We start from the raw sequence: 72,089 nt of genomic DNA, 5'->3' as shown, positions 1-72,089 counted from the left end.
CTTATACACACTTCACATCCAATACAAAGATAACACACATGCTTCATGGTTAAAATACAATAACAAAGTTAGTTTCTTTAAATCAAATTAACATCATTATGCACTTCCAAAATTTAAAAAAAAAAAGTAAAGTAAATCCCACAAACTATAGCTTTTAACCTAGATTCTTATTTCAAAATTTGAACAACAGCAAAACAAAGCCACTTGAATTTTTATAATATTTCAAATCTGCATAATCAAATTATCAAAACACATAACACATATAAGTAATTATATCTCCACACACAAAATCTTTAATTTTTTCCCTAAATCCCCAAAAGAAACAACCTTAAAAATACCCAATCGCCGCAGATTAATAGATTATGACCATCATAAAATAAACAAAAATAAAAACATCTAAAAAGACAGATATTAATAATAAAAATTGTATGTTTATAATAACCTTGAGAAAGAAGACGATTAACGGCTTCGTTAGGGTCCATATTAGAGTCTTTTAGGGCGGCATAGATCTCAGCATCCGATACGCCGTTAACAATCTCTTTAAGACTCTGTACCATCTTCCTAGATGCCGAGGGTATTCCCTGAACTCCTCCGCCTCTGCTGCCCATAGTTAGTGTCAGATCTGCCAATCACCGGCGATTTCTGTAATAATAATAATCGGAGAGTGATGATGGAATCCGCCGCGACCAGAAGAAGATGTATGAAGAAGAAGCAAGCTTTCGAAAACAAAACCCTCCCACTCGCCCACTCCTCTCCTCCTTTTATTCTTTCTTTTTTCCTTTTCGTAATATTATTATTATTTAATATTTAATAGATTTATTATTAATAGATTTACATTTAATGATATCGAATCCAATTGAATTTCGAGTTCGATGCTATGGTTTCCAACATGATAAAAAGAAAAATTTTAGGCCTCGGGCAAAAGAAAAAAATTAGGCTCACACTTTATATTAAGAAGCCATAATACGTCGATATCTTATCTTATCTTATCTTACTATATAATAAAAGAAACTACTTTAGGGACACTTTTCATCATATTAGGCCATCTCTTATATAGTTATAGATAATTATTATTTTAATTTAATCTCTTCTAATTAATTATAGATAACCCTTCTACTAAATATTATTTAATTTAATATGTTATATTATAGATAACCCTCCAACTAAATATTATTAGTTTAATATCTTATGGATAATTATTATTTAGTTTAATCTCCTTCTCATTTATAATATTATTTATTTGAATTAGTTATATTTGAACGGTTTCTTTAGTTTGGTATCAAATAAATTTTACGGAACTTAAAATAAAATTAAGTAATATTATTTATCATTTATACATTTACGAAGTTTTAAATAAAGGGTTAAATTTATTGAGAGTTCGTTAACAAATTTTGCAACAACAGAATAATCTATTTTATCACGAAAACCGAACTTTGTACTAATGTATTAAATATTTTTATTTTCACTATACACAATTACATTTACTCGACCCATGTAACACATAAGGTTTTTTAAGATATAAATTTTTATTATTTGATATATAGAATTAGATTTATTCAATTCGTACAATACACGAGGTTTTTTAAGGATATATATTTTTAATTATATAGTACAGAAAATTACATTTATTCAAACCGTGTAATGCGTATATTTTTAAAGATGTAATTTTTTATTGTTTGGTATATAAAATTACATTTATACAACCCGTGTAATAAATGAGGTTTTTTAAAGACGTGTTATTTTATTACTTGGTAAACAATATTACATTAATTCAACCCGTGTAATACGCGTGGTTTTAAAGATATAACTTTTTATTTGGTATATAAAATTACATTATTCAACCCGTATAATATGGTTCTTATAGATATATTTTTTTATTATTTAATATATAAAATTATATTTATTCAACCCGTATAATAAATGAGGTTTTAAAGATATATTGTTTTATTATTTAGTATATAAAATTTACTTATTCAACCCTGTGTAATACACGGGGTTATAACCTAGTTTGTTATAAAATAAACAAAAGAAAAGTTGTGTAGTAAAATGACTGAACTTAATTATACGAATCCTCGGACTCTCCTAACCTTGTTGGATAAAACTATTTGTAGCAGCTACAATACCCATCAACATCCAACAGCTAAAAAAATCAAACATCCAGTAATATTGGTACCAATTTATTAACTCCACAAGCAGCAACATATGAGCATAAAACTACAGTATTAATTTAGGAGTAACTTAAATTTAATGTGTAAAAATTAGAATATGAAAAGTTGTATGACAGACAAAATTTGTGACAACATGAAACAAATACAAAAAATTCAAAGTGTCAGCTACAAAAAATTAGAAAAAAGGTACAAAAAACGGGACACCTAAGAATTGAACACCCAACCTTCTAGAATTAAACTCACATCCCAACTAGCTGGAACACCGGCTGATATATTTTTCAATTCAGGCTCCAATTATTATTCATATAATATAAGTAAACAAAATTCAAATTTCGGGGCCCCTTTTAATTTTGGGCCTCGGCTTTCACCCGGGCCGCCCAACCCAATAATCGGGCCTGGTTTCCAATTATTAAGCTATAAATGCTTGAATATTTTTCGAGTTTAAATAGAGAGTAACGTGAACTCGAAGTTTGACTTTCCAATGGTGCTAGAAATATTTAAACATATCGGCTTGTATGTCTTTTTAGTTTAGATAGGTACTAGCTCGAATTCGAAGTTTGATTTCTAATTGAGCTATAAATGTCTAAATGAATTAACTTGAATATCTTTTGGGTTTAAATAGAGAGTAACTTTGTTCGAAATTTGATTTCCAATTGAGCTATAGATGTCTAAACGAGTCTACTCGAATATTTTTTGAAAACATATAGAGAGTTAGTTGAATCCGAATTTGATTTCTGAATGCACTATAAATGTCTAAACGAAATGGCTTGAATATCTTTCAAGTCTAAATAGAAAGGGACCCTAGTTAAAAAAAATTGAGTTCTGACTAACCTATAAATGTTTAGTGACTCGACTCGGGTATCTTTCGAGTTTAAATAGAGTCACTTGAATGCCAAATATGATTTCCAACTGAGCTATAAATATCTGGTTTAATCAACTCAAACTCAACAATGTGAACATCTCAATTCAAGAAATTGATTTGAAACAAGACATATCATGTGATGTTATTATTTAATGTGTTTTAGTATCTATATAGACTTCTCACACTTTTTACAAGTTTTGGACATTGTAGTCGAACTCAACCCAAACAACTATAGGGTAGGAATTGGCTACAAAGTCTAGAATTCCTAAAAAGTGTAAGAAGTGTATGTAGGCATTGTGTTTTAAATTTTATGCATAATATTTTACATTCTTTTGGCATTGTATTACAAAGAAAAACACAAAACGTAACAATATAAAATACAATGAAATGTATTATAGGCATGAAAATTAAAACAGTGTGTTTTAGATTTCATACCTGGAATACGTATTATTGTGTTTTAAATTGTTACGTTTAATGTTTTTATATATAATACCATTCCACAAGAATTTAAAACATAATGTATAAAATTTAAAACACATTGACTACATAGACTCCTCACATTTTTAAGGAGTTTTGGATTTGTAGCCACCCAACCCAAACAACTATAGGGTAGAAGTTGGCTAAAAAGTCCAAAACTTCTAAAAAGTGTAAGAAGTCTATGTAGCCAGTGTGTTTAAAATTTTATACATAACTAGGTTAGAACCTTGTGTAATACATGGGTTGCATAAACATAATTTTATATAATAAATGATAAAAATTATCTTTAAAAAAACTCATGTATTACACATGTCGAATAAAATATAATGTTATATACGTTGATGTACTATTTACTTATTATAACATTTTACTTTGTTTTATTTATTTATTATTAGGTTAAAACACATGTATTACATGGGTTAGATCCCGTTTTTATAGCGATGCATTTAAAACCACTTATAATTTGATAGAAACATATGTTACGGACCTAGAATAATTATTTAATTTTAGTGAAAAAACAATAATACGATTATTAAGTATATATCAATATCCACCACTTGGGGCCTAAAGGTAGGGAGGCTTGGGTTCTCCAATAGACACCCAAGTTCAATCCCCACTTGTGTCACTTTGGTGGATTAGACAATAATAGATAGAGTTTAGCCTCCTTACAGAGGTGCCAAGTTCTATCCTGAGCCAACTCGGGTTTTCGTCCTACCATGTGTTACGCCAGATAGTGTTCAGCTCAGCTCTTTTAATGACACAACGTCTTTCAAGTGGCAGTTGGCGATATGGTTTCCTGAGGGAACGCCTAAGCCAAACTCTCAAGCCAGTGTGAGTTCGCTTAAGACGACATAGTATGGCAGGAGTGTAGCAACGGAGCTCTCCAATTTGGGGAGTGCGGTAGCCTAATTCAAGTAAGTCGTTGTTTAAAAAAAATTATATATTAAACGGAAACCTTTGATTCCTAATTTACCATAATCTCAATCACCGAACTCCAAAGTATATGTATCTACTCATAATACTCGAGATATAACTTTATGATTATATGGAAAAACAAACGTTTATCTTCATCTATTTTTTTAATTATTTTTAGAAAAACAAATATTTGTTTTTGTCTAACTGTTGTTTAAAATTATTATTATTATTATTATTATTATTATTGTTATTATTATTTAATATGAGAGATAAATAGGAAAAAAAGGTGAGAAAACACCAGAAAGTGACACGTATCCAAAAAAGATTTTCATTTATTAGTATAGGAAGATGTTTTAAATTCTCTCGGCATGGTATTACATAAAAAACACAAATCGTAATAATTTAAAATACAATGAAATGTAGAGTTAAGTTCGCGTACAAATACTCTTAACGTACAAAACGTACGAAAGATATGAAAAAGTAATTAAAACGCGGTGGCATTTTCGTAATTATTTATTCATATGGTAATTATCAAAACTACTCTATAAATGATCTTGTAGGGTAATTTTATAAAATGATATTGTAGGGAAATTATCAAAATTACTCTACAAGTTTATCAGACAACATACAATTCAAAATTACTCTACAAGATCATTTGTAGAGTAATTATGATACTCTACAAAATTACAATACAAGATCAAAATTACCCAACAAGATCATTTGTATAGTAATTATGGTACTATACAAAATTAACCTAGAAGATCAAAATAAACCTACAAGATCATTTTACAAAATTACCCTACAATCATTTGTAGAGTAACTTTGATAATTACTTTACGAGTAAAATAATTACGAAAATGCCATCGTGTTTTTTTAGGAAAACCTTCAGGTCGTACGTTTTGTACGTTAAAGGTATTTGTATATGATCTTTTGTCATGAAATGTATTATAGGGATGAAAATTGAAACACAATGGCAAGAAAATTAATCAATGAGTTTTAGATTTAATGCATGGAATACATTTTAGTGTGTTTTAAGTTGTTACGTTTGGTGTTTTATATAGAGTACTGTGTTTTAAGTTGTTACATTTGGTGTTTTATATAGAGTAAAATGCCAAAATTGTCCATGAGGTTTGGGCATATTTGTATGTTCCACCTAAACTGACGTTTTTTGTGCATTTCGGTCCTTCACCCTTTTTTTTGTCATTTTCATCCTTGAAGTTGGCAACTTATTGCGACTTTGTCTATTGAAAAATGGTCCTTAAAACTTTTTAGTGAAAATGGCACTTTAGGGACGAAAGTCGCCGAAGTGACCAAACATCATCATGAACTAAAATGACATTTTACTCTATTAATAAACACGTAACTTGGGTGTCAAATAACCTCTTCTTAAGGTGTTCATCTAAGATAGTTTTCACTTGTCACAACCGCATTCTGTATCAACCTTTCCTTTTAAAATATTCATAATCTCCATACAAATATAATTATGTCAAACTTCCGAATTCTAATAAACTAGTAAAATTGTCAACGCTACGCTGCGGGTTCCATGATCTTTATTTTGGTTTAATATAGCAGCCGAAAGAAATATTCATAAAATAAGATCTATACATGTTTTACATCCACTTAAAACCATAAAAATAAATTTAAATTGGAGGGTTGATTTTAAATTAGTCATAAATGGAAACGTAAACGCTATCTTTAATATGACTTTAATGAAAATTTACGTCTAAACGTAAACCAACTTGAATTTATACCGACACGTGCGTAAAAATAAGCACGTAAGAAAATATTTTTTTTAATTAAAGAATGGTACGACGCCAAACGGCGGCGTCAACACGTATAGTGACTCGAATTTATACCAATCTAATGAAAACGTATTATATTTGACTCGTGTCATTTCCGGAAAAAAAAAACATAGACCAACTGAAAACGTACACAATAATAAGCATAAGAACATATTATATTTGACCCAACTCAATTTCCGGAAAAAATTACGTTGAAACGTAAATCAACTTGAATTTATAGCAACATGTATATAAATATAAACACATAAAACTCCATTACAAAATCTTTTAAAAGTATATAAATGTTAATACTAAAAATTGAGAGGTTTTGTCCTTTATATAAATGTTAATGTATATAAGAAACACATAAAAGACAAAGAGATAAAAAGCCAAAAAAACAATAAAGGTTTTGTCTTTTATATTAACACATTTTTTCAGGCGATGTCATTTGTCGCGAAAATTGACAAGTTTTGTAGTTAACGTTTAAAAATTTTGCACGTTATGTCCTTTAACCATAACCTAGTTAAATATTTTGGTTAAATCTAATTACACAAGGGTATTTTAGTTTTTTTTACCAATTTATTTAATATTATTTAAAAAATGAAACAAAATATTTTTAAAAATTATTATTATTTTTATATATAGCTTTCTCCCTTTACTACTCTATCTCTACCACTACCACCTCCCACAACCATCGCCATCAACCCACCACCACAACCCCCTTGTATTATATGAACCAAAAAGTAGAGCACAAACAGAAAATTGCAAATTTCCAATGAAATCAACCGATATTCTAAAATTAAAACCCCATAAAGAATTCCACAAATAAATCGTACGAAAATTTTCCATGTACTAGAAAATTAAAAATAAACAAAGTAGTATTAAAAGAATGAAAAATTTACATGTTTTAATTCAACATTATAACAACCCTCCTAAAACCATTTAACATAACCCTAAACGTTCATATTATAACCCGTATACGAGAAATGGCCTTAAATTACCTTTATATTAATAAAAATCAAATAAAAACAAATATATGAAGCCCTCGCGGGGCGCGACACCCTTGGGTGTGCGAGTCGCGGGTCGCGACCCAGTGCCACCAGGCGGCACACCTTTGTGCCACGTGTCCTTGAACGTGTTAAACCTAGGCTAATGACTGGCCAAGGCTAAGCCCTAGCCAGCCTAGCTCGCGGGCTGCAAAAGGAGAAGAGGGGGGCGTCGCGGGGCGCGAGCCGTCTCTCGTCAGGCCTATATAAGGAGGCTTCGGCCTCATTTGTCAAACGTTCAAAACTTTCTTTTCTCTCTGATCTATAGTGGGCTATTATTATCGGGAATTATACCCCTAAAAAGCGAAGCTCTACCTCGTTATAAGTATTATAACCCCCGATCACACATTTGTTACCCTACCCGATTGATCTAGGGCTCCGTAACATATGTCAAGGCTCTGCCTGACTCAGTCGTTAGAGTTATGTCTCATGTTACACCCGATTGATCTAGGGCTGTGTAACGCATGTCAAGGCTCTGCCTGACTCAGTTGTTGGAGTTCTGTCTCGTGTTGTACGGTTAATGTGATTTGGGTTATCTTACTAACACGTGTGCATTGTTTAATTTTAATAGATTATTATAACCAGGAGAATCACCAGGAAGCTATAGTAGTATCACCTAAGTCAACAATGTGAGTCATTCCCCTTGTTATAAATCTCTTTGTAAAAACCTCAAATGTTTTCAATTATACTTAATAGTGATTGAGTCTATGTATTCTACAATTATTGCCGGTATGTTGGGGTTTTGTATTGATTATTTGAAATCCGTTACTATTGGACAAAGAGTTAGCCAGTGAGTAATATGACCCACAAGTCAGGATTGACAGTACTGAATGAGTAATTGGGTAGATATAAACATTGTAATCACTCTCAATACTGTGAAGTTATAAAAGTTGTTTTGATTAAACTGGGATGCACTCGCCAGTATTTCTTGCTGATAAAACCTTTTTAAAATGCGTTTAAGGTAACTTAAGGTGAAGCCAAATAGAAGCCAGCTGGAGAGCACTGAAGGCCTAAAGTTGTGGCTATAGAAGTTACCTAAATAAAAAGGAGTTTATGTTTTCAATAATTAGGGTTTACCCCTACAAATGTATTGTCAAAATGAAACTTGGGTTTTATCCCATTTATTATTATAAAATTTTGGTGTTTAACTCTGATAAAAATATTTTCTAACTACGGTCCTGATGTATTCCGCTGCCAAATTAATACACATCGATACCACCCGCTCTGAGCGTGATCCCGCGTCCGCCCGCTCCCGGGGCAGGGGTCGGGGGCTGCGACAAACCCTTTAGAGGACCAATTTCCAATTCCAGATATCGACCCCTATGAGATCCCCATAATTCCCCCACCAAACCCCATAGCTCAGTATACTGATCTGAACCCTTTAGACCCTTTCTAGAACATCGACTGGTATAAGCAGAGTGTAATAAGAAACCCATACCCTTACGGACACCCCATTCCTCGATACCCTGATCCAGTACCAGCACCCATTGTAACACCTCAAAAATTTGTGTCCAGTAAATAAACGACACGTGTCACATACGACAAGTATGGTAAACCCGGATTTAATTAAAAGATGTGTGGTAGGATTTTTAGACATGTCGACATGTTAACTTATACCTCTGATCGACTTCTTCATAAATCCCAAGACCCTAGCATGATTAATAAACATCTAGTATACCTTAATCCGATAATTACTAATAATAAAGGATGTCCAAGTTTACTAATTTGGATCCTAAGAAAATAATGCAATTTAAACCTTTGTTCATGAATCTCATCCTTATGCAAGCCAATGATTCTGCATGATAGAGTAGATAACTGTCCAAGCATGGGTTAAAGGCATTGTGCTGAAAATTAAACCAGAAATCATGCATTGCAAGTTGTCCGTTCAAATCATGAAAGGTTATTTTTTTTTGCTTCTGACAAGGGCTTACGGACCGCAAGGGTCCTGCCTTACGGTCCGTAAGGTGCGAAAGGGTAAAACGTTTTCTCTGTCAAAGGCTTACGGACCGCAAAGGCCCTACCTTACGGTCCGTAAGGAACGCCCAGCGACAGAAAGTTGGCTGTTGGCTGTTATAACAGTTTAACCGAATTAGTAAGATATTTTCAGAGACATGGACGACCGCTAACCTTTCCTAGACACTAGGAAACACTTGTAAATGATCTGGATCACCCCATAGACTTAGTTGTCACCATCTTGGAGGATTTAGAACACTATAAAAAGCCAATGTGTTGCAACCAAGTTCTTCACACGTTCATTCTGCTTTCTGATCATTTCTGAGGCTCAAGCATTCTCACTAAGCTTCACAAGTCGTGCATAGGACTCTTGTAAGTATGTTTAACCCTTTGTGGTTTAGTTTTTGCTTAGTTATAGCTTAAAAGTCAATCCATCGTAATTAACGATTGACTTAACGGTTAATCACAAATGGTCCAGTGATTAATCGAAACAAAGGTAGTTATATGTCAGTAATCATGTGGGCTTTAAACCCTTAAAAGGGCACCCTCTGATTTCCACTCTAACTAGTCCGAATGTCGAGTCAAACTTGCTTAGAAAAAGTCAACAGAATGCTAACTTTCGATTTTATGCATAACCAGTAATGTAGATGACGTGTAACCTGTTTTGACACTCATAAAACATGATAATAAGTATTATAATTGGTCTAAGCTTGTTTGATCCGACCATTTACTATTTTGACCCGGTTCGGAACCAAAAGTCACAAAACTTTGACTTTTGCTTTGGCTTCAGTTCTGACCCGTTATGGTATGATTTAGATATGCCTTAGGACTCTCTTAGGACCAGGTTACATGATGGTATAACCCTCTGTGACCGGTTCGTTGTTTGTCCGAGTCTTTTGCACATTTCCGTTAAATGCTTAAAAGTTGACCATAACGCCCTTTTTACTTTAAAACGAGAATTTTGGATATGTGAAAGGACAATAACCTTAGTTACTGATTTCTAAGCATATCCCTATAATTTCACGTCAATCCGAGGTCTAGAATAGGAATTAGGCTAAATGGCGCAATTACGGAAACTTTAGTAAATAAACGGCGCATTTAGCATAAAGCCTATCTAAACCCAAATTTCGACACCAAACCTTTTACACACTGATGTAAGATAATATTTTGGGACTTTTAAAGATTTTTAATTATTTTTAACCTGCTCATAACCTGCGGTTATGGCATTGATTCGGTAAATACCGAATATACCCTTTTTGGACATAACTTGAGTTCTACATGGTATTTTGACCCGATTCCAGTTGCTACTGATTTTAAATAATAAATAGAGTATTTTGGACTTTATAAACTATTCGGAAAACTCAGATTGCCTGTAGAACTCGGAACCCTCTTTTATAATCTTTAAAATGACTGAAATACCCCTACGGGGCATATATCGGAATTAAACTCATAATGGGCATTATGGAAGGTATCCTACTGATACCACAACATCTTTAAAGCATATTGACTTAGGAAACCTGTGTAGGACTCTTACGGTTACCCGCTACGCCTTTTGCGCGCACGGTTCGGTTTATGTAGCTAGTTTACATAAACTAGCCGAAACGGGTCAAACCTTATCGTTTTTACTTCAAAATCCAGAGTGTGGTTATTATACCCATATAAAACAAGTCTTCAAACTTGTTGGGTCCAAACCACATTCCATTCCCGGTTTTCGCCTTTCACGCAATTAAACCGTAATTATCCTTTGAAACTGACCGGTCTAAGCTAAGGCTAAATTAAAGACCCGTTAGGATTCTAATAGGTTGTTATAAACCTTCGTTCCAGAATAGGAGACCAGTAAAAGATACTTGCATTTGTTTATTGAGGTTATTACTTGCTCAGGTAAATACTTTTAACTTATTTTCCGTTATACGGGCTTGGGTTACGGTATTTAAAATACCGCTTGGTCGGGCAATTGACCCCAACTCATTAGTAGTTGGGTATTATCAATGTGACCCGTTTAAAAATTGGTTTTGTTGGCTTTACGCCTTTGGGAGCTTAATGACCATGTCCCGGATATCCTTGGCATCATTTTACGAAATGGCCACGACCTCGACACGCGGGTGTAGGCGTACACCCGACAATGTGTCTATAATTATAAAGGTATAACCGTTGGTTTTCCCGCCACGGCTTTATGCTTTGTGGCGTGTCTATTAACCTTAAACCCGGCACGACCCGGGCGACTGAACGCATAGTGAACATGTAATTCTTTTACAAGATTTAATTGATAAATTATCCCAAGTTATAAAGAGTTTGTACCTTGTGCATTCAAATCAATTTTTATTAAATCTTTTACAAAAGTGTCGGTTGAATGTATTTACCAGTGTAAACTGACGTATTTTCCTCAAAAAGATTAAATGCAGGTTCTGTACGAAATAGGCTGGCCACTCCTTAGCATCGTTAGAGTCTCGCAAGCTCGGGATACCACTATCTGTTGAACAATATTTCTATTTTATTTTGATCCCATGTGGATTTATTTCGACTACTTGTGATATTTGGATATTACATTCGATGGTTGAAATATATCAATCTTTATGCTTCCGCTGTGCATCTAAATATTGTGTGGTTTGACTATATTGTTGCCAACTACGTCACGGTAATCCCCCACCGGGCCCACCGGTGAAACACGTGGAAATCGGGGTGTGACAGGTTGGTATCAGAGCCAACGTTGAGTGAATTAAACACTATCCTTATGTGTTTAATCTCAATGACACAATTGCACATACTCGAGTCTAGACAAGAACATAGGACAAATTCGAATTGTTATTCCAGTTTGTCTTTTATTGTTTATTGTGATTTAAAAAACTGTTAAGCAGGAAATATGCCACCAGCAATTAGAAGAGGAGGAAGAGGCAAAGGGCCGATCACTACTCACAATGATCACGAGGCCGGACCATCACATATGCGAGCTCCTTCCAGTACACGGAGCGAAGAACCTCAGAGGCATAGGAGGAACCTCTTTGAGCCCGCAAGACGATCTACCTCACACAGTTCGACACCTTCATACCGTCACTCTTTTGGACCAAAATCGGAGAACGAGCCCAGTAACCCTCAGCCTTCGTTTATACCTCTCCAACGATCTGTTTCGCACCTTTCCTATGGCGATCCTACTCCTTTCTTCCAAGCCCAGTTCAACCCGGCTGATTATGTCCAAGAACCAATAGGTTATAACCCTTTAGGACCCGAAGACCATTTCTCCGAGGATAATGCGGTAGATATGGACGAGGACACGGACCCCATAGAACCCGCAAGAGGTACTCCCAACCATCCTATCGAGATCTCTGATTGGTCATCCTTTCATGGAACACCCTATCAAGGTCCCGACAGTTACCAGGCGAGGTTTAACCAGTGCGAGTGGTACTTTACACCCTCTCACCATTCTTCACCTCACCAGCAGCAGCAACATCAACAGGATCCTTTTGAGGATTCGCGTTTCGTGGCAGTTACGCCACCGCCTCCACCGCCACCAGTTTAACAAGCACCTCCAGATCCGCCAAGGCGTAGGAGATCAGGCGAGCGGATGTCCACCCGAGGAGGGGAATTTCACTTTAGCACCCCTCGCCACTCGAGTGCAAGTCATTTTCTGCCATTGCCTGAAGAACCACAAATGGGTGAACCTTCGGGCCACCCTGCAGAGGTGAATTCTGCACCAGTTGCACCACCTCCGCCACCATTCGGGTATGATAACCCTATACCTGCGTACGCCGGTTCCGCAGCATACAACCCGTTTGAGCAGCCAGCTCACACGCGCTACAACTATAATTATGCGGATGCCGACCCATACGTGGTAGCGGCCAATTACAACGCCCTCCATCCCGACGAACCTTATGGGGACCCTTGGGGATTAGGATACGCAGCTCATGGGTATCCAGCTCCTGCTAGAACTCCGGCTCAGCACGTAACGCAGCAGCCACGTTTTTCCCCACCGGAGCAGGAAGAAATCCTTCACCGATTAAATCGTGTGGAACGAGACTTTGAGCAAGAACGTAAGAACAATCGTGGATTCCTTAAGGGCCTAGCAAACCTGTTAAAGGGGAAGAAGAAGCGAGATCATTAGTCTTTATATGTTCTATTGTATTTCCTATTTTAACCAAGTCCCTGCGTGGACATTTATTGTGTTTAGTCCCTGCGTGGAAAATTGCCTTTCAGTCCCTGCGTGGACTTATTTTTGTCCCTGTTCGGACATCTATCCATGTATTTGGTCCCTGCGTGGACTTGTTTTCTGTAAAACCTCTGCGTAGGTATTTGTCTATTGAAAGTCCCGTTTAGGGTAGTGTGTAATCATTATTATGATTAATGGAATGTTAAGTTTATAAATTTCATTGTTGTCATTTTAAAACATTATTATATGGAATAAATTAAAAATCATTCCTTTTAAATAAGTCTGCCTAAATAAAGAATCTTAATGGTGAGACCTAGTCTGGTGTCATTAAAAGACCCGGCCAAGATGGTGAGACCTGAGTAAAAGGTTCAGATTCCTGTTAACCTCTGGATACGTGTTAACATTCTTGACAGATGTGATTCGTTAAAGTCACACGCGTCATGCTTATGTAAGAATCCTTCATAGGATTCCAAGACCTAAGTTAATGATTTATAAATCATGGGTTAAATCATCCATTAGTGATGTAGTGCCTATGGGCCATACTTATTGTCATATAAGACAAAAGACAGTTGTAGTCTATGACTCCCTATCAGAAAAGGTAAAAGAACTATGGTTCAAGCCTTCATGCCTTGATTCTCTGAAATCCTGGCTAGTAAAATATGTAAAACGTCCTTGTGACTAGACTTTTGTGCCACTAACAATATTGTTTGTAATTAGGATAAGTTATATTCAAATCCTAAATAAAAGTGAGTAACAAATTAACCGAATATGGTCTATGTTTACCATGGTTAATGAATTGCCATAAAAGACAATTCCATAATAAACTCCTAAATGAAATTCTGTCATATTCCTTGTAGCAGATCAAGATCTCAAAAATGGCTGACCCAAATGGAGTTAATAGCCAATCAAAGGAGGATGAAAATGATAACGCCCAAATCAATATAACGGGCGCAGAATTAAAAGCTTTAGTAGACGGCGCTGTTAAGGCGGCCTTAGATCGGCAGTACGAAGAGTATACCGAGTCTCGAAGCAGGACCCGATCTGCACCACACTCTAAACCAAAAACCTATTCTGAACATCACAGCAAACCACCCTCAAACCAGTCTAAACCTAAGAAGGATGACGATCAACACTCATCGAATGAGAATAGTGTCCGTCCTAAGAAGAAAGTAGTCGATGATGCACCTCGCGCCAGGGGTTGCACGTATAAGTATTTCGTTTCTTGCAAACCCCGAGATTTTACCGGGGAAAAGGGCGCTGTGGATTGCATGACCTGGCTGGACGAAATGGACACCGTGGTGGACATTAGTGGTTGTGCTGAGTGGGATGTGGTGAAGTTTGTATCGCAATCATTTAAGGGTGAAGCCCTAGCTTGGTGGAGATCATTGGTTCAAGCCTCAGGGAAGGCTGTTTTGTATAGCATGTCATGGGAGGAATTTATTGCTCTCATCAAAGAAAACTACTGCCCTCAGCACGAGGTTGAGAAGATAGAATCTGATTTCCTATCGTTGGTCATGAAGAACCTGGATTTCCAGGCTTATCTCACGACTTTCAACACTCTGTCAAGATTGGTTCCGTACCTTGTAACACCGGAACCCAAACGGATCGCGTGTTTCATTGGGGGTTTGGCCCCAGAGATAAAAGCTAGCGTGAAGGCTTCTAGGCCTGCTACCTTCAGATCCGTGGCAGATATATCTCTGTCTCTCACACTGGATGCAGTGAGGCAGAGATCATTGAGAAATGCTGATAGTGAGAAGAGGAAACGTGAAGATGATGATTCACGTAGGTCTAACAAGAAGCACCGGGGAATCGTGACCACAAGAAGGGGTCAGAAAACAAGAAGAACGACCGACAGTCGGGCGACAAGCCCATGTGAAAGGTTTGTCAGAAGCACCATTTCGGAAGGTGCAGGTATGAAAAGAAATCCCAGCCGAAGGCATGTGGGATATGCAAGTCCTCTGAGCATAGGACTCTTGAGTGCAAGAAATTCAAGGATGCAACTTGTTATAGTTGCAACGAGAAAGGGCACATCAAGACTAACTGCCCGAAGATAGTGAAGAAAGCTGAAGATGGGAAAAAAACCAATGCGAGGGTCTTTCAGATGAATGTTCAAGAGGCTATCCAGAACGACAACGTCATAACCGGTACGTTTCTTATCAACGATGTATTCGCAAGAGTGTTATTTGATTCTGGAGCAGATAAATCCTTTGTGGATGACAAGTTCTGTGAGTTGTTAAAATTGTCTGTTAAAACATTGAATGTGAAATATGAAGTAGAACTAGCTGATGGGACTATGGGAACAGTCTCAACTGTTTTAGATGGATGTGTTATATCCATTAGGAATCACTCATTTCCTTTATCCTTGTTACCCTTTAAACTCGTTGGTTTCGACGTAGTGTTGGGTATGGATTGGTTATCGCATAACCAAGCCCAAATTATGTGCAACAAGAAGCAAGTGGTAATCAAGACTCCGTCTGGAGAACCACTTACCATTCAGGGCGATACTCGACATGGATTGCCTGCGCAAGTATCTATGCTAAAGGCATCCAGATGTTTGAAGAAAGGATGTGTCATTTATATGGCACAGGTGGCTATTGGTGAGGAGAAACCCAAGATTGATGACATCCCAGTCATCTCTGACTATCCCGAAGTTTTCCGGAAGAACTGCCTGGTTTGCCACCGGATAGGCAAGTGGAATTCAGTATCGACATCATTCCAGGAGCCGCGCCTATTGCGAGAGCACCATATAGATTGGCACCCACGGAAATGAAAGAATTGAGGACGCAGCTAGATGATCTGCTAGCCAAAGGTTTTGTTAGACCAAGTTCATCTCCTTGGGGAGCACCGATCCTGTTCGTCAAAAAGAAAGATGGTTCGATGCGTCTATGCATCGATTACCGTGAGCTGAATAAAGTTACAATCAAGAATAGGTATCCTTTGCCCAGGATCGACGATCTGTTCGATCAGTTGCAAGGAGCGAGCTACTTTTCCAAAATCGATCTAAGGTCAGGCTCCCATCAATTGAAAGTTAAAGACGAAGATGTGCACAAGACCGCATTCAGGACTCGATATGGCCATTTCGAGTTCCTAGTGATGCCTTTTGGGCTCACAAATGCACCTGCCGCATTCATGGATCTCATGAATCGCGTTTGCAAGCCGTATTTGGATAAATTTGTCATTGTCTTCATCGATGACATCCTCATCTACTCCAAGAGTCAAGCTGACCATGAGAAGCATCTGCGATGTATTCTTAAACTGCTTCATCAAGAAAAGCTTTACGCCAAATTCTCTAAATGTGAATTTTGGCTACGAGAAGTCCAATTCCTTGGACATGTAGTCAGCGAGCGTGGTATCCAAGTGGATCCCGCCAAGGTTGAAGCCGTCATGAATTGGCAGGAGCCGAAGACACCTACGGAGATTCGTAGTTTCCTAGGTCTAGCCGGATACTACAGACGCTTCATCGAAAATTTTTCAAGAATTGTTGCACCCCTAACTTCTTTAACTAGAAAGAGTATAACGTTTAATTGGGGCCCTAAGCAGCAAGAAGCTTTTGATATCCTCAAACAAAAGCTGAGCAATGCTCTAGTGTTGACATTGCCGGAAGGAATGGAAGAATTTGTCGTATATTGTGATGCATCGCACACCGGTATGGGTTGTGTGCTTATGCAGAGGGGCAAGGTGATTGCCTATGCGTCACGACAATTAAAGGTGCATGAAAAGAATTACACCACCCATGACTTGGAGTTGGGTGCCGTTGTATTTGCACTAAAGCTTTGGAGGCATTACTTGTATGGCATTAAATTTGTGATCTATTCTGATCACAAAAGCCTCCAGCATCTATTCAATCAGAAAGATTTGAATATGAGGCAGCGACGTTGGATGAAAACTCTGAACGATTATGACTGTGAAATAAGATACCATCCAGGCAAGGCCAACGTAGTCGCAGATGCCTTGAGCAGGAAAGAAAGAGTGAAACCAATAAGAATCAATGCCAAGAGCATTGAGATCAAGAACAGTCTGAATGAGAGATTGTTAGCTGCACAGAAGGAAGCTGTGTTAGAAGCTAACTATCCTAACGAAAAGCTAGGAGTAACTGAAGAGCAGTTATCCTATGGCAAAGACGGAATTCTGAGATTGAATGGAAGGATATGGGTTCCTGTTTATGGAGGTCTTCGAGACGTTATCCTTCAGGAAGCCCACAGTTCCCGATATTCCGTCCATCCTGGAGCTGATAAAATGTACCAGGACTTGAAGGCAAACTTTTGGTGGATAGGCTTGAAGAAGTCTATAGCCACCTACGTAGCAAAATGCTTGACTTGTGCGTAAGTGAAAACTGAACATCAAAAGCCGTCAGGCTTGCTACAACAGCCTGAACTCCCCGAGTGGAAGTGGGAAATGGTAACAATGGATTTCATCACCAAGTTGCCAAAGACAAAGAAGGGAAACGATACGATATGGGTAATAGTTGATAGACTGACTAAGTCAGCACATTTCCTACCCATAAAGGAGACTCATAGCTCCGATATACTAGCCCAGTTGTTTGTAGATAAGATTGTAGCCCTTCATGGCGTGCCTGTGTCTATCATCTCTGATAGAGATACTAGATACACGTCACACTTTTGGAAAAGTTTCCAACAATCCTTGGGCACACGTTTGAATTTCAGTACGGCTTACCACCCTCAGACAGATGGACAGAGTGAGCGTACAATCCAAACATTAGAAGACATGCTTCGCGCATGTGCGATCGACTTAGGTAGTAGTTGGGATAACCGCCTGCCCTTAGTCGAATTCTCCTATAACAACAGCTACCATACAAGCATTAAGGCTGCCCCTTTTGAAGCCCTATATGGTAGAAAGTGTAGAACGCCTGTTTGTTGGGCAGAAGTTGGGGATGTCCAGATGACAGGACCTGATATAATATTTGAAACGACGGACAAGATCGTCCAGATTCGCGATCGATTGAAAGCTGCCCGGGACAGGCAGAAGAGCTACGCAGATTTGAAGCGTAAGCCTTTCAATTTCGAGGTAGGCGACAAGGTTTTGCTTAAAGTATCACCCTGGAAGGGGGTGATGCGATTCGGTAAGAAAGGCAAGTTAAGCACGAGATATATTGGACCATTCGAAGTAATCGAACGTGTCAGATCGTTGCCTATAAGTTAAACTTACCGGAAGAGCTCCGTGGTATCCACAATGTGTTCCACATCTGCAATCTAAAGAAGTGTTTCGCTGATGAATCACTAGTTATACCACATACAGATGTACACATCGATGAGAGCTTAACGTTCGTTGAAAAACCTATGTCGATCGAGGATCGACAGGTTAAGAAACTTCGCAGGAAGTATATACTGATTGTGAAGGTAAAATGGGATGCCCGTAGAGGTCCCGAGTACACATGGGAGGTAGAATCCACAATGAAAGAAAAGTACCCTAAGTTATTTCAATAAATCTCGAGGTCGAGATTTCTTTTAAGGGGGTGAGGATGTAACACCTCGAAAATTTGTGTCCAATAAATAAACGACACGTGTCACATACGACAAGTATGGTAAACCCGGATTTAATTAAAAGATGTGTGGTAGGATTTTTAGACATGTCGACATGTTAACTTATACCTCTGATCGACTTCTTCATAAATCCCAAGACCCTAGCATGATTAATAAACATCTAGTATACATTAATCCGATAATTACTAATAATAAAGGATGTCCAAGTTTACTAATTTGGATCCTAAGAAAATAATGCAATTTAAACCTTTGTTCATGAATCTCATCCTTATGCAAGCCAATGATTCTGCATGATAGAGTAGATAAGTGTCCAAGCATGGGTTAAAGGCATTGTGCTGAAAATTAAACCAGAAAATGCATTGCAAGTTGTCCGTTCAAATCATGAAAGGTTATTTTTTTTTTTGCTTCTGACAAGGGCTTACGGACCGCAAGGGTCCTGCCTTACGGTCCGTAAGGTGCGAAAGGGTAAAACGTTTTCTCTGTCAAAGGCTTACGGACCGCAAAGGCCCTGCCTTACGGTCCCTAAGGAACGCCCAGCGACAGAAAGTTGGCTGTTGGCTGTTATAACAGTTTAACCGACTTAGTAAGATATTTTCAGAGACATGGATGACCCCTAACCTTTCCTAGACACTAGGAAACACTTGTAAATGATCTGGATCACCCCATAGACTTAGTTGTCACCATCTTGGAGGATTTAGAACACTATAAAAGGCCAATGTGTTGCAACCAAGTTCTTCACACCTTCATTCTGCTTTCTGATCATTTCTGAGGCTCAATCATTCTCTCTAAGTTTCACAAGTCGTGCATAGGACTCTTGTAAGTATGTTTAACCCTTTGTGGTTTAGTTTTTGCTTAGTTATATCTTAAAAGTCAATCCGTCGTAATTAACGATTGACTTAACGGTTAATCACAAATGGTCCAGTGATTAATCGAAACAAAGGTAGTTATATGTCGGTAATCATGTGGGCTTTAAACCCTTAAAATGGCACCCTCTGATTTCCACTCTAACTAGTCCGAATGTCGAGTCAAACTTGCTTAGAAAAAGTCAACAGAATGCTAACTTTCGATTTTATGCATAATCAGTAATGTAGATGACGTGTAACATGTTTTGACACTTATAAAACATGATAATAAGTATTATAATTGGTCTAAGCTTGTTTGATCCGACCATTTACTATTTTGACCCGGTTCGGAACCGAAAGTCGCAAAACTTTGACTTTTGCTTTGGCTTCAGTTCTGACCCGTTATGGTATGATTTAGATATGCCTTAGGACTCTCTTAGGACCAGGTTACATGATGGTATAACCCTCTGTGACCGGTTCGTTGTTTGTCCGAGTCTTTTGCACATTTCCGTTAAATGCTTAAAAGTTGACCATAACGCCCTTTTTACTTTAAAACGAGAATTTTGGATATGTGAAAGGACAATAACCTTAGTTACTGATTTCTAAGCATGTACCTATAATTTCACGTCAATCCGAGGTCTAGAATAGGAGTTAGGCTAAATAGCGCAATTACGGAAACTTTAGTAAATAAACGGCGCATTTAGCATAAAGCCTATCTAAACCCAAATTTCGACACCAAACCTTTTACACACTGATGTAAGATAATATTTTGGGATTTTTAAAGATTTTTAATTATTTTTAACCTGCTCATAACCTGCGGTTATGGCATTGATTCGGTAAATACCGAATATACCCTTTTTGGACATAACTTGAGTTCTACATGGTATTTTGACCCGATTCTAGTTGCTACTGATTTTAAATAATAAATAGAGTATTTTGGACTTTATAAACTATTCGGAAAACTCAGATTGCCTGTAGAACTCGGAACCCTCTTTTATAATCTTTAAAATGACCGAAATACCCCTACGGGGCATTTATCGGAATTAAACTCATAATGGGCATTATGGAAGGTATCCTACTGATACCACAACCTTTTTAAGCATATTGACTTAGGAAACCTGTGTAGGACTCTTACGGTTACCCGTTACGCCTTTTGCGCGCACGGTTCGGTTTATGTAGCTAGTTTACATAAACTAGCCGAAACGGGTCAAACCTTATCGTTTTTACTTCAAAATCCAGAGTGTGGTTATTATACCCATATAAAACAAGTCTTCAAACTTGTTGGGTCCAAACCACATTCCATTCCCGGTTTTCGCCTTTCACACAATTAAACCGTAATTATCCTTTGAAACTAACCGGTCTAAGCTAAGGCTAAATTAAAGACCCGTTAGGATTCTAATAGGTTGTTATAAACCTTCGTTCCAGAATAGGAGACCAGTAAAAGATACTTGCATTTGTTTATTGAGGTTATTACTTGCTCAGGTAAATACTTTTAACTTATTTTCCTTTATACGGGCTTGGGTTACGGTATTTAAAATACCGCTTGGTCGGGCAATTGACCCCAACTCATTAGTAGTTGGGTATTATCAATGTGACCCGTTTAAAAATTGGTTTTGTTGGCTTTACGCCTTTGGGAGCTTAATGACCATGTCCCGGATATCCTTGGCATCATTTTACGAAATGGCCACGACCTCGACACGCGGGTGTAGGCGTACACTCGACAATGTGTCTATAATTATAAAGGTATAACCGTTGGTTTTCCCGCCACGGCTTTATGCTTTGTGGCGTGTCTATTAACCTTAAACCCGGCACGACCCGGGCGATTGAACGCATAGTGAACATGTAATTCTTTTACAAGATTTAATTGATAAATTATCCCAAGTTATAAAGGGTTTGTACCTTGTGCATTCAAATCAATTTTTATTAAACCTTTTACAAAAGTGTCGGTTGAATGTATTTACCAGTGTAAACTGACGTATTTTCCTCAAAAAGATTAAATGCAGGTTCTGTACGAAATAGGCTGGCCACTCCTTAGCATCGTTAGGGTCTCGCAAGCTCGGGATGCCACTATCTGTTGAACAATATTTCTATTTTATTTTGATCACATGTGGATTTATTTCGACTACTTGTGATATTTGGATATTACATTCGATGGTTGAAATATATCAATCTTTATGCTTCCACTGTGCATCTAAATATTGTGTGGTTTGACTATATTGTTGCCAACTACGTCACGGTAATCCCCCACCAACACGTGGAAATCGGGGTGTGACACCCATGCCACATATGAGCCAAGAAAATTTGGAAGAACTTCACTCATATGGTGACGAGTTAGTGGAAGAAGGAGATATAATTCGACAGATAGGAGATAAGCTAGTTTGGAAATACTTCGAGCATGAGATACATGATTGGATACACGACACCTAGAATAATATATGGACATGTGTGTAATATTGTATTTTGAGATATATATATATATATATATATATAATATATATATATATAACCAACTAAAATAGATATAGATGCATAAATACTAGTGTGTTTAGTTTCAGTTATAATTTGTAATCGATGCATATATATAAATATATAAAAAGACTAAAGTCACAATGTTCGACGTTTTTGATCAATCTGCTTGTATGATTGTTTGTGTAAATCTCTGTATTAAATTTTATTCTGTGATATTAATACCTGATAAATGTTTACAATTCAGATGTCGAACGAAGTTAATCAAGAAAACCAGAATAATGATAATAACGGGAACCAAGTGAATAATAGTGCCATCGAACATATAGTCGCACAAGGAAGTATAGATGCTATGCCCTATATTATCAAGACTGTAAAGGAAGTAGAAAATAATAAATCTGTAACTGGAAGTAAACGCCAACCCGCTGAACCAAGTCATAGTGTAAACAAAAATCACCGATCCCTGATCCAAGCTCCAATTCCAAAAAGAAAAAGAACCATTTCTTATGGTTGTTCTTATAAAGAATTCTTGGCCTGCAAACCAATAGAATTCCCAAGCAATAAAGGAGCCATTGCAACCTTACGTTGGATAGAAAAGACAGAAGCACTCATAAAGATAAGTAAATGCATAGATGAAGATAAGATTATGTTTGCTTCTAATCTTTTTAAGAATGCAGCCTGAGAGTGGTGGAATACTATTCTACAGTCTAGAGGAAGTAACAGAGTTTATAATATGGACTGGACTGACTTTAAGGAGATGGTCGAAAGAAAATTCTGTCCTCCTAATGAAAAGGAACAAATTGCCAATAAGTTTCTAAATCATATAATGACTGGAATAGACTGCAAAGGTTATACTACCGTATTATTTGAATAAGCTAGAATAGTACCAACCTTAGCCTCACCTGAGCCAGTGTTAATCTCCCGTTATATTTGGAGATTAATTAGTGAGATCAGACATGTAATCAAGGCAGTTAGACCCCAAACCATAGAAGAAACAGTAGAACTAGCAAACACCCTGACTGATGAATTGGTACGTACACAAGAAGAAAACCAGAGAAAGAACCTAGCTCAAAGGCTTACCCAAGAATTTCGTTACGGTAATTCTAACCATGGGAAAGGTACAGGTTCTTCCTCTACACCCTACTGCAAGTATTGCAAAAGGAAACACTATGGAAAGTGCTCAATATACTGCAACTTTTGCAAAATATCTGGGCATAAAAAAAAGACTATAGGAGAAAACCTAGTAATAGGCTATGCTTCATTTGTGGAGAAACTGGTCACATAAAACCGAACTGTCCGAAACTAGCTCTAGGAACAACTAGCAAAGCCAAGACAACGGAAGGACCCAAGAAGAATGCCAGAGCATTCGTTCTGACGACTGAGGAAGCCAAGATGATTCCAGATGTGATACCCGGTACATTTTTAGTTAATGATATTTTTGCCAAAGTATTATTTGACTCTGGTGCAAACCAAAGTTTTATCAATACTTCTTTCTACCAACTTCTCAACCAACCATTAACTAAACTTCGACAAGACTGTCTGGTGGAGACAACAAATGGAGATTCTATTAAGATAAGTGAAATCTTGCAGGAGGCAAGAATAGAAATTTTGAACCAAATTTTTTCTGCTAACCTTTACCCAATGAATCTAGCTGGATTTGATGTTGTATTAGGAATGGATTGGTTGGTAGCCAATCATGCCGGTATTTTATGTGATCAAAAGTCGGTGCAAGTAAGTACACCAAGTGGTGAAAAGATCACAATTAAAGGAGAAAAGCCAACCAAGTCAACAAAATTCATCTCTGTGATGAAAGCCGCAAGTTATGCAAGGAAAGGAGCAATAGTGTATATGATTTCTATAATCATTAAAACTAAAGGAAAAAAATTAAAAGATATTCCTGTAATATCTAAATTCTCAGACATTTTTCCAGATGTGTTACCTGGATTACCGCCAGATAGAGAGGTTGAATTTAGAATTCACCTAATACCAGGAACGCCACCAATTGCCAAGACACCATATCGATTAGCACCGACAGAAATGCAGGAACTGAAGAAACAATTGGACGAACTTCTTGACAAGGGTTTCATACAACCTAGTTCATCGCCATGGGGAGCACCGGTGTTGTTTGTCAAAAAGAAAAACGAAAAAATGCGTATGTGCATTGACTACCGAGAATTGAACAAGGTTACGATTAAAAATCTCGATACCCACTACCGAGAATCGATGATCTGTTTGATCAACTGCAAAGAGCTCGATTCTTTTCTAAGATCAATTTACGCTCAGGATATCATCAACTGAAAGAATAGGAAGAGCACATTCCTAAAACTGCTTTCAGAACAAGGTACGACTATTATGAATTTACAGTCATGCCATTTGGTTTAACCAATGCCCCAGCCGCATTTATGGACATGATGAACATGATATGTAAACCATACCTGGATAAATTCATAATTGTTTTTATGGATGATATTCTAATTTACTCTAAGAGTAAAGAGGATCATGCAGAGCATCTGCATACACTTCTGACATTATTGAGAAAAGAAGAGCTTTATGCTAAATTCTCAAAATGTAAATTCTGGTTACAAGAAGTGCAATTCATTGGATATCTGATTAATCATGAAGGAATTCATGTGGATCCCACAAAGATCAAGGCGATTACTAAATGGAAATCCCTGAGTCACCAACGGAAGTAAGGAGTTTCTTGGATTGGCAAGATATTATAGACGGTTTATCCAAGATTTCTCTAGGATAGCCATACCATTAACCAAACTGACCTGCAAATCAATTAAGTTTGAATGGGGACCAAAACAGGAAGAAGCCTTTAGGATTCTTAAGCAAAGGTTAACCAACGCACCTATACTCGCATTACCAGAAGGAACTGAAGACTTTATAGTCTATTGTGATGCATCTAAGTCAGGATATGGATGTGTGTTGATGCAACGTCAAAAGGTTATAGCCTATGCCTCTAGACAACTTAAGAAACATGAAGAGAATTACACAACCCATGATCTAGAGTTAGGAGCCATAGTTTTTGCCCTTAAGATTTGGAGACACCATCTTTATGGTAATAAGTTTGTTGTCTTCACAGATCATAAAAGTTTAAGGTATATTTTTGGGCAAAAAGAATTAAATATGAGACAGAGACGATGGATGGAAATTCTAAGTGATTATGATTGTGATATCCAGTATCATGCAGGCAAAGCTAATGCTGTAGCTGATGCTTTAAGTCGAAAGTATCATGAAAAGCCGAAACAAATACGCTCTCTTAGATTAAATCTGCAGATAGATTTAAATGAGCAAATTAAAGAGGTGCAGGAAACAACAATCAAGGATGATGCTGAAGGATTAAAAAGAATGATTAAGAAATTAGAACAAGGATCAGATGGAATTTGGAAGTTCCATAAGAAAAAGATGTGGATACCTAGACAAGGAAACCTATGCCACAGAATTCTAGAAAGAATTTTTGGTGGATAGGAATGAAAAAGGATATAGCAACCTACGTTGCTAAATGTCTAACCTGCTTACAGGTTAAAGCTGAGCATTAGAAACCTTCAGGGTTACTGCAATAATTAGAGATGCCAATATGGAAATAAGAATTATAACAATGGACTTTGTTACTAAATTACCCAAGACACGAAAAGGTAATGACACAATCTGGGTGATTGTAGACAGACTGACCAAATCTGCTCATTTCTTTCCAGTGAAGAAAACTTTCAGTATGGAACAGTTAGCCAAGTTATATGTAAATGAAGTAGTTTCATTACATGGAATTCCTTTATCTATTATGTCTGATAGAGATAGCCGTTTTACTTCTCATTTTTGGACTAGTTTCCAAAAAGCCATGAGAACCAGGTTAAATCTAAGCACAACTTATCATCCACAAACAGACGGACAAAGTGAAAGGATAATCCAGACCATGGAAGATATGTTTAGAGCCTGTGTAATTGATTTCAGAGGAATGGACACATCTAATTGCTGAGACCCACGTGTTCCTGTGTCACACTCACCTTTATCCTTTCCATCATTATAGGGATCATCCACTTGTGTAAAATGTTTGGAGTCTATTGTTTTCATAAAAAACAGACTTGTAATACTCTTATCTTGATTTGTATCAAAATTCTGATAAACAAGTTTTTCTTTGAAAGGGAAAAATGTTTCATAAAACTTGACATATCTAGAAAAAACAATTATTTTTGTGTCCAGGCTAAACAATTTGTATCCTTTTTTTCTCAAATGAGTATCCAATGAACACACATTTTTCAGCCCTACTTTTCAGTTTATCAGACTCATTCAAAACAGTACAAAAGCACAAACATCCAAACACTTTTAAATGATAAGGTTTAAAACCATGGATTAATTCATAAGGAGTTTTACCATTCAGAGCAGAATAAGGGGTCCTATTGATCAAATAAGATGAAGTTAATACACACTCAGTTCAAAACCTTAATGGAACATTGCTTTGAAACAATAATGCTCTAGCAACATTGAGAAGATGCCTATGCTTTCTGACGTGTGCGCGACTACACATATTTTACAATGAAATTACACACGATTTGGTTTTAAATTTATAAAAGTGATACATCAAAACACACACGAAAGAGGCAAGTGTACCCCGTCATATATGTAGTAAAGTATCGGTAAGAACCAAGTATCGATCCACGGAAATGGGCGGACAAATAATACTAGACTTTTGTCACTAAATTACCGGTAAAAACATAAGGTGTTTGGTTTTAATTAAACTAAAGTAAGCATAAACAAATACTTATAAAACATAGTAGATTTCAAATACTAAAATAGATAAATAGCCTTGCTTAATACACAACCAAAGCATGTCAACTAAGTCGGTTTTGGCACTAGAAGCATTCGGTCAATTTTCCAATTTAAGACAATTAGTATCCCTTTCGGGAATCCTAACATGACAATCATTCGGAAAGCTAAAACGATAAACACACTTTAACCACCTAAAATTGTTCTTTAACGTGCAATTGATAAATGTCTATGAAAATCTCCTAAAAATAAGTTCGTCATCCGTTAGGAGTTTTCTAACCTCACTTAAACAAGGAAAGCTACACCGATAAACACAATGCAACCACCGAGACAAGCATAAACTAGATTAAATCACAACCGAGTTCATTTTACAAATCTTGCACATAAATTCACCAAGATAGCAATTTTGGCCGAAACTACTAACTAAGCTAACAAATCATGGCAAGAATTCATAACAACACCATCTAACCCGTTAGGGTCCTTCCGTGAGGGCAAGCTTTCTTGATTAACAATAATTACATTTTATTAAACCACTAACCATTTCTAGTATCATGATGCCCACATTTTAACCAAGTTAAACTAGTTAACCAACTTAAAAGTATACTAATACATGATTAATTAAGCTTCATTTTTCAACTATCTTAACTAACCAAGTACCAATCATCCAACACAATTACTTATAATCAAGAAATCAATATCAATAACAAGGTTGCAAACTAATCATCAAAGATAATCATAGAAAATACTTCCAAATGTCATTACAAACAAAGATTAACATACTAATGGCTATAATCAAGCAAGGAATTGTTGTGTTTTTGCCCAAAGGCTACAATAATACATAAATAATCAATCTAAATGCTTGAAACTTAACAAAAATATGGAAAGATTTAAGAAACCAAACCATAAACAAGCATAAGAATGAGAATCCGGATAGTAATCGAGCTAAACCGGACAATGTGGCTTGAATCCGGGCTAAAGCTAATGCTTCCGGAGCCTGAAAATCGCCTGTGAAGCTCTCCAAAATTCCAAAGTTACGAACAGAATGTTTGTGTTCGTTTTTTATATTTTTTCGATGTCGCACGGTCGTGCACCGATCGCACGACCGTTCACTTTTTTGCATTATTGGAGTTACTGTTCATGACATCAGCAGAGTTGACTGGTCTTCGGTCTCGCACGACCGTTCTTCATATCGCACGACCGTGCGTTTCCGGGATCTTGTTGCACGGACTGAAGCACTGGCCGTTCATCACCGGGAATTTGCTGAACATCGGATCTGCATGGGGTGCAATGTATGGCACGACCGTGCGTCACCGGGACTGTCTTGCACGCCGTGTTGCACTGGTCGTTCATCACCGGCTGGTTTGGTTTGTCGGAGATGCACGGTCGTTCCTCAGACCGCACGACCGTTCCACTTGCCCAGGTCAGTTTTCTAACAGAATGTTCGCAGCTTCGTCGTTTTGTCCGGAAAGTCCTCGTTTTCACTATCATCTTGTCCGGTATGCTGTTTTAGGCCTGTAAACAAAAGTATACATAATTAAGTATCCGAATGACGATTTTACGGCTGAAAACGCATAAAATAGGGATAAAATGGGGGACTAAAATATGTGTAAATTAGCGAATATCAAATCTCCCCACACTTGAACCTTGCTTGTCCTCAAGCAAGCTAAACTAAAATGCAAAAAAAGATAGAATCAAACAAGAACGATAATTTACACACTATTTTATTGAAAACACTATAAACGGCTAGCCGGTTTTTCGAAAGACAGCATCAAAAGACTCAAACCTAACAAGCATATGCAATGCTATAGCGACAACCAAAAAGCCGTGATTCACATTTAATCGACTCAACATGTTAATCTTCACACAACTCACAATGTTCACACACACTCGGTTTTATTTATGAACCATACATAAAATGTGTACGTGCAAACACTCAATGCCTCGTCAATGAAATGTGTAATATCATAAGCTTGTTATAAGATCTCATCTCCACCAACTAACATGCGAAAAAGTGTAAATCCAGAGGTCTTTACGGGTTGTAACGTTAGGCTTGGGCGAAGGGTATGGAAATGGACATTTAAAGTGGCGAAACGGTTAAAACTCGGTTTTAGCGTTTAACTAGCGACAAACAATACAACTATACATACTAACGCCTTAAAAAGGCGACTTTTGTGACACCGAGCTTATCAACAAGATTTAAACAATTTTAGCATTAAAAATCGCTCGATTTTTGTCAACTTCACCCTATTTTAGGGTGTTTTATTTTCTGTTTTTTTAACATACTAACAAACTGATTTATACAATGGAAATTAAACTATAACAAGCGCTAGTTAAACGATTATTTCGGCCGAGTTTTAACGCTAAAAGGTTTAAAAAAAGGCTAAATATGGCTAAGTGGGCGATAATATTGGGTAGACAAAGGTAAACGGGAAGGCTCGACATGGTTAATCCTAAAGGGTAATGTAAGGTTTACGGGGAACATAACATAAAGAACAAGGCTAACACAAAGTGGTAATCTAGGTGCCTCTATCACTTCTACACAATTTCGCAAGTTCATGGTCTTAACAAGCATTCTAGTGACAAGTTCTAAATTACACATAACATCCGGCTCATTCCTATATCCGAAATGAACAAATATATAACAATATCAAGGCTCAAATATGCTCACATAGCGGAAGGAATGGGTAAAAGTGTGAAAACTATCATGCAAGTCTTTCTTTGTTTGTCACGCTTTCCGGTTTCCTTTTTCAAAAATATTTTGCTTGTCGAGTTTTTATCAAGTCCGAAGCTTTTTAAAACACAACCAACCGGTTTATTTACTAAAATATATATAGAAAACAGATATTTTTGAATGAATTTTCTGGTTTTTTTTAGAGGACAAACAAAGTTAACAAAGTTAACCCCCTCCCCACACTTGAACTTCGCATTGTCCCCAATGCGAAACCCGAAATATAGAGAAAAAGGATAATAGTACTCCCCTCAAAATGATATCTGATGAAACGAGACTTCCAAAGCTGTGTCTGTCATATGCTCCGGTCCGAGATATGTCGGATCTGCATGTATGTCATATGTACACCAAAACAGAGCAGTAACAGAATAAACATAAAAACCATAATGTACATAGATAGAAATACTAGAAATGCCAACAAAGACAAGAGATAAAGTAAAGTGTTTGAAAATAAAATACAATCCGAGGGTGTTTGAAATACTACGCAAAAAGAACACCCGAAATAACAAGTACTGAAATAATAAAAACCATCAACGAACAACACCACCATCTCCTACTTGTCATCACCATCATCGTCTCTCGTGAAGGATGGGCCCGCATCACCATAACCAGGTGGGTTCCACGGTGGGAACTGTGGAGGGTGCTGAAAGTAGTTGGGAAATGCATGATGCATCTCCCTGAATAAGTATGAAAATCCGGCACTCACCCCCTGGTATAAACTCTCCTGGTTATGCCTAAGCTGATCCTGAGTGGCCCTGAGCTGATCCTGACTAGCCCTGATCTGGTCGATATAAGTCCCATGCTGCTCCTGCGTAACTCGCATCTGTTGGAACTGCTGGTAAAACTCTGGCCACTCCTGATGCTAGTGGTAATCATGGTGCTGTGGTGAATGCGATGGCTGGTGTGGTGGTGTCTGTGGCTGGTGCTGCCCGTGCTGCTGAACTACATGCTGTTCCTCCATTTCCACATCCTCATACTCTGATGGGAGTGGGGGCAACAGGTCCCAGACCTCGTTGTTGAGCCCCCTCAACCTATCCCCGTGATCAGTCTCAACAATTACCCCCATCGACTTCAACAACCGAATATCAACATAAACACCATCGGTCACATGAGTGAGACTCTCAAGCACCTCATCAGTTATCAACCCTAGGTTGTAAGCAATTTCGGTCACATATTGACCGCCATGAATCTGACTGTTGGGCGTTCTACCTGAGCACTTCACAAAGTATTCAGCCATCCTTGCGGGTAGGTTGATGTGTACTCCATCAACCAGCGCGTACAGAAAAATCAAATCCGGTGTTGGACAGTTACCCAAACTGTCCATGCGGCCGCAAATGGTGTGGCTAAACACATGATGCATCACTCAAACCAAAGGGTCTTTCAACCGTGAAGCCTTAGACATTCTCGGGTCGTAAGGGTCACCAATAGCATTTGCAGCCCAGAATGCAGCCCGTGCTTCATCAGACGGAAACGTAAACTGCTCAGTGAAGAACTCGGAATCCATGTCTTCAGTTGTGTAGATACCCAGCCTCCTACCCAATCGACCTACCGACCAACTGTGCCAGCGTCCGCCCAACCTAAAAGTTACCCGCTCCTTGTAGCGGAATTTTGGCCTTCTAGCAGCAAGTGGTTTCTCTTAGGCGTAGGTGGAGAAGAACTCCATCGTTAGCTCGCGATAGATGGGTCGGGCGACAGCTACTAGGCGCGCAAGTGGGATACTGATCATGTTTTCAAGTCTTTCAAACTGATTGAGCTCCCTCATAACGTCCCAATCCAACCTCCAGGGGACGCCAAATTGCCCTCGCCTTCTCCATAAGGCGTCCCGTCTTGGGATACAAAGGGCTTCTCGTTCCTCATTGGGGTTAAATTGAAGGAAGGGATGATCCATCTGCATGAGGAATATCATTAGAACAGAAGGAACAGGAAAAATTTCATTCGAAAACAGCAGAACGCACAATTATGAAGGTCCTGTCAAAACTGATCTGGGCAAATGGCACGGGCATGCAGCCTGTCGCACGGCCGTGCGTCACCGAGATCGAGCAGTAGTGGCCGGAAAATGTCGTAACCGCACGGCGTGCGACCAACGGTACCACCGTGCGATACCGAGCCAACATCAAAATCAGTGAACAGCCGGTAAGGCACGACCGTTCCACCAAGGAACGACCGTGCAACCCTGATTCTGCAGTTTTTCGAACCCCTGAACTTTTAACAGCCTGATTTTTGCAAATTTCAACAAGTTTTGTGCAAACAGGGGTTAGAAAATCAACCGTTGTTCACGAGACATGATTCTAGAAAGGGCTAGGGTTTCGATTTGTTTATGAAGAGAACCCTAGAGAATCCTTGAAGAATCGGACGAATCTAACCTAGAAAGTGAAGAAACGGAAAATCTACAAGAAGGAACATACCATGCAAAGAGATGGGTGAAACCGTGCGAAGAAACCGTGCGATTTGAGTGAATATCGTTCTGGAACGGCTGCAGCAGTTAGGGTTCGCGAAAATGGAAGTGGGGCTGCAGATGAAGGTATTTATATTGGACAAATGACCAAACTGCCCTTAGCCTCCCGCACGGGCGTGCGACAGATTGCACGGTCGTGTGACACCGATATTTTGCTGATCCTGCACGCTGTTCTCGGAGATGCACCGGGGGTGCGACTCATCGTTCCGGCCAGCCCGCAAACGCACGGTCGTGCGATGAATGGCACGGCCGTGCAACAGTTGCAGATGTGTCTGTTTGCTGCAGAAGCTATTTCCAACAACTGTTTTGGCAGTTTTTCGCCATTTTTTCAACACACACACTGTTTTAACAATATTCCCACGTAGACCCTTCACTCGGTACGTATAAAAACTGTACAAACTAACGGAAACTACCAAACACTCCTAAATTACGCTAAAACTAGAAAAACACAAAAAGGACGATTTTACCCCTAAAGCGCTTTTGACGCTCTTGCTACATTTTTGATCTGCGAGTCAGTAGCGTAGACTCTCTCCTCCCCACACTTATGATGTGTGTGGGGTTTGGAGCTCGATGACCTCCACCGCCGACTCTATCGGCCCGACAACGTACAACTTCATGCGATGCCCATTTACCTTGAAAATAACGCCGTCCGCGTTTTCAATTGCAACAGTCTCATACGGAAATACCTCTTTAACTGTGTATGGGCCTGTCCAACGTGAATGAAGCTTACGGGAAATAAGCGCAACCGCGAGTTGTAAAGAAGAACAAGATCGCCCGCTTGGAATTCTTTGTGGTCCTTCAAGCGTTTATCGTGCGCTCCTTGTACAACACGGAGCTTTCATAAGCGCATTGTCGCAACTCTTCCAATTCATGAATCTGGAGAAACCGGGCTTCACCTCCGGTTTTAAGTCCAGATTTGCGGTTTTTAGAGCCCACATCGCTTTATGCTCCAACTCAACCGGCAAATGGCATGCTTTTCCGTAAACAAACTTCTTGTCGTCCGCCATGATGATGTGTCCTTCGTCGGCTGGGCCCTCTGCCTCAGCGGGTACTCTGCCTCAGCGGGTACTACCTGCTCGTCCACAGCTGCTGCTCGTTGCAGCGCAACCGCGCGGGATCTCTCACGAAGACGTCTCCTCAGATCACGCTCGGGTTCGTCTGAAGGCTCAACAGCGTCAGGAGCGGGGGTTGAGGACAACAACCTGCAAACGAGAAATTGACACACATGCATATAATATTATTATAATAAAGGTTTTGTCGTTTTTTTTTGCTGAAAAGAAACAGAATTTTTATTTAAATGGGCTGGATATTTTATAAAAATTCAAGAGTGGGCCCGGAGTTTTATAAAAATCATAACGAGTAAAATAATCGAGTCGGCTAGTATAAAAATGATTTTTTCAGAGCCGAAAACTCAAAGAATAAATGAATAATGAGTCCGAATTCGAACAAATAAATGGAATAAAAAAAATTCACAAGTGTACAAAAGAATCACGAAAAAAAATAAATTAAATTAAAAACAAGAAATATTAACAAATAAATCAACTAATAAATAATTACGAAAGTATACACAAATATTAACAAGTATATACACCGATAACACAATGACTCGGGTCGTTCCTAAAACTCGCCATTTCCCCGGCAATGGCGCCAAAAACTTGACGTGTGCGCGATTACACATATTTTTACAATGAAATTACACACGATTTGGTTTTAAATTTATAAAAGTGATTATTACTTTTACATCAAAACACACACGAAAGAGGTAAGTGTACCCCGTCATATATGTAGTAAAGTATCGGTAAGAACCAAGTATCGATCCACGGAAATGGGCGGAGAAATAATACTAGACCTTTGTCACTAAATTACCGGTAAAAACATAAGTTGTTTGGTTTTAATTAAACTAAAGTAAGCATAAACAAATACTTATAAAACATAGTAGATTTCAAATACTAAAATAGATAAATAGCCTTTCTTAATACATAACCAAAGCATGTCAACTAAGTCGGTTTTGGCACTAGAAGCATTCGGTCAATTTTCCAATTTAAGACAATTAGTATCTCTTTCGGGAATCCTAACATGACAATCATTCGGAAAGCTAAAACGATAAACACACTTTAACCACCTAAAATTGTTCTTTAACGTGCAATTGATAAATGTCTATGAAAATCTCCTAAAAATAAGTTAGTCATCCGTTAGGAGTTTTCTAACCTCACTTAAACAAGGAAAGCTACACCGATAAACACAATGCAACCACCGAGACAAGCATAAACTAGATTAAATCACAACCGAGTTCATTTTACAAATCTTGCACATAAATTCACCAAGATAGCAATTTTGGTCGAAACTACTAACTAAGCTAACAAATCATGGCAAGAATTCATAACAACACCATCTAACCCGTTAGGGTCCTTTCGTGAGGGCAAACTTTCTTGATTAACAATAATTACATTTTATTAAACCACTAACCATTTCTAGTATCATGATGCCCACATTTTAACCAAGTTAACCTAGTTAACCAACTTAAAAGTATACTAATACATGATTAATTAAGCTTCATTTTTCAACTATCCTAACTAACCAAGTACCAATCATCCAACACAATTACTTATAATCAAGAAATCAATATCAATAACAAGGTTGCAAACTAATCATCAAAGATAATCATAGAAAATACTTCCAAATGTCATTACAAACAAAGATTAACATACTAATGGCTACAATCAAGCAAGGAATTGTTGTGTTTTTGCCCAAAGGCTACAATAATACATAAATAATCAATCTAAAATATGGAAAGATTTAAGAAACCAAACCATAAACAAGCATAAGAATGAGAATCCGGATAGTAATCGAGCTAAACCGGACAATGTGGCTTGAATCCGGGCTAAAGCTAATGCTTCCGGAGCCTGAAAATCGCCTGTGAAGCTCTCCAAAATTCCAAAGTTACGAACAGAATGTTTGTGTTCGTTTTTTATATTTTTTCGATGTCGCACGGTCGTGCACCGATTGCACGACCGTTCACTTTTTTGCATTATTGGAGTTACTGTTCATGACATCAGCAGAGTTGACTGGTCTTCGGTCTCGCACGACCGTTCTTCATATCGCACGACCGTGCGTTTCCGGGATCTTGTTGCACGGACTGAAGCACTGGTCGTTCATCACCGGAATTTGCTGAACATCAGATCCGCACGGGGTGCAATGTATGGCACGACCGTGCGTCACCGGGACTGTCTTGCACGCCGCGTTGCACTGGTCGTTCATCACCGCCTGGTCTTGGTTTGTCGGAGATGCAAGGTCGTTCCTCAGACCGCACGACCGTTCCACTTGCCCAGGTCAGTTTTCTAACAGAATGTTCGCAGCTTCGTCGTTTTGTCCGGAAAGTTTTCGTTTTCACTATCATCTTGTCCGGTATGCTGTTTTAGGCCTGTAAACAAAAGTATACATAATTAAGTATCCGAATGACGATTTTACGGCTGAAAACGCATAAAATGGAGATAAAATGGGGGACTAAAATATGTGTAAATTTGCGAATATCACTTTCTCTCAACAATACCATTTTGTTGAGGTGTATAGGGACATGTTGTTTGATGAACAAGTCCTTTGGATTTACAAAAAGAGATCATTTTATTATTGATAAATTCTAAACCATTATCACTTCTAAAATGTTTCACTGATTTGCTAAACTGAGTTTCAAATATAGCCACCAAATCTTTAACATTTTCAAACACTTCACTTTTATGTTTCATCAAACATACCCATACTGCCCTAGAATAATCATCAACAATGGTAAGGAAAAACCTATACCTATCTCTGCTGTTGACCTTATAAGGACCCCATACATCTAAGTGAACTAATTCTCCTAATTGAGTACTTTTATGATCACTTAGAGGAAAGGGTTCTCTATGTTGTTTAGCCTTGTGACACACACACAAGGACCATGTTCAACCAATTTTTTAAAATCTTGTTTAATATGTTTAATAGCCTGGTCAGAAGGATGTCCTAACCTAACATGCCACAAACTATACAAATTAACATGATTACAACACACCTTGTTTGACACAACAGTATTGCCACACAAATACAAACCATCTATTTGATTACCAGTCACCGGGATTTTCCTTGTTGATATGTCCTGTATATAGCAATTTTGTTCATCAAATCCAACAAATAGTTGATTATCTTTTGCTAATTTATGAACAAAGATTAGATTCCTGGAACTACAAAGACATCATGTAAAACTACTCCATGAACAAGTTTTAAAGTTCCAATTTTAGTTACTAGTGCACTTGTTCCATTTGGATGTTTTACTTGTATGTTTAATTCAGTGACATCAACATAATAATCTAAATCTTTTTCACTTTTAACCATATGTCGATTTGCCCCTAATCTATTATCCAATCAGAATCTTTATGTTTACCAAGTATATTAGCAAAACAATAAACATACTGTACAAATACATATGAATAATACAAACTACCTGACACATTGCAACTTTGAGGTGTATCACTTGTTCTATCATTAAGCGGATTTAACAGCCTAGTCATCTGATCATTTGTCAGTGATGTTATAGGAACAGAAGAATCATTAATAGCACAACTAGCATCTACACTTGCCTTCTTGCTTCGATTCCCTCTTGATCTCATCCAAGAGGGATAGCCTATTAATTCAAAACACTTTTCAATAGTCTTACCATTTATTATAATTAGTGCATTTCAAAATCTGATCTGAAACTTTAGAGAACTTTTTAGTTGTATCATTAGATTTGATTTAGAAACAAACCCTACTGTTTGACTCTTTTTCACACCACAATTGCTAGAGTTTCTATGAGATTTTCTCTAGAAACTATAGCAAAAGCTTCTTTCACAGAAGGTAATGTTTCTTTTATTAAAAGTGTTGTTCTTACATTTTGATAATAACTATCCAAACCCATTAAAAACTGCATCAACTTAATCATTTGATTAAAGCTATTAAAATCTTTGGCAACATTACATGTGCACGTAGGCAAATGTAAAATTTGATCTAACTGTTTCCACATAACATTCAACTTATATCATGATACTCAGACACACTGACATCTCATTTTGACTAAATGAGTTATTTTTTTTGATATAGGTCAAACACAGCAGACCCATCAACCTTATTATAAGTTTCTTTTAACTCACTCCAAACATCAGAAACAAGCTTAGAAAAAACTTGTCCCATATACAACTCATCACTAATAGAATTCAAAATCCAAGTTAGAACCACAAAATTACACCTATCCCATTGCCTAGCAAGAACACCACTAGTTTCTGATTTTATACATGTTTTATCTATAAATCCAAGTTTATTTTTAACTTGTAAAGCCAACGTCATTGCATCAGACCAGATGGTATAATTTTCAGTTGCTTTTAGTTTTTGAGATACTATAGTGAGATTACTAGAGTCAGAGGGATGCAAATACAGATGATCACTAGCATCCAACTTGCTGACTAAGGTCTCTGGTGGTGGATCAGAAGGACCACTACCAGTGGTAACAACATGACCATTTACCAAGACTGATCACACAACAAATAACAAAAGCAACAAACAAAGACATATACTAACCAAATAGCAATCAACAATCATAAGTGTCAAATATAGAAGAACACTAAAAATACACACAGGCACAACCAAGATAGAGGGACATATCAGTGGTTCATCACTCAAAAGGTGCTACCGCAATTGATACCAAGTAAGCCATTTACAACTACACAAATGTAAACAACAATATCAAACAACAACTCAACAATAACAAGTTAAAAAAAATAGTCAAGCAATACAGATCAAGTAATAATGTAGCAACTAGCATCAATAAAACTCGATCACCCACTGGTCTGACTAACCCGACAACAACAATGCCTAGACTCAACAAACAATTATGAAACTTTAAAAATAAAGAACAAGAAAATGAACAATCTCACCCGAGGGTGCGTATAACTCCAAGCAGACTGATCTTGAAACCTTCACTTATGGTTTCAAGAACCAGTCAGAAAATAGCCGTCCAATCCAAGCAAACAACAAACCCTAGGGAAAGGGTATATCACCAGAGAAACAACACGAGGTCCAAGAACAATGATCAAGTGAGATCTGTAGTCGGCAGACGTAACTACCACCAAGACTAACAAATATTGTCCAGAAACCTTCAGATCTAAACATATCTGACCAAGAAAAACACAAAAGAAAAGATGAACAAACCCTAGACCTTGTCTTTAACCCTAAGAGCTTCTATAGCTTTGATACCATGTGAAAAACATAGTATCAAACGAAGATTTGATGATCTAAACAACTGAGACCCAAACCCTAATTATTTACCCAAAATGTTCATAAACAATACAAACACTTTATCTTTCTAAACACGGAATAAGATGACTATCAATCATCAACAAACAACAAGATCACCATCTCTTAGATCAAATTCAGTATGAATCAGAAAATACCAAAGAAACCCTAAGTTGTTTATTTCTAGAGAGAAAAAGTATGAAGTGTGAAACTGTGATATGTGATGAAAGAAGTTTCCAAAGATCTTTATCCTTATATCTTCAACAAACTTTATCAACTTAACTTGTCAGATCCCCCTTGTCTGATCCAGCCCACTTATCACGTACAAGCCCACCTTCCAAGCTAGGCCCAATCGAACAAATGTTCAGTCCACTTCAACTCTCATCACCATGATACATAAAACAAAAAATAAGAAAGTATTAAACACAAAATAGCAACAAACTAAAATAAAAGTAATGAAGAAACATATCTAAAATGAATATTTGACATAATGGAAATGTATATTTTTAACATTATGTCAAGTTAATATGCCTGAATTAGTTATCAAGCTTGGTTTCAATTCTAAATTACACAAGATTACAAAAATTACACAAGCAAACTAATACTTATTACTTACATTTCCTCAAACTCTAAACATGCTATTTAAAAAGTTTCCTTCAACAACAGTTTCATAATCGAAATACACAATTTACAAAAAGAAACTACTTAGAAAAAAATACAGCCAATCTATTAATAACATGCATATTTAATAAAAAAAAGAACATAGAGAATGATGCAATTGGTATCAAATGAGTACAAATTGTAGATATGCAAATATTTTGGAAATCCAAAAGGAGAGAACAATACAATTATGTCAAAATCAACCTTGTAAATACAGCCACAAATAGTTAATATGTTCACTACTGTTATTTTCCCCAACCCAATGGGAGATTTAACTTAATCCCATTGCCATTTAAGTGTCTAATGTTTGTTTTTTCTTTTATATAAAATTCGAAATTTAACTTCCAGAGACTTAATAACGGTGATAAGTAGAATTTCAAATTGGAGTTGTTACCTTGAATCGCGATTAACATACAATCTACTTGTCGCTGCAATGGAAATCGCGACCCTTGTTTCAATTGGAACTCGTTTGGTAGAAGCTAACGTTGGTGTCTACCCTGTATTCCATGGTATCAACCGTCCTATGATTTTAATTGCTTTTCCAAAAAAAAGTGTCAAATTTTGGCAGCTATTTGTAATTTAGACGGCTCAAATCTATTCTACAAAAGAAATGCTTAATTAACACGATGTCACGATCATGATTAATGGAAACACGGTTGAAACTTTGTGGACCGACAGTTGACTCACCGTGGTCTATATTTTATAATTCGAAAGTGCATTAATGAAGGATACAGTAAAGAAAATTATCCCACAAATTTAACAGCCTTTCTGATAAGTGCTAAAACAATGGGCATGCATAAGCAGATGAAACCGCGAATGACATATGAACGTAGTATGTTTACATAGGCATCATTTGTTTTCATTATCATATAAGTGCCCAAACTACGTAGGTCACTAGGTCTAACCTATGACGATTGGAAGAATAGAGGGACATATGCACCCATGAGGAAGTTCAAGTTGTAATACTCTTGATTTGTCCAAATCTGCAACCACCTCTTCCATGTTTGGTCTTTTTTTGCTATTCCTTTTCATGCATCTCCTGGCAAGCTTTGCGACAAGAACTACATCGTCCATCATAGCCTCTTGCACAACTTGATTGTCCAAAATTTCAAGAAGCTGGTTATGTTTCACCAAATACTTAAATCTTGGCACCAAGCCTTCACCTGAGTCACTTGAGGAAATAGACTTTTTCCTAGTTAAGAGCTCAGTAAGGACCAAACCAAAAGAATAGACATCACTTTTGGCGGTAAGTTTTCCTGACTCGAAATACTCAGGATCTAAGTATCCAAATGTGCCATCAACTTGTGTAGTCAGATGACTTTTGCTAATTGGTACCGACCTTGAAAGTCCAAAATCAGATACTACTGCTTTGTAGTTTTGATCTAGTAAGATGTTTCCGGGCTTGATATCCCTATGAATTATTGCTGGTGATGCATAAGAATGCAGATAGGCTAGTGCTCCAGCAACTTCCCTTGCGATTCGTATACGATCTTTCCATGAAAAAGTCGAAAGTCCTGCCTTGTCATGAAGATGCTGCGAGAGGGTGTCATTGGCCAAATACTCATATACCAATAAGGGGACTTCATATTCCAAGCAGCAACCTAACAGTTTCACTATATTTCGATGGTTTATTTGTGCAAGAATGAAAACTTCGTTAACAAACCGCGCTACCTGCTCTACATCTACGACGTTTGATTTCTTTATGGCTACGACTGTCTCATCATGGAGCAACCCTTTGTACACTGTACCCTGTCCTCCTTTGCCGAGGTACATTTTTCTACTAAAGTTTTTGGTTGCCTTCTCCATTTCTTCGGCAGTATAAACTTTTATCGTTGTGACACATGATTTATTAGCAGACATATGTTTCTTCAATAGATGTCCCCCATTCATTTTAAAGAACTTCCTCTTGATCTTGTTTCTTTTAATTCTGCCAATCTTTATATATGTCCAGTAACCAATACCACCAGAAGCTGAAAGTCCAATTACAATTTCAAGAGTTGCTGCACTTGCAATTAAAATTTAGTTAGAAGAGACATATATACTCACAATATCAGAACTTTTCAAGTGAGAGGTCATAATATATGTATTATGTGCATGCCTAGTAATATATTAACATTTAGGTTTACACGTTAAAATCGCAAAGAACGAGATACATATCATTTACCTAAAACATGTGATTTGTAGTGATGTGGGGATATGCACTTGTAGCTCCCGTGTGTATACTCACAAGTCTCGCCCTCTCCGCAATAACGATTTGATTGCTTCGGACAAGCCAAGTTAATATCTATTTGTTGATTTGAAGAAGATAAAATGAGTGAGTTTATAAAAATATATTATCACAAGATATAATCAATAACTTGGAAATTACCTTGGCATCCATTGGGAAGGTAGGGGTTCCCTTTGTAACCTTGTCGGCAACGACAGTTATATCCTCGGCCATTTGTCGAATCAATGCAATGACTGTTCTTGCCACACAAGTTCTCTCTGGTTTTGCTAGCTTGGCGGCATGTGGTAAGTGCGACAAGCCAATTCAAGGCCACTGGATATTGTAATCGGTCTTTCTCAAAGAAGATTGATGCCCTGTTTTCGGCAATGAACGCATGAGAACATGAACTATTTGCTTTGTAGTTGATAATAGAATTATATTGTGTTGTATTTTCTGGGACGCTAAGTTGGCAGCAACCGTTGTAGCCGGTACAATCAGTGGGAGATCCAATAACGAGTTGTGTATCATTACAAAATGAATCACATAAAAATCCACCAAATAAATCAAGTATAAAATAAGCCTCAATGTCACATCCCATTGCCACATAAAGATTACGGTCTTGTGAAAAGAAAAAATATTGGTCTAGGATCAAGGGAGCCCGAAATGATAGGTTGTGGTAACCGCACTCCATGGTTGATTCATCAATCACCCGTACCAGGTCCGTGGAAATTTCTAAAATCGGGAATTCTTGGTTATTTTGAAACAAAAGAGGAACTTGATCTTGTGAGGATCCGACTAAAACCTTTATTTTTTTATTCAATTATATTGATCTATATGTATACTTGTGAATGTATTTGCTTATGTCTATATGTATGTGTGTATATATGAATCGGAGTATACACATACAAACATATACCTATATATAATTATAGAATAATAAAAGCATAGTTGAAGTAATGGGTCCCAATTGCTTACACGCACGTATAACTGGGTATAATTATACGTATAAGTTGGTAAAGTAAGCATTTCATGTATAATTAAGGTGTACAAAATACGTAATGAAAAAACCATGTTAGAAGGTTTAGAAACCGAAAAAACGGATATGGGTATCGCAAAATGGTCGGAAATTTCCGACCACTTACCGACGAAACATAGCATTTGGTCGGAAAGTTGTCAGAAATTTCCGACCATTTTCCGACAAAAACATTTATTCTTTTCATATTTAATTATGCGGAGGTGTATATCTATATATATAAATGTATTTCTTGTCTCTATATGCATGTGTATGTGTGTACTAGTATGTAGTTGTATCGGTGCATACACACACACATACATATACATATATACACACGTATACAATAGTAAAAGCCTAGTTTAAGTAATGGATCTCAATAGCTTACACGCACGTATGACTGGGTATAATTATACGTATAAGTTGGTAAAGTAAAAGTATTTCATGTATAATTAAGGTGTACAAAATACGTAATGAAAAAACCATGTTAGAAGGTTTAGAAACCGAAAAAACGGATATGGGTGTCGGAAAATGGTCGGAAATTTCCGACACTTACCGACGAAACATAACATTTGGTCGGAAAGTTGTCGGAAATTTCCGACCAATTTCCGACTAAAACATTTATTCTTTTCATATTTAATTATGCGGAGGTGTATATCTATATATATAAATGTATTTCTTGTCTCTATATGTATGTGTATGTGTGTACTAGTATGTAGTTGTATCGGTGCATACACACACATACATATACATACATACACACGTATACAATAGTAAAAGCCTAGTTTAAGTAATGGATCTCAATAGCTTACACGCACGTACGACTAGGTATAATTATACGTATAAGTTGGTAAATTAAAAGCATTTCATGTATAATTAAGGTGTACAAAATACGTAATGAAAAAACCATGTTAGAAGGTTTAGAAACCGAGAAAACGGATATGGGTGTCGGAAAATGGTCGGAAATTTCCGACCACTTACCGACGAAACATAGCATTTGGTCGGAAAGTTGTCGGAAATTTCCGACTAAAACATATTTTTATTCAATTATATTGATCTATATGTATACATGTGAATGTATTTGCTTATGTCTATATGTATGTGTATGTATATGAATCGGAGTATACACATACAAACATATACCTATATATAATTATAGAATAATAAAAGCATAGTTTAAGTAATGGGTCCCAATTGCTTACACGCACGTATGACTGTATGACTGGGTATAATTATACATATAAGTTGGTAAAGTAAAAGCATTTCATGTATAATTAAGGTGTACAAAATACGTAATGAAAAACCCATGTTAGAAGGTTTAGAAACCGAAAAAACGGATATGGCTGTTGGAAAATGGTCGGAAATTTCCGACCACTTACCGACGAAACATAGCATTTGGTCAGAAAGTTGTCAGAAATTTCCGACCAATTTCCGACTAAAACATTTATTCTTTTCATATTTAATTATGCGGAGGTGTATATCTATATATATAAATGTATTTCTTGTCTCTATATGTATGTGTATGTGTGTGCTAGTATGTAGTTGTATCGTTGCATACACACACACATATATATACATATGTACACACGTATACAATAGTAAAAGCCTAGTTTAAGTAATGGATCTCAATAGCTTACATGCATGTATGACTGGGTATAATTATACGTATAAGTTGGTAAAGTAAAAGCATTTCATGTATAATTAAGGTGTACAAAATACGTAATGAAAAAACCATGTTAGAAGGTTTAGAAACCGAAAAAACGGATAAGGTTGTCGGAAAATGGTCGAAAATTTCCGACCACTTACCGAAGAAACATAGCATTTGGTCGGAAAGTTGTCAGAAATTTCCGACCAATTTCTGACTAAAACATTTATTCTTTTCATATTTAATTATGCGGAGGTGTATATCTATATATATAAATGTATTTCTTGTCTCTATATGTATGTGTATGTGTGTACTAGTATATAGTTGTATCGGTGCATACACACACACACATACATATACATATATACACACGTATACAATAGTAAAAGCCTAGTTTAATTAATGGATCTCAATAGCTTACACGCACGTATGACTGGGTATAGTTATACATATAAGTTGGTAAAGTAAAAGCATTTCATGTATAATTAAGGTGTACAAAATACACAATGAAAAAACCATGTTAGAAGGTTTAGAAACCGAAAAACGGATATGGGTGTTGGAAGGTCGGAAATTTCCGACCACTTACCGACGAAACATAGCATTTGGTCGGAAAGGTGTCAGAAATTTTCGACCAATTTCCGACCAAAACATTTTTTTATTCAATTATATTGATCTATATGTATACATGTGAATGTATTTGCTTATGTCTATATGTATGTGTATGTATATGAATCGGAGTATACACATACAAACATATACCTATATATAATTATAGAATAATAAAAGCATAGTTTAAGTAATGGGTCCCAATTGCTTACACGCACATATGACTGGACATAATTATACGTATAAGTTGGTAAAGTAAAAGCATTTCATGTATAATTTAGGTGTACAAAATACGTAATGAAAAACCCATGTTAGAAGGTTTAGAAACCGAAAAAACGGATATGGGTGTTGGAAAATGGTCGGAAATTTCCGACCACTTACCGACATGTTTCTTTAGACTCAATGCGTTCTCGTACGAAGTAACAATCCATCTCGACATGTTTTGTGCGCTCATGAAAAATGGGGTTATTTGCAATATTGCGAGCCGCTTGGTTGTCACAAAACAGTGTAGTAGGGCCGGTTTGTGAAACACCAAGTTCTTGTAAAAGCCATCGAAGCCAAATGATCTCACTAACAATGGCAGCCATAGCCCGATATTCTGCTTCAGTGGAGGACCTAGACACTATTGATTGTTTCTTGGTTTTCCAAGAAATGGGCACACCTCCAAGAAGTGCAATATAACCCGTCCGCGAACGTCTAGTGAGAGAACAACCGAGCCAATCGGAATCAGAATAAGCAACCAAGTTTTCACCCTCTTCTTTTGGCAAAAGAATTCCTTAGCCTGGAGTGGTTTTTAAATATCGGAGAATACGGGTAACGGCCTCCATGTGGCTTTAACGGGGGTCGGACACGAACTGGCTAAGAGTATTGACCGAAAAAGCAATGTCCGGGCGAGTAGCCTGAACGTAGAGAAGACGCCCGATGAGACGTCGATAACGACCCGCATCAACCAACAGGAGGATCATCCTCCTCTATGCCAAGCTTAAGGTTTTGTTCAATGGGAAATGAACTTGGACGACACCCCTCCATACCACTATTCTCTAAAATATCAAGTGTGTATTTTCGTTGGCTCAAGACAATACCTCGAGAAGTTCTAGCCACCTCAATTCCCAAGAAATATTTAAGTGGGCCGAGATCTTTAATGCTAAATTGGTCATGCAAACGGTTCTTGATTTCTTGGATCTTAATGAGATTATTACCGACCATGATGACATCATCCACATAAATGAGGATGGCTATGAAGGCGTCCTTGTCTTTGTACAAAAACAAGGAATGGTCAGCTTTGGATGTAGAGAAACCGAAACCAATGAGAGCACTTTTGAACCTTTGATACCAGTTGCGGGATGCTTGTTTGAGACCATAAAGAGACTTGCGTAAGCGACATACTCGGTTCTCGTTTTCTTTAAGGAAACCTTGAGGAACCTTCATATAAACTTCTTCTTCTAGATCCCCATGAAGAAACACGTTATTTATGTCGAGTTGGTGAATGAATGTCACACCCCAACCGATGGCGGAAACATCGGGCCGCGACACTGAGCGAAACAGATTGTCCAGAAGTTTCCATAACAACTACAATTACCAATTATTTAAAGCAACATGTCCCATATTATGTCATAAAAGATAACATAATTATTACAGACAAGATCTAGTCAAATTGTTCTATTCCGACAACTCAGATTTCAAATACAGACAATTGTTTATTCGTTTCTAGACCTTTCCTAGCCTCGATTTCACAGCAAGCCAAGCATATAAACATCTTAAGCACCTGCCACATACGTTAAAGTCGAAGTCAATACACATAGTGTAAAGGTGAGCATACAAGTTTAATAGATATAATACAGTTCGAAATTGTTACGCATAACCAGCGCGTACACAATGTAAAATGAGGCATGTTAGTTATCGACATGAACCTATCGATACCAATGACTGCGGGTTGACTGCCCAAGGCAGTTCGTAATACACACTCACCACTGTGAGCCATGTAACAAATTGTCCTTAACAACCCCTGAGTGAACAGGTGCTGAGTCTAAACAAATAGTACTATCGTTGCTAAGGCAGGTAGACAACATTCCATGTGTAAACATAACAAACAAGCATTCATTAAGTCACGTATAACATGCGGTAACGGTTAACGTTTAAAGTATTGCGTAGTGTGTTTGATGTGATTTAGAATAAGTAACGTATATAACACCCAAAAGTGGATTGTTACTTCGTTTGGGAAGGATGTGTTTGTGTATGATGGCTTGTCTTTTGAAGTTTTCATTGTAGCATTTTGAAAACATAGAAGTATTTCTACCTTTCAGGTTGATCGATCGATCGAACGGTCGTTCGATCGATCGGGCGACAATCCGATTGGTTGGACACTTTAGTGAGAACAAGTTCACAACAGTTTGTCACTCGATCAGATTGTAGTCCGATCGGGTGGCAATCCGTTTGTATTGAACATGTTGAAAATTGTTTAAGTGTTGAGTTCAAAACATCATAGGGTCGGATCGTCGGTCGATCAGGTGGCAACCCGATCGGGCGGCAGTCCGTTCGATGTTCAAATCTCTTGAAGTTTGAAATAAAAGCTAAGTGTGGGACCCAAGGTGCAAGCCGATCGGGTGGCAACCCGAGCGGGTGAAAATCTGGTCGTACGGCAGTCCGATCGGACGACAATCCGTCCTGGTCGACCTGATCGTCTTATACTTGGTTGTTTTGATAGTTTTGTAGTTTTATCGAGACGGTGTGACAACGTGCTAATCAACAGAACCCCATCTTGACCCCAGTGACCCGATCGAACAGGAGTCACCCAAGTTCAACTAGTTAACCGGTTCAAGACGGTTGTTCTTGGTTAACCCGAAATCGGTGGTCTCGTGGATAGAATCCAGATCTTGAACCAACACAACACTAAGAACGAGTAGAGGTCAGAACGAGATCCGATTTCATCAGTTTTTGAGTGCATTGAGTGTAAAAGAGTTGAAAGAAAGTTAGAAACCATCTCTCAATCCTTTTTCACCATGAATATGTTCAAATCTATGCAAGATCTTTGTTTATTTGTGTGGAAATCAGTTGTTCTTGGTGGATTGAAGCCAAAACATGAAGTTCATAAGAACACCATGATGACATCCTAGAACACCTCAAATCTAGTGATTTCACGGTTAAAAGTTGAGATTCAAAAGATAGAAAGGTGTAGGAGTGCGTGTAGATCAAGAAAGTACAAGATTTAGGTTGAATACTTACAAGAATCGCGAGAAATCTGAAGAAAAGTGGGCAAGAAGCGCTAGTCGGACGAGAGGTGCAGAAAAGGTAAGTTTGTGATGTTGACAGGGGTATTTATAGGGTTTCCATAAAAGGAAAGGGGAGGAAAGGGCTGGTCGATTGAGTGGCATCCCTGGTCGGGTGGCAGCTCGGTCGGTTGGCCACTTGATTGTAGTGATTTGTGCGACGAGTTTTGCGTTTTCGATTCGCGTGTCAAGCGTTGCGATGCGATGGAGTTTCCTATTCAAATTACTTTTAATCCCAACTACTATATCAACATACAATCATCCTTAATTGACTTGCGTTTAGCGTTTGTGATTCGTTTGCGATTGAGTTTCAATTGATTACCACAACAAAATTTAAATAAACATGCACAAGTAACACATAAAGGCGCACACACACGTAAAACAATATCCAGAACACGTAATTCGAGTTGCGAGCGCGATTGCGATAAGCGATAAATATCGAATAAACCTCGATTATTAATAAGTACTCCACATAATACAACTAACGTAAAGCATAAAAAGACTATCTATAAGTCAAAGAAGTCAAAACAGGAATTGAGCAAGGAGTGACAGATCGCAATTAGCAATCTTTTCTTCCTTTGACTTCAATCTTGACTTTGACTTTGACTTTCGAAACACGGGGTGTTACAATGAACCAATCCCTTTTTGTGGCAACGACTATTAAGGTTTGCACGGTGACTAATTTAGCTACAGGAGCAAACGTGTCATGAAAATCTTCACATTCAATTTGAGTAAAACCCCTTGCCACAAGTCTTGCCTTATATCTTTCTACCTCGCCATTAGGTTTATACTTGATCTTGTAAACCCATTTAGAATCATTGGCCCTTTTTCCTTCTGGCAAAGACTCGATGGTCCATGTATTATTCTTCTCAAGCGCCTGAATTTCTCGTTGCATAGCTTCTACCCATTTGGGATCCTGCATGGCTTGTTTAAAATTTTTCGGCTCAACATTTGTAGTGATGGCCGCTAAGAAAAGCTTGTGAGCATGAGTAAAATTCTTATAAGAAATATAATGTGTAGAGGGATGTACCGTCGAGGCGTCTTGAGTGGAAGCGGGGTGTGCGCGGTCAACCGAAGGGGGAAGGTTTACAACAAAATCCTTTAGATATTTAGGAAGGGTTCTATCTCTTTTTGGTCTCTCGGCACCTGTTCCTGACGGGCCAACATCAAGCCCAATTTGTTGGTTAAAGGCTTCGAGAAATGCCGATGTCGGTTGCCTCAACAGTTACATGTGCACCTTCAACATCTTCTTGATCACACTCTGGCCCAAGTTTTGGCCCAAGACTATTATTATTGATGATAACAGTGTCATAGTTATGGACCTCCACATCGTGAGTTATAGGAACAAAAAGGTCATCTTCACACCCATTTTGTTTTTTATAAGGGAAACAAAAACATCTTCATGAAATTTTACATCGCGAGACACCACCATCTTCTTATCCCCAATGTCATAAATTATATAATCTTTAACCCCCTTAGGATATCCTAAGAAAATGCCCGGTTTCCCCCTTTCTTCGAACTTGTCTCCTTTGGTATCGATACTCCAAAAATAACTAAGACAACCAAAAACCCTCATGTGATCGTACTCGGGTTTTTGGTTGTATAGTATTTCATATGGAGTTTTATCATTTATGGTCTTTGAGGGCAACCGATTAATAATGTATGCGGCCATAAGGACACATTCCCCCCCCCCCCAAAACTTCTTTGGTAATTTTGCCCCAAACCGTAATGCCCAGGCCGTGTCAAGAAGATGTCTATGTTTGCGTTCAACGACTCCATTTTGTTGGGGGGTGTGGGGACAAGTGGTCTCTAATAAGATGCCTTGGTTGGTGTAAAAGTTCGACATGAGGTTTGATGTGAACTCTCCACCACTATCGCATCTTATTCTTTTAACTTGTTTGCTAAACTGGGTTTCAATCATTTTGCAAAAACTCATCAAGCATGTGCTAGCATCACTTTTATATTTGATAAGAAAAACCCAAACATGTCTACTATAATCATCAAAGATAGTTAAAAAAATATTTGCCCCCGTAAACGAAGGAATACGGTATTTGCCCCACACATCACAATGTAAAAGTTCAAAACATTCTCTTGTCTTTATTTCACTTAAAGGAAAAAGAGACCTTGTGTGTTTAGCCTTAGAACATGAATCACAAACATTATTCCTAAAATTAAAAGAAACACCTTTCAAAAATTCAACTTTTGCAAGCTTCTATTGAGACGTGTGACCCAACCTTTTATGCCATCTCTCAACCGTAACCGCCATAGCTTTCCTTTCTTCCCCAAACATCCCCATTTGGTATAGACCGCCCTTGCACTTACCCACACCAATCAAGTTCCTCAAACGGAGACCCTGCATAACACAAAAATCAGGAAAGAAAGTTACTGAGCATTGAAGGTTCTTAGTTAAACGACTAACAGATAGAAGATTGCAAGTGAAATTTGGCACATGCAATATCCCTTCAATTTTGGCGCCCCCCGGTAAGGTATAATCACCTTTCCCTTCAACCGGGATGGTGTCACCGTTTGGGATGATCACATGCATCTCATGCTCATCCTTTCTTTTATTTACAAGGATCTCGCTTAAATAAGTTGTATGTTTGGCCGTTCCCGAATCCACATCCCAATCGGCCTCATCATTAAATCTACCTGTCATGTTTGCAACGCATTTGTTTTCTTCATCACCTGTCTCAGCCCCGTCTTTAAAATGCTTTACAAGGATCTCGTATTGCTCTACGGTGAAGCCGGGAATAGGACACGAACCTCCTTCAACACACGATGGCTTCGGTTTTGGCTTATCTCCTCTCACTTTGCCCAACCACCAATCTGGATACCCAATACGCTTAAAACAACCTTCCCTACTATGACCATCTCGATCACAGTGGGTACAATGAGGTACTTCTTCTTGGTTTCCTTGCTTAGAATACCCCTTTCCCTTCTGATTAATGGAGCCTTGACCATCCCGTTTTTGTGGAACAAAAGCTTTGAAGACAGCCGCTTCAATGGCCGGTCGTTTCTCCTCGGAAATAAGTTCTTGTCGTTCATCCTCCGCAACAAGGTGATAGGCCGTGCCGAGTCCCGGTGTTGGCTTGTTGGCCAAGATTTGAGTCTTGATGACAACAAATTGATTATCGAGCCCCATGAGGAACTCATACAACCTTTCTTTTTCTTGATGTTCAACCAAACGTTTTACGACATCACAGGTGCACCCATTGCAAGTACACTGTGGCATGGGAAAAACAGATTGAATTTCATCCCACAGAGACCGAAGCTTTGTGTAGTATGCCGAAACGGAACTTCCATCTTGGTGCGTTGTGACGATTTTGTTCTTTAGTTCATACGCTCGTGGTGCACTTTCCTTCCCGAGCCTTTCTAGAAGATCTTTCCATATCTCCGCAGCGGTTTGAGCGTACTTGACGCTTCCTCTTATTTCTTTTTCCATAGCGGTGGTGAGCCACCCCTTAATCATAGCATCGGCACTCATCCATGATGCATAATCCTTTGACGTTTTTATGGTTTCTTGATAGAACCATCGATGAAACCGATTTTGTTTTTGGCAAACAAAAAATTCTCCATCTCTTGCACCCAATCCGCATAGTTCTTGTCGGACAGAGCTTCGTTAACCTGCATCTGCCTGGGAGAGTCGGAAGGGTGGACATAATATGGCGAGTTATAATCAACGATGTTGCCACCGTTATCTTTCACCGAAGGAGCTTCGTTTCCGGACATGGTTTAAATCGGAGCAGCCGGATCACTGCTCTGATACCATGAAAAATTCAAGATATCAAAAGGTTTATTGCATAATTGATTTTTTGTGATACAGAGCAACAAAAAAGAACCTCCCTATATAGGGGAGTCGGCTAATAAGAAGGCCACAATCAAAGGCAAAAAACAAGGAGAATAAAAAGAAAAAAAAATCATATCCATAATAAGCAACCAATAAAAAAAACTTGATTACTTTTTTTAATATATATCCAAGACTCACAGTACCAGGAGTAGGAATCATGTTTACAAATTAAATTTATGACAACTCTATCTAAAATACTAAAACTGTGTTTTAACTAAAAACAATAAAATAACAAAAGTATAATACTAAAATTAAATTTTTAATAAGAAATTATTAGGGTTATTGGATTTTATCACCCTCAACTATCGACCTTTCACCGTTGCCACCCCCAACTAACACTTTGATGCCCGATAGCTCCAACTTGACTTTTGGTTTGTGCTAGCACCACTCTGTTAACAGATCACTAACTCTGTTAGTTTTTGATCCTACGTGTCACCACCTTTTGTAGGTCCCTTTTTGTCGGATGATGACGAACCTCAAACCTTGTTATACTAACCCACTAGCGAGTGCGGAATCCAAGCTAGCGAGCAAACCGGGTTTAAGCAAGTATAAACACAAACACACACGGGTTCACTGATTAACACAACTTGTATTAATGCAAATGAAGGTTTCGGTTACAAGCACAATGTTTACAAACCTAACTTGTAAACTCTCAAAGTGTGTGTGTGAGTTCCGGACAGAAAGCTCTCAAGAAATCTCTCTCTCTTTCGGTGTGTGCACCTATGTGAACTCTCAGAACTCTCAGAACTAACTAACACAACACACTGCATGGGTATATATACCCATACACAGCAGGTCATGTCCGAAGGATCCGATAGATGGTCCGAAGGATCATCTATCGATGACAATATGTTCGAATGATCAGCAATCACCTCGAAGGATGATCCTTCGAGGTCTAACAATCGAAGCATATCTTTCGAGAACCTCGAAGGATCAACAGTATCCTTCGAGGAGCTATCCTTCGAGACAGACAACTACTTTCTAACTGTTTGACCAAGTCAAACCGGAGGATGGTTGACTTGGTCAACTTACAGACTTAGAACATCGTTTATATACAGACCGAATACAGACAAAGTACAGACACAAGTGCACCAACAAACTCCCCCTTGGCTGTAGCTTTGTCTTTATCTTCTATAGTTGTAGACTCGTCTCGAACTTCGACGGTCTTTGGTCTTCGAGTTACCAAAACTCTGATGTCCTTTCAAGTCTTCAATGTCGGAGGATCTTCAAAGTCTTCACGTCTTGAAAGCAGAGAGTGTATCAACAAACTACCCGTATCATGTAGGAAGTGTGTTGACAAACTCCCCCTTAACATAAGCTCCCCCTTGAGTTATGCTCGTGAAAAGACTTTATCTTTATGAAGTGAGATCCTTGTGGTGTTGATGATGGCCAGCGGCAACTCGATCATCTTCATCTTTTGAGCGCCTTCTCGTCGTGTCTTCATTCCAGAGCTTGTCATCGACCATGTTCTCCTAGCCTTTAGAATCTGCACATGCAAGAAATCTAAACGCGTAATGAGAACAACTGCTTGGAATATAGTTAGCATAAACAAATGTCACACGTATGACCATGTCACAATCAAACACCGTCCGACAGTTTGAAAGTTTAACAAATTTATCAATTTTAGTCTTTAACTTTCAAAACATGCAAACTTCGACCGTTTATGAAGATTTAGTCAGTTCGGTTTTCAGTCAGGTTTCAGGTAACGAAGACTTGAGCTCCAACATCGTACGATCGAAAATAAAGCAGAAATAAAATCTTTTTGGCTTTTATAAAGTTTATATTAAAACACGGATTTTAGGTATTTTTGAAATTAAAAGACAACAATTTAAAATCCTTTGAGTGTTATCAAACGACATCACCGCTAATGTCGTGCTGATATGCACCAAACGACGAAACTGTTTAAAAGAAATAATAAAAGTTAAGCAGTACATAAATATTTACAGACATTCTTTTTGCGAGTTTCGAGGGTAAGAGAATCATATCAGTGTACGGTCATGCCAAAACACTCTTGTTGTTCAGTTAGTTAACATTAAGATAAGCATCCTATAACAATTATCGGTATTGTTGTCCACTTAAACTCAACTTATCAGATGTAATCATGGCGAGGGGATACGTTAAGGTATGATTTATACTTACCGACCGGTGTTCATCCACATCACGACACATTCCCGTATCAAGGTATGCACGAGAGTTCATCTTACCGGTGAGTATACCGATTATCATCTGTTTGACCGTATAAATTGTGAGATACTCACTTATTTTGATTTGAAAACAAGTCCTATGTGATATAATCACTTATTGATGAGGAACTTGATTTTCGTATGCATGAGGGCACAGGTGCAAGTCCGTGAACAGGTCAGTACTTCCGTACAGCAGAGAGACGAACTTGACACCCGGATAAATGTGATATTTTTATCACTTATTTGATTTGGACATGTGATTGTTTATCACTTATTGAGGTCGAATGCAGTATGTATTATGTACACGTATGTATAGTATCATGGAAGATCTAGATTTGCGTCCCCGTTATTTTTCGGTAAAAGATACAACCATGATACCCAGATGATAAGCAGCATAAAGACCGAATATCTCAGAACCTCGGCAATCTATCAAACGAAATTTCGGTACTAAGACCATATGCCAATGAGTGGTTCCCACCTGGTCTTCAGTCGATTAAGATTTATATCACCCTGCACACTTTAAAATGATTGTGAGCCTACCGATACATCTTATATAGAGCTGCTTATCGTTTTTCATTTAATGTTTAAAGAGGTATGGATAGACCACTGATGTACTATCATTTTCTCTTTTGCTCGCCAGGAAACTCATTTTTGTTTTTCTATTGTTTTTGTGTTTTTGAATTTTTCGATGTTTTTGGATTTTCAGATTTTTGGATTTACTCCCCCTAAAATCAATAAACTAAGACAAATTTAAAAAAAAAACAAAGGTATTTACAAAAATGATTTTCCGATGTTGGTTTACTCTTGTGCTTGACCTTAATGCCGTTTACCAAAATTAAGTTTTATCAGAAAAGATTTAACAAATTTTGGAAAAGTGAGTTGGCATGTCGGTAAGCGGTGCGGACCATGACAACATTGATGAATTTCTTATTGAAACAATCACGTGTGAGGTGATATTCGAGATCAATGTGTCAGGTCAAAGAGTGCTGTACGAGATAATAACAATTCACAAAGCAGCTAAAATATCGACAAGTATAGGAGAGATTAAGAATTTAAAGGCGTATCCTGCAACTGTTCCGTGCATTGCAAGGAATCTAAGCACTCTCCCAACTGGATATCCACCCGGTGTGGACTTCAAAGTCGAATTTGCAACTACTGAAAAATCTCTTGACAACAACAAGCTCATAAACCTCCGGGTCCGGCTGGTCTTTCACATTTCACCAGCGAAGGTCTTTGACTTTCTCTTTCAGAAATGGTGTGCGGATGTTCAATCCACGCCAAGGCATCGACACACATTTCACTTCATTCGTTCCTGTGGACCCGATCAAAACCAGAATGACCAAGTTTTCGGCACGTTCTTCATTTGGTCGAATTTTGCAACTTCATTCAGCCACATTTTCCTTTTCTTTCCTCTCTCTCCATCAAAGGCAACAATTTCTTCTGTCGCCTATCTTGTGCAAGGACATTCCACTATCAACAATCCTAAGACTATCAATAGTTCCTCCTGGAACTTCCTGCACACTCATTCAGAGATTAGTTGGAGAGAGGGACCCAAGCCATTGTGGTCTTGGGTCTTCCATTTTCATCAATGACAATAACTTCTTGTCTTTGATGGTTTGTAAATTGTGATGGTCCCCCTGATTCAGTAACCGATTTAGGTTTCCATGTCTGTTTTGTTTTATCAGTGTCATTCTTTAAAATTTTAACTTCATTACAGTTTGAAGTTTTTGAATTTGTTGATTTTACAGAAACAGATTGTTTTTGAACCACATCGGTTTTAATTGCTTTTTCAATCCTTTTGACCTGTTGGCGTTTCTGCTTCTTCTCCCTTTCTTTTGCAAGTCGGGGATCTTGTTTTGTGGAAACAGATGGCTTACGGTCAGTCTTGCCACGGGGATCATCAACCTTTCCTTTTTGCTTATGAAGATAAGGGCAATTTCGAATTATATGCCCAATGGTTCCACACTCAAAACAATATCTTCGTTCAACAATCCCCGAAGCATCATGTGATCGTCTAGCCGACGATGATGAACTTTGTGATCCCGAGGTACTAGGTTTTGAACAGTTTGGATCATTTCTTTTCAACACAGTTGCTTGTTTAACAAAATCTAAGTTAGATTTGTTCTCAAAAGTTTCGATTTTGTCCGTTCCCTTAGATTTCACAAAGTTCACATTCTTGTTTTTCTTTTGGGTCTGTTTCTTTTGACCCTGAGTCGATGCCTTTCCTTTCGGTTTGGTGTGATTTGGCTGCCTCTTTTCTGTTGGTAATTTCTTATTTCCAAATTGTTTCCGAATTTCGGCCTTTGGAATAGGAGGACACTGTGTAACTGTAACACGTGGTCCTGTCTTTCCCAAAAACTTACTTGTCGAATCTTCAAAGACTTTACTTATTAAAGATTGATTAACATTTTTAATAGGAAAATCTTTGTCAGAGTAGATTTTATCATCACCAACGAGAGTGTACAGCAAGTTCACACCCTCTGACTCTTTTGCAGACGAGGACTCGATTGCAACAGTCTTAGCGGGTTTTGCAGGAGGATCACATAGAATGTAATTCTCGAGAGGTATGTCCCCATCTTTGACCTCCGCATCAGACTTTGCTGGGATGGTATCATCAGATTCATCATCAGAAGAATCAGCATCCTCAATGATGACTGGAGGATCCTGATTCAGTTCAGCAGAAGACACACATGCATCCGCTGAAGTATCTGAGTCTGGTGATACATCTTTCTTGTATCCGAGTCCTGCTGCAAACTCCTTTACATCTAGAGGAACAGATGGTTCAAAGAACACTCTATCCTCCTCGTCAGGCATCGCATCATAATTGTGTCTCACAGGTGGTGGACATTTCTTATATCCTATGCATGTGACATCCCGTTTTTCTTTCTGAACATCAATGATGTGATCCAACACATAGCTAGAACTCAAATAGCTATCTAGCTTGAGTTGGATTGCCTCACTTTCCGTTTTTACACAGACCATTTCTTTTTGCATTGTCTCAAGACGTGAGATATACAAATTAATTTCCGTTTGTTTTCTGGAAACCATTTTAGTCAATTCAGTTTTATCTTTCTTTAACGTCTCAATCATTGACTTAAATTCTTTTTCATGGTTTTCATAAAACATATTGGCTTCTGTGCATTTTGAAAGATCCACAGTCAACTTCTGATTGTGGATGAATGTCACATCATATTTTTCTTGCAAAGCCTCGTGTTTGCTTTGCAATGCACACCACTCATCATTCAAGGAACCATGTTTGTCTTGCAAGTCAAACAAACTAGCTTGTAGAGCATCATGTTTGGCTTGCAACTCAGACATGTTTGCCTCTAACTTAACACATTTAGCCTGCAAGCTATCACAGTTATCACAGTTTACAGCAATGGGTTCATCGACACATACCTGACTTGAAGAACTGTCGACATTAGCCATAAAGGCTGAATGGAGAGAAGACGAAGTACAAGCAGCTTGGTCCACCAGAATAGATCTTCCAACACTTAGTGCTGCAGCTTCATCCAAACGTTCATCAATATCAGCATCAGCCGAGACACCAGATGTCTCACCCACATTCTCATCGCCTGACCCAGATGAATCTTCATCAACACTCCTGCTGTACCCAGAAGAGTCTTCATCTTCAGAAGATTCACCACCACTGGCGGAAGATTCTCCACCACTGGTGTTAACTACATCCTTCACAACTTGAGCAAAGCAAGCTGTACCATTAGGAGCATCACCACCAAACTGGATTGACCAGTCGCAACCTTCATCCATCTGAACTACAAGTGCCCGGTTGGCTTGATTGTTGACAGGCACTAATGTACGTTCATTATTCCTGTTCTGGTTCTGCTGGTTGCCCTGGTTTCTGAAGGGGTTCTGGTTTCCATGCTGTGCTGGCTTTGCACATTCCCTCTTGAAGTGACCCCATTCACCACAGTTGAAGCACCTTACTGCTTGTTTATCGAACCCATACTTGGTGTCTCTCTTACTTTCCAAGCTGGTTCTTCCAGTACTTTCCATCCAATCCTTTGCTCTTCTCACTGCACTTGCAAAGGCCCACTTGATATCCATCAAGTCCATCTCTTCTTTATCTATCTGCCGATAGTCTTCCTGTGTCAGATTAATGTTGCCAATCTGACCTTCAATCAACCCACAGTACGCGCTCACTATAGTGTTAAGTAGCTCCATGTGTTCCTTGGCTACTTCTACACTGACTTTGGAAAAGCTTGAAGTGTCGAGCTCTACTGTATTTGGCTTTGATTGTTGACCAGCAGATGATGTTCCTCCATAACATGCACGTTGTTGTTGAGCAGGAGGAGGTGGAGGTGGTTGGATTGGATTTCCAAATATATCTGTGGTGGGAGGCGGCTTAACAGGAACTTGTATTGGATTGCCAAAACAATCTGTGCTTGTGACAAACGCCGTTTGAATTGGAGCATGTGAACCAGTTCTTGCAGACGAAGAGCTGGAAGTTCCATAATACATTTATGGATTCTGTGGCAATGGAACTCTCTTCGCCTTCAATGTTTCCTCCTGATCCTTGTTTTCCAAAAGCTGCACGAAGTCGTTAAAACTTGTAGTTCTCAACGCTCCGTTATACTTAAGGATTTCCAAGAAACTACTCCATTGAGGAGGTAAGGCATCAGCAAACTTCTTTACCACCTCTGCTTGAGTTGTTGTAACTCCAAAATTGTTCAACTCAGTAAGCAGGTGATAGAAACGACTTGTCATGTCTCCCAGAGACTCCTTATCCATGCAAGCGAAGCTGTCAAATTCTTTCTTGAGTAGATCATGACGCAGCTGACGTGTTGCTTCATTCCCTACTCCTCTTGTTTTCAACCCGTCCCACAACTTCTTAGTTGTCTTGAAGCTGACAAACTGGTGATAAATATCCTTGCTCAAAGCCTGGGTGAGAATGGCGTATGCTTTCTTTTCCAGATCATACGTTTTCTTTTTATCTTCGGGAAGATCAGCAAATGACGCAGTCTCTGAAGCAGCAACCTCTATGGCTTGATCGAAATCTGTGGTGAAACGTATCCACAGTTCCGTATTTTGACCAAGAACATATGTTTTAAACCTCTCAGCCCATCCTGGATATTCATTCAAACTCATCAGTTTTGGGGGTCGATTCAAACTTCCTGTTTCGCTTTCGCTTAATAAGATACTTTGTACACTCGGAGTTTGACCCGTTACTAATGCCCATTGATTTGATGGTAAAGCATTTGCTTGTGAAGATGTAGATACTGGAGATTCGGCCCATGATGGTGATAGACTTGTACACGTGTATTTTCCACTATCAGGAGCCGGTGTACCCCACCATGAAGGAGTAACTCCTGAACTTGTATATTTACCACTATCTGGAGCAGGATTCCACCAACTCGGATTCATGATTAATGAGCAAAATAAATGCTAACTGAATACTCCGAAAGATATCACAGCCGAAGGATCCTGTTCCGAACGATCTCAAATCACAGAAACTTGTTAACAATAACCTGACCACAATCGAAAGATCAACACTTGTTCGAAGGATCAACAGTACTCGAAAGATTACTGTTGAATCTCGAACAATGATGTCGAAAGATTCAAGAACTCGAAGGATTCTCCTTTGAAAGATCCTTATCTTTCGAGTTAAATCCCTATCTTTCGGACACTGTCTTTCGAAAAGATTCCTTTATCGAAGGATATGTTTCAGACTTCGAAGGATGGGTCGAAGGATGATAATCTTTCGAGCCTTCCTTGATCGAAAGATGATCTTTCGAAGTCGAAGGATATCTTTCGAGAGGTTCTGACACAACTGACGTTGATGTGATAGGTTGGTGAAAAGGTGATGGGTTGGTAAGTCAACTTTCGGCAGAAAGGATGTGCAGACTGTACCTTTCCCACCAACTTTGAAAGGTTGCCCAAAAAGGTAACCTTATCTCCAAACCAGTCACCGGAATATTGACCGGAATATGGCCGGAAATTACCAACACACTTAAAAACAAGTTTTTAAGTTACCCAACCCAAACTTGAACACTCCCGGTAAGTTTAAAACACGTTTTCCAGTTTAAAAGTGTAGAAAAACCAACAAAAACGGGTGTTAAACCAAGTGTTCAAACACACACCAAGAACTTGAAAAACCCGGTTTTAAACAAGGTAAAGAGCCAAGCTCTGATACCACTTGTAGGTCCCTTTTTGTCGGATGATGACGAACCTCAAACCTTGTTATACTAACCCACTAGCGAGTGCGGAATCCAAGCTAGCGAGCAAACCGGGTTTAAGCAAGTATAAACACAAACACACACGGGTTCACCGATTAACACAACTTGTATTAATGCAAATGAAGGTTTCGGTTACAAGCACAATGTTTACAAACCTAACTTGTAAACTCTCAAAGTGTGTGTGTGAGTTCCGGACAGAAAGCTCTCAAGAAATCTCTCTCTCTTTCGGTGTGTGCACCTATGTGAACTCTCAGAACTCTCAGAACTAACTAACACAACACACTGCATGGGTATATATACCCATACACAGCAGGTCATGTCCGAAGGATCCGATAGATGGTCCGAAGGATCATCTATCGATGACAATATGTTCGAATGATCAGCAATCACCTCGAAGGATGATCCTTCGAGGTCTAACAATCGAAGCATATCTTTCGAGAACCTCGAAGGATCAACAGTATCCTTCGAGGAGCTATCCTTCGAGACATACAACTACTTTCTAACTGTTTGACCAAGTCAAACCGGAGGATGGTTGACTTGGTCAACTTACAGACTTAGAACATCGTTTATATACAGACCGAATACAGACAAAGTACAGACACAAGTGCACCAACACCTTTCCTACATGGACATGATTACATGGCAATTTAGTCCATATAAAAATCCTGGATTGTCTTTTAACACTGATCTAAACCTAATCGATGAAACACATAGGACTATCAAAGACAAAGATACAAGAATCAAGCCCTAATCTTTTGCATTTTGAATTTAGGCATTGTTTTGAGATGGTGGAAACAATAGATGTCATGCTTTGGTATGGTGGTGTTAAAAGCCACATGTGAAGCATTCTTCAGATTATTTGTATTTTTGATGGTGTCAAAAGAGGGTTTTAGCAGGATGCAGGAAGGTCTTGTGCATAGATTGTTGTTTTCTTAAGACTTTCATCGGGCGGGGGGGGGGGGGGGGGTGTTATTAACTGCTGTTGGAAGTGTACCCCCTCATCTTATTAGGTTTTTCAAGTAAGAGATTTTGATGATGTATCTGTTAACTTGGATAATAAAACCTGCACATGTAGAAAATAGGAATTATGGGGATATCCATGTAAGCATGTGTGTGTTGTGGTTGGGTTTTACATAAGAATGCAGAAGACTTTGTGGAGCAGTTTTAGCACTGATGTGTGCAAAATGCAACATATAAATTACATCAAATGAGGCATAAAACTAACCCTTTTTTAGTACTAATGTTGGAAAAAGCGTGTTTCTTTCTCCCTTTTGAATTTACAGGACCAAATGAGCTTAAATAGACAAAAGGAGCAAATAAGCAGCCAAAACCAACATAAATACAAAGAAAAGGAATAAACGTGACATGCCCGACCCCTCGACAGTATCCCCAAAGCAAAAACAAGGCAACAGAAGCCTAACCACGGGGCCGTGCCCAGCTAGGCATGGGGCGTGGTCAGGCCCTGCACAAAAGACAAATCTGTAGAAGCTTCCATGCCCACCACGGGGCGTGGTCAACGCAAAGCTACGCAGAATCTTGCTAAATCTTGATAGTACAGATACGAAATTGACGACGGGGCCGTGCCTAGGAGACATGGGGCCATGTGGGGCCCTTTGCTGACACTTGCAATTAATAAAGGAAGAGAATGGGCTGGCCACGGGACATGCCCAGCGGACACAGGGCCGTGGCCAGAGTTCTGTGTATGCTATAAATAGGGGTGCTTGGTTTACTTCAAAGGCATCCCTTGGCAAACCACTACTCTCTCACTTTGCCACCACTCCACCACCACTACAACACCAACACCCACCACCATCATCCATCATCCATCTTTAGAGTGTGTAGTAGTCTCGGGATCCAAGATTGATTGTAAGGGTTCTTGCCAATCAAAGGCCATGTTTGGTTAAGCCTCTTACATCACTTGGTGAAGACAAGTCTTTTATGTATTACTTTTAATTTTTAATCTTTCGGCACTTTTTATTTGGGTTTGTATTAATGACTTTAATAACTAGTTTCTTATGTTGAAGATAAATTTTTCTTATCATTTTTCCGTGGTGTCTTGAAGTTACTTTACTGTCTATATAAAGTAAAAGATTGCATCATTCATGTCTTTACGGTCTATATAAAGGCATGTTGACTACCTGGTCGGGGGTTAGGGGAATGGTTTGGTAAGGTGCTTGCCTTGTTCAGTGTATAGATCCTGCAAGGACCTGGTTCAAGCTTACTAGGACCTCCTTACATACCCACTGGTATTGGATGGCGGGGGTGCGAATAACTTGAACCCCTCATATGTAAACTACTATTAATACTTTAAACCGACTTCTTGGGATTGTATCCTTGCTAACTCAAACCACTTAGCCGAGGGTAACATCACCTTCAAAAGAGGGGCCTACCACTTTTCGCATTAATAACTAACTTAATTATCTTTCAATATTCCGACCCTTTGGGATTGTATCCCTGCTGACTCAAACCACTAGGTTGAGGGTAACGTCACCTTCAAAAGAGGGGCCTACTAATATAACTAAGATAATCTCTTAAAAAGTCCGAAAGTGCAAAAATCATCAAAGGATACATTAAAGACGAGTCGGATCCAAGTGATTCTATCTTGTCTATCTGTTTTTATTTTATTTATATTTGCATTTTTAGTTTTTATTTTTATGTTCCAAAAACCTTTCTCACAAAAAAAAAAATTAGACTGATTAGACGTTGAGGATAAACCGGTACTAAAAGTTGTTGTGTCCTTGGACGACCTCGGTATCTTACCAACGCTATACTATGCTCACGATGGGTGCACTTGCCCAAGTGTGTGTTTAGTGTTAGTAGAATATCATGTTTTATAAATTTAAAACTTGACTAATGTGTAAAATGGGCTCAAAATATCAATAAAAACATATCACGCTTTGCACACACCAACCACAAAGAAAATACATGAAGATTTATGACTTCACAATCCCTCCATTGCCTAGTGAAAAGTATTGGCCCAATATTCATTATCTAATGGATCTACCTCCAATAAAAGTGTCTCCTGGTAGGCCTAAGAAGAAAAGAAAGAGAGACCCTCTTGAGGATCCAAAAAGCCAGGAAAACTAACTAAGCATGGGGTTATAATGACTTCTGGCATTTGTGGAGCAAGAGGTCATAACAAGAGAAAATGCACTGAAAAAGGAAACATGAATGCAGGTGGATATTTATGAGGTTTAGTGTTTTATTTCAGTTGTTTTATTTGTCAAATTATGCTAGCTAGTGTATTGTTATTGGATGCAGCTGAACCTAGATTAAAAAGACAAAAGGGGAACCAAAAGAAGAAAAAGTCAACTCAGCAGTCAACCTAATAGTAAACTCAAACTGAGGCCCAAATTGGAAGTAAAAAGTCAACTAAAAGAGGAAGGCCAAGAGGGAAGGGCAACATAGAAGGCTGCAGTTAGTTGGTCAAAGTTTGACTTGTGTTAATACACAGAATTGCACTTTGGTTTGGGTCAATACACACCACTGCACTTTGGTTTGGTTGATACACAAAATTATACTTTGGTTTGGGTCAAACCACTGCACTTTGGCACCAAATACAATAAGGACTGCACATTTATTATGGGTCAATACACACCACATACAAGGGACTACGTATGTTATGGTCAGTGTAGTAGGCTTTAGCACCAAATACAAGGGACTACATATGTTATGGTCAATGGTCAATGTAGTAGGCTCACTGCAGTGGACTGTTTTGCATAGAACTTGCAACCAAATACAATAAGGGACTGCATATGCAAGAAGGGAATTCTGGTTTTTCATCCATAAGTTCGATATCGTACAACCAAAATCAATGACTACTTCAACATGTACATCCATACGGCAATGAGAAAAAACAAAGTAAACACAAATGGTTGCTTCCACATGGACTCTTTGGCACACATTTGTCTTTTCAGCATCTTGTTCTCTTCTAATAACAACTTGTTCTGCAATTGCAAATTCTCATTTTTCAACTCTTCGTAGCTTACAGGACTTGAATTGCAATTGAATGAGCTTCGAATAATTTGTCGAAATCTTGTTTCCACATAAAGAACTTGCAATCGGATAACTACAAACCAATATTATCACTTCAGTTTCAACAAAAAATTAAGTTCCATAGATAATTAAACAACCATGTCGAACACTTTTTCGTCTAGCCATGCGAAGAACAACAACAATTTCATGATGACAATACAAGTTCCATCCAAATCAGCCTTGAATATTTTAGGGGTTCGGTTCACACTCCATGAAGAATTGGAAGAGGAACTCATGTCGATTAGAACTTAGATTGTGTATATCACTTTAAAGATTCGAACTTATGCTTCAATTGGGCTTGATTCGATGAGAGTACCATTGCCTGATGAAGAAATTGGGGTTTGTTTATCATCTGTTGTGTTATAAAGGAAGGAGATGAAGGGGCTTGACACGTAATCGCGACATAATCATGTCCACGTAGGAAAGGTGGTGACACGTAGGATCAAAAACTAACAGAGTTAGTGATCTGTTAACAGAGTGGTGCCAGCACAAACTGGAAGTCAAGTTGGAGTTGGGGGTGGCAACGGCCAGTGTTAGTTGGGGGTGGCAACGGCCAAAGGTCGCTAGTTGGGGGTGATAAAAATCCAATAACCCAAATTATTAGAAGTAACTTGTTGGTTTTAATAGTGACAGTTCAAAATTGGTTAATTAAAACAAGGGCATTATAGCCACTAAAAACAACTAGAAATATTACACAGGCAATTAGGTATCAGGAATACCCAAGTTCGGGTATTACTAAGAACCGACTTTGGGTATTGTAACCGGTTAATGAAAAACTATGCCTATAAACACTCGTCCGAAATCAAGACACTACGGTGAGGTAAAATTCGCTCAGTTCAAGGATCGAACTAGTGATTGTCGCCTACTCACTTAGTCCCCCATCATCATCAGGTGCCGTCGAAACTAAATGGTGGGGGGCACGAATCGAACCTGGGTCACTTGGAACACCAGGTCTCTCTCTTACCACTCCACACACTACAAATATTAGCCATATTCATGCCGTACGAGCAGTGGCAGAACTACAAGGGGATCAGGAGGGTTCGTTAATCCTCTGGCCATCAGCCGACCATGTAAGTTTTGTTCCTTCGTCTGGTGGCGTTTTGTATTTGACCCCAATATTGTTAGCTGAAGGCTGGTAAAGAAAGCCGTAAAAAGTCAAGTCCCAATCGAATAATCAAACAATAGAACAAGAACGAATGGAATAATTCTCCAAGAACTTTTATTATAACCAAGAAAATATAACTCAAAAAACTTGATTACAATAACTCATAAGCCAAAAGTTTTTCCTGATATGCTCAACGGACCTGCAAGTGGTGTGCATGTTGTGTGAAGAAGATGATTAATAAGAAAAAATAAGGGTAGTTTTGTCATTAATCTTTCTAAGAAAATGAAGTCCGACAAATGAGTGGTAAATGGTCATTTCTAATTCCCAATACACCCTTAGTTTTCTTTTTTCTTTTAAACGTAGACCCTAGGTTTTCAAATGTTTTTTTTTTTTTTTTTTTTGAACGGCAAATTTGGATCAAAGTATCATCGTGACACGAGCGAAATCATCCGATCATATCTATCTCCATTAGGCATAGTATGCCTATACACCAATTTAGGAGGAAAGCAAATAAATATGAAAAGAACCCCTCTTGTGGAAATCAAACCCAAAACCTATTGGTTCTAAAACCTTATCTCACCTCTAAGATGCTACTAAATATGCGGTTTTTAAATGCTTTGATTTAGTTTTTAGAATATAAAGGGAAATGCTACTAAATACTTAGTGATAATATAATAATAACAACAAAATTTTAATATGACTCATGTCTTTCATTTCATTCTAGTAGAATTATCACTTTTTATTAATTTTCGCTTTGTTAGTTTATTTAATTAATTGAGATCTCAAGATTTTTAAAATTTAACATTTTTTATTTTTTTTTTCAGCTTGTTACACTATTAAAGTAATTATATAAGTAATTATATATTATATATTACACATTAGTAGACGTAGTATATATATACATATACACAAACATTTTGACTCCAGTTAAAAGTTCTGGTTCCGCCACTGCGTACAGATAGAGTGGGATCATAACCCGGTACACTATAACGGGGTATTCGACTACTGGATTTTTTTTTTTTTTTTTTTTTTTTTTTTTTTTTTTTTTTTTTTTTGCAAAAAAGGGTTTAGACAGGAAAAAGGAATTGAAGAATTTGGACATCCTGAACGGGACGGGCTCTTACTTTTTCAGTTTTTCTAATAAAGGAAAAAAGTAGTAAATCGGCCAATGTTAAATATTGATCCATGATCAGAGTGGAGTGAAATGACTGTGTAAATGATCATTTTGAACTACCTTTTGAATATACGGTCAACCATTTAGATTGTTTGAAAGGTAAATTTAATGAGTTGTCTAATGTCTCACGATAAAACAAATTGTTCAGTTCAAAAGCACATTAACGAAAAAGGTTGAACTTTTTTAACCCACAAATTTAACAGCCTTTATGAATTATGATGATTGTTATACCCACAAACTGAACTTTTTTTTGAAAGGTAGATGAAACCGCATACAATGTATGAATAATGTATATGAATGAGCGCATCCTTCGCTTTCATAGGTTATAGTCATCGACAATTGAATTCTGATAAAGGTCTAATAAATTCTTCGGTTTCTCTTCGGGAACTTGGAAGTATTGAGTTACATGCGTACTAGAACTTATTAGTTGTGAGTTCATGTTGTACAACACTTACTATGTCCAAATCGGCGACCACCTCCTCCATGCTTGGTCTTCTATTGCTTTTCATTTTCATGCATCTCTTGGCAAGCTTAGCGCCAAGAACTACATCGTCCATCATAGCCTCTTGCACAACTTGCTTGTCCAAAATTTCAACAAGCAGATTATGTTTCACCAAATATTTAAATCTTGGCACCAAGCCTTCACCCGCATCACTTGAGGAAATAGACTTTTATCTCATTAAGAGTTCAGTAAGGACCACACCAAAGGAATAAACATTACTTTTCGAAGTAAGTTTTCCGGTATGGAAATACTCGGGATCTAAGTATCCAAATGTACCGTCAACTTGTGTAGTTATATGAATTTTGCTAAGAGGTACCGACTTTGAATGTCCAAAATCAGATACTACTGCTTTGTAGTTTTGATCTAGTAAGATGTTGCTCGGCTTAATATCCCTATGAAATGTAGCTGGTGAGGCATAATTGTGTAGACAGGCTAGTGCACCCGCAACTTCCCTTGCGATTCGTATACGATCTTCCCATGAAAAGTTCAAAAGCCCTGTCCCATCATGAAGATGTTGTGCAAGGGTGTCATTGGCCAAATACTCATATACCAATAAGGGGACTTCATATTCCAAGCAGCAACCTAACAATTTCACTATATTCCTATGGTTTATTTGTGCAAGAATGAATACTTCATTAACAAATCACACAACCTGATCTACAACTACCGCGTTAGACTTCTTTATGGCTACAACTGTCCCATCATGTAAAACCCCTTTGTACACTGTACCCTGTCCTCCCTTGCCAAGGACCCTGCTTCTACTAAAATTTTTGGTTGCTTTCTCCATTTCTTCGGCAGTATAAACTTTTATTATCATGACACGTGATTCACTAGAAGATATTTGTAACTGCTTTAATAGATGTCCCCCATTTTTTGTAAAGTATTTTTTCTTGATCCTAGCTTTTTTTCTTCGGTCAAGCTTTGTATATGTCCAGTAACCAATAGCCCCACCAATAGCCCCGAAAGCTGAAAGTCCAATTACGATTTGGAGTGGAATTGCTGCACTTGCAAAGTTGCAAGTAAATTTAGTTAGCACAAGGGTTGCAAGTAGAACTTTCAGCCGAGAGGTCGAAATAGCTCACAGAAGGATCGAGGTACAGATCATTTACCTGGAACATTTGATTTGTGGTGATGCGGGGATATGCACTTGTGGCTCCCCTGTGCATATACACAAGTCTCACCCTCTCCACAATAATGATTTGACTGCTTTGGAGTTTGGACACTCCTTAATATCTATTTGTTGATTTGAAGAAAATAGAACTAATGAGTTTATAAGAATATATTAATCACAGGGTATGACGTATAACTTCGAAATTACCTTGGCATCCATTGGGAAGATAGGGGTTCCCTTTGGAACCTTTTTCTGCAATGACAGTTATATCCTAGGCCGTTTATTGAATCGATGCAATAACTGTTCCTGCCACACAAGCTGTCTCTGGTTTATCTAGCTTGGTGGCATGTGGTACGCCCGACAACCCAATTAAAGCCATGGGAAAATGTAACTGTTGTTTTCCATGAAAGATCAATGCTGAATTGTTTTCGGAAATGGATACGTGAGCACATAATGAACTACTATTTGTGTTATATTTGATTAAAAACTCATAGGCTGTTTTATTTTCTGGGATACGAACTTGGCAGCAACCGTTATGGTCAGTACAACCAGGGGCAAGTCCAAGAAAAACTATAGGCTGTTGGTATCATCGTCATCGGAAACCCAGGACCAATCGGAACGAATGGACTTGTGACCACAAACACAATCACTTACGAACAACCCACAACATTCACACGAGTTCATGATTATGAATTGAAACGAAACTGATTTGCAAACAAACAACTAACCGAATGAAACTTGAACAAACTAGAACTTTGAATATGATAACTGAATGTAAACCACGTTCTGATTACAAACGTAAACTTAACTGACCGGATTACAAGGAAGTTTGGCAGCCGGTTTTATAGGAACAAAGGGGTACGTCGTTTCCCAGTCACACCGTTTCGTGAACGGTTGTGTTGTTCCAAGATAACCGCCCGGCGGTTATTAGCTGATAAGGGGACGTGACGTTTCATAATTTCCGGCCCAAACTCCTTGTGTTATCCGCTAACTACTGGACTAGACATTACATACTGGTTCGACCCGTTCATGTGGCCTACGGCCCAAATATATACATAACATAAACAATTGTTTGACCCATTACTAAATAAACATAAAACAAATAAACATAAACTGGCCCGAGGCCCATACTTGTAACTCGGATGATCTTGATTACCATAACGATCTTCATTCTCCCCCTTAAGCAAGAACATCCGAGCTCTTCGATTACGATCACTCCTTGCAACCTTTGGTGACCTCGATTTTGACCACCATGTCATCGTCGCTTGAATCATCGATCCATCCGCAATTGCTTGAGCTTTCGGCCATGCCAACTTTCTCTCTTGCACGCTCCTTCTTGATGTAATCAAAATACCATTCGACCAACTCTAGATAATAAATGAAGGCGACCTTCATCTCGTAAGCGTCGTCCGCTTCATAGCCATACTTCACCGATATCTCGCCCCACTTGTCTTTCGCCATTATCTCATCAAACCCACCGTTGTGCTTCACGATGCGGTGTAGTAGTATGAGGCTAACATCACGTTCATCAATTAACTCCGGCGGCATCGCCTTCTCACAAACAATCCCTAGAAAGTTCGTGATAAACCAAACTAAGATGTCTTCAAATGGTGCGTCGAAGAATCTTGGGTGCTTCTTGATTTCTTCGTGTAGTGTGATAAGATCCCCTGGTTCAACGCAACTTTCCATGATTAACCCCCTTTCAACAACGTCCTCCTCGAGTTGAGAGAGAGTTATTGCTCGTTCCCGAAGCATTTGCCTTGATTGGCGTGGATTATCCTTCTCCCCTTCGATGTAGATCATTAAAGCCTTCTTTGCTTTCTTCGAGTACACAACCTTCCTAGCGCTTGGTCGTTCGTCATACACTTTCTTTTTATTTTTCGACTTCTCGAATTCTCGTTCATAATAATCCCCCAGACACTCTTGAAATTCTTCTTTTTCTTTCTTGTACCCATTATCGACCCCAAGATTATCGTAAAAAGCGTTAAGATAATCTTGTTCCAAGTCGGTTTCCGACTTGTCTTCGTATATATCGAAACCCTTTGATCGACAACCGAACATCTTCTTCAATACGCACTTCTCACCCATAGTAACCGTCTCAATCCCTTGAAACAGGAGTTGTTCCAAACTTAGAACATTCCTGTCAAGTTTTGGTGCGTAACTAACACACGAGATTGTCTTATCCTTGCCGTCCACCGGCACCCTTACTTCACCAATTCCATGAACAAACGAAACGTCTTTCTTGCTTTCATTCGTTACAACCCCGAAGTGTCTTTTAAAACACTTGAACAAATTACGGTTTCCCGTCATGTGCGTCTTAAACGTGGGATCCACAACCCAGATTGAATCCCATTTACCCCCGCAAGTATCCTTTACAATATAATCATTCTCGACTGGTAATGGTGATAATATAATATACTTACTAGGGCAAATTGACGCTATGTGGCCAAACTTCTTGCACTTGAAACACCGAACCCCCGGTTTTCTTGGCCTACCCACTGGTGCATTAGGTTTCTTCCCGTTCTTCTTCGTGAAACCCCCTCTGAATACCTTCTTTGGAAACTTTTTCATTGGTGATACCCCGGTCCGCATGGTTGGCTTCCCCTGCGCGTACTCATCCGCTTCCGCCGCCCGGCCGCACTCTCCATTACGAACAAACACATCTTCACCATAATCGGTCATAACCGATTTCCCTTTGTTTCCACGAATTCGGTTTTCTTCTTGATCACAATCCCTTCTGGTTCCTGTTAAACCTTTGGCTCTGATACCAATGTTGGTATCATCGTCATCGGAAACCCAGGACCAATCGGAACGAATGGACTTGTGACCACAAACACAATCACTTACGAACAACCCACAACATTCACACGAGTTCATGATTATGAATTGAAACGAAACTGATTTGCAAACAAACAACTAACCGAATGAAACTTGAACAAACTAGAACTTTGAATATGATAACTGAATGTAAACCGCGTTCTAATTACAAACGTAAACTTAACTGACCGGATTACAAGGAAGTTTGGCAGCCGGTTTTATAGGAACAAAGGGGTACGTCGTTTCCCAGTCACACCGTTTCGTGAACGGTTGTGTTGTTCCAAGATAACCGCCCGGCGGTTATTAGCTGATAAGGGGACGTGACGTTTCATAATTTCCGGCCCAAACTCCTTGTGTTATCCGCTAACTACTGGACTAGACATTGGCCTACGGCCCAAATATATACATAACATAAACAATTGTTTGACCCATTACTAAATAAACATAAAACAAATAAACATAAACTGGCCCGAGGCCCATACTTGTAACTCGGATGATCTTGATTACCATAACGATCTTCATAGGCCCGTTACATAAAGATTCACACGCAAATAAACCGTTATTATCAATCCTAAAATAAGCCGTGATGTTACATCCCACTGCCACATAAAGATTACGAAAATGGGAAAGGAAAAAATACGGATCCAGGAACAAGCTAGGGAACCCGTATCCATTCGCTCCCGATACAAGAAATGGTTGATTTATGAATCACACGTACCAAGTCCATGTGAAATTCTAAAATAGGAAATTCTTGTTTATTAGTAAACCAAATAGGAACCTGTTCTCCTCTGCAAAAGACTTCAAATGACTCCGAAGAAGATCGACTCTTTGTTTAGATATTAACAAAAATTGTTTGGTGGCTCATAGAATTTGCATGGTGGTGTTGGTGCAGACCATTGAGGCGATCGAGTGGCTGAATTTTCTTATTTAGTGGCTTTGGAGCGGCGATTCTCTCTAATGTCCATCTTGTGAATAGACCCGATGAGTGGATATGGATGTGTACTGGAGTTATGGGTTTTACGGTTAAAGATACAAGAATGATATTAGATGACATTTTTTATTTTTCCGGTGAGCTCATCTTCTACATATTGGTTTAATTAGGCACGTTCTAAGGTAAATCAGTATTTGTGCTTGGAGAATTTTATTGAATCGTTCTTCCTCCTGAGTGTAATCTAATCTTGTGGATAGAGCAATGTATATTCCTTTTGTTCTTAATTTGTTCGTTGTGTGGTGAGTGCCCGAAGTCTTCAAATCATTTGTTTGGTGAATGTCAATCTATTGCCGATATTTGGGAATAAATTGCTTCTTAGAAGGGTCCATGCTTCCA

General features: G+C 38.3%; 2 protein-coding genes, 1 long non-coding RNA gene and 1 pseudogene across 4 annotated transcripts in view; all 4 read right to left on the bottom strand.

The window, feature by feature from the left end:
- Positions 1 to 789, bottom strand: part of LOC110937393 — a 5,966-nt gene extending 5,177 nt beyond the window's left edge. For both annotated transcript variants that reach the window (XM_022179818.2, XM_022179819.2), the window contains exon 1: positions 443 to 789. In XM_022179818.2, coding sequence (XP_022035510.1) covers positions 443 to 608 — 166 coding nt within the window. In that variant the 5' untranslated portion in view covers positions 609 to 789. The remainder of the gene's footprint in view (positions 1 to 442) is intronic.
- Positions 790 to 34,788: 33,999 nt separating this feature from the next.
- On the bottom strand, positions 34,789 to 38,615 carry LOC118491151. Its single transcript, XR_004890627.1, has 2 exons — positions 36,148 to 38,615; positions 34,789 to 35,523 (listed from the first exon to the last, which is right to left on the bottom strand). It is a non-coding gene; the product is annotated as an uncharacterized LOC118491151 (long non-coding RNA).
- A 1,344-nt stretch (positions 38,616 to 39,959) lies between these two features.
- Positions 39,960 to 41,863, bottom strand: LOC110933955 (wall-associated receptor kinase 2). The gene is made up of 2 exons (XM_022177154.1): positions 41,428 to 41,863; positions 39,960 to 41,059 (listed from the first exon to the last, which is right to left on the bottom strand). Exons 1-2 carry the CDS (start codon positions 41,861 to 41,863, stop codon positions 39,960 to 39,962), a joined length of 1,536 nt encoding a protein of 511 aa, XP_022032846.1.
- A 25,140-nt stretch (positions 41,864 to 67,003) lies between these two features.
- LOC110933953 lies at positions 67,004 to 68,164 on the bottom strand (annotated as a pseudogene).
- Positions 68,165 to 72,089: the final 3,925 nt, after the last annotated feature.

Source organism: Helianthus annuus, chromosome 4 (assembly GCF_002127325.2).
Source record: "Helianthus annuus cultivar XRQ/B chromosome 4, HanXRQr2.0-SUNRISE, whole genome shotgun sequence".
Classification (NCBI taxonomy): Eukaryota; Viridiplantae; Streptophyta; class Magnoliopsida; order Asterales; family Asteraceae; genus Helianthus; species Helianthus annuus.
Note: the sequence above shows the minus strand (reverse complement) of the source record. Positions and strands in the feature narration are given on the sequence as shown.

Bases quoted from the DNA above. Each gene is read 5' to 3' on its own strand.
- LOC110933955 (XM_022177154.1), bottom strand. From the start codon at position 41,863: ATGGGATGTGACATTGAGGCTTATTTTATACTTGATTTATTTGGTGGA. The intron at 41,060-41,427 runs GTAATTTCCAAG...TTGCAAGTGCAG, and splicing joins CCTTCCCAATGGATGCCAAG to CAACTCTTGAAATTGTAATT.